The sequence below is a fragment of the Petaurus breviceps genome, unplaced genomic scaffold, assembly GCF_028583685.1.
Source record: "Petaurus breviceps papuanus isolate PSGF00001 unplaced genomic scaffold, PetGlider_PUasm1.0 90792, whole genome shotgun sequence".
Classification (NCBI taxonomy): Eukaryota; Metazoa; Chordata; class Mammalia; order Diprotodontia; family Petauridae; genus Petaurus; species Petaurus breviceps.
In genome coordinates this window covers 9064649-9136737 of record NW_027187347.1, presented here as the reverse complement: position 1 = coordinate 9136737, position 72089 = coordinate 9064649, and the positions used below count along the sequence as shown (strand labels likewise).

Sequence of the window (72089 nt, the reverse complement as noted above, 5' to 3'; positions counted from 1 at the left end):
CTTTGTTCTCAAAGACGATCATGACATCAGGGAGGGGATGCCTTGACTTGCAAGTCAATGGGATTTAAGTGAAGTAGGGCTGTGCAAAGTCACAAGTATCACTTTCTTCTCTGGAGCCATCTAGTGGCAAGATATAGATCAGGATGCCTGGAGATGCCCCCTGAATGAGACAGATCAATTAGAAGGCTATTGCAATAGTCCAGGTTGGAGGTGACGAGGGCCTAAATTAGGGTAGTGTATATGTGAGTGGAGAGGAGACACATACAAGGGATGTGAAGATAAAAAAAATGATGATTCTTAATGGATTGGATATGTGATGGGGTGTGTGGGAGTGGGAAAGTAAGAATGACAGTATATAGCCTTTGTGGCTGGGAGGTTGGTGGTACACTTGACAGTAAGAGGAAAGTTTGGAAGAAGAGAGGGTTTAGTTAGAGGAGATAACAAGTTCAACTTTGAATATGTTAAGTTTGAGATGCCTATGGGAAATGCAGTTGTCTGCAGTTGTCTGCAGTTGAGATGTCTGACTGTTATTGGTGATTTGGGACTATAACTCAGGAGACTCTAAGGACAAACATCTGCATTTAGATAATGTTGAACCCATGGGAACTGATGAGATCATCAAGCTAAGAAATACAGAGTGAAGAGAGAGGGGGGCAAAGGATATACCCACAATTAGTTGGTGTGACACGGATGGAGGAGGAGAGATCAAACAGATAGGAGAACCAGAAAAGAACCACAGACCTAGAAAAGAAAGAATATCCAGGAAAGAGAAGGTGATCTACAGGAAGGATGAGGATTGTGAATAAACTTTTAGATTTGTTAGTAAGAAATTATTGGTAGGATCAAGTGAGGGCTTTTTTTTTTTTTTTGTAAATAAACATATGCTAGTGTTTGTCGGCAGAATGGAGGAGAGCAGACAGCAAGAGATTAAAAATAAGATAGAGATTGGGGATGAGAACAGGGTCAATCTGCTGGAGAAGATTAGAGGGCATGGGAAAAAGGGTACAAGTCTAGAGGCTTGTTTTGGCAAGGATAAGGCTTACCTTTTCATCTGAGAGCAGAATGAAGGAAATGATAGTGAGAGAAAATATTCGAATGATTTGAAATGCAGAAGAGCGGAGAAGAGGGAGCTGTTGCTAACGGCCTCAGTTTTTGGGTGAAGTATGAAACAAGGTACTTAGCTAAGGGTACAGGGAAGAACTTTCTCATTCATTCATTCACTAAGTCAGATTGAGTATTCAGAGAGCATGGGTAGAAAGAATAGAAACAAAACTGTTGAGTCAGCATTTTTGTGGCAATCTATCCTTATCAGCCATTATAATGGAACCACCACATTTATAGTATTTTATATAAATAAAGAAACCCTTAAGAATATATTGAGAAAAGCAGTAGAACTTGACCAAATAACTGTGCTGAGGATAACACAATTTTAGAAGTATACAGGGATTGATTTTCAAGATTTCTTAAATTCCACAAGAATGAAAACTATAATATGTGATATTACAAAAAAATTACTGAGAAGAAATAACTAATTGTTGATTAATGCCTAGAATTTTGCTTCCTCACCTTCACTTATTGGGAACCTCAAGGTTTAACTCAAATGCAACTCTATTTTAAAGGGCTCTGATTATCAACAATCAATGTAATATTTGTGTGTATATCTTTTTATCTATCATTCATTTATATAGGGGCAGCTAGGTGGTGAAGTGGATAGAGCACTGGATAGAGCGATCTTCCTGAATTCACATCTGGCCTCAGATACTTGCTTGCTATATGACTGAGCAAGTCACTTTACCCTGCTTGCTTCTGTTCTTCATCTATAAAATGAGCTAGAGAAGGAAATGGCAAACCATTCCACTTCTTTGCCAAGAAAACCCCAAATAGAGTCAGGAAAAGTTGAACACAACTGAAAAATGACCAGACAAAAACAAACATAATCTATATTTATATCTTTCTTGTTTTCATCTGTGAACATGTTTTTATGTATATGGGTTTCCTGAGGGCAAGGACCGTCTCCTTTTTGTATCTATATCCCTAGCACCTAGCACAGGACTGGGTACATGCTTGATTGGTTGATCTATGTGCCTACTTGTTGTTTGCCTTTCATTCTCGAAGAGGATCATGACATCAGGGAGGTGATGCTATGACATTGCAAGTGAATTCGATTTAAATGAGGGAGGGCTATGCAAAGTCATCAGCCTCACTTTCTCCTCTGGAGCCATAAAGTCTTCAGGAAACTGTTCTATGTATAATTCAGGGTATCCTTGAAGAAAATATGAGAAAGGAGCAGAGAGACTTTTATGGAACATTTATAGAACAAGAACCTGAGAGGAAAAGGGAATGTAAGATCCGTCTGTATCTTTTGTTTGTTGATTATTTTTTTTTCATTTTTCAAATGCTTTATTAACTTCTGATTTACATCATTCATTTCCGCCAGATTTTGAGTTACAAATTTTCTCCCCTTTTTTCCCCTACCCACTGCTCTAAAATAGCAGTCCCACAGGATATCTCCTCCTCCAATCTGCTCTCTCCCATATTTTCTCCCATACCCCCTTCAACTTTTCCAGTAGGGCATGGTGGATCTCTATGCCCCAGTGCCTCTATATCTTATTTCCCAATTATATATAAAGTAGTATTAATAATAGTATATACATTTATATTGAAACATTTGATTTTAAAACTTTGAATTCCAGATTCATTCCCTTCCTCCCTTGTCACCTACCCTTGCTGGGAAGATAAGCAGTTCAGTATAGGTTGTACATGTGTAGCTAATGCAAAACATTAACATAGTAGATATATGGTAAAAGACTGACTATATTTCCCTCCCTCCTATCCCACCTCTCACTGCTTCTGTTCTCTACTTTGATCCCATCCCTTTTCAAAAGTGGGTGCTTCCAACTTCCCTACTCCCCAGCCTGCCCTCCCTTCCATCATCCCCCCTCTCATCCCCTTCCCTCCTACTCTCCTGTAGGGTGAGATACCCTATTTAGTGTGTATTTCATTCCCTCCCCAAGCCAAATTCAATGAGAATAAGGTTGACCTATTCCCTTTTGCCTTCCTATTCTTCCCCTCCATTGTAACCATTTTCCCTTACCTCTTTTATATGATATAGTTTACCCTATTCTGTCTCTCCCCATCTCCTCTCACTATATTCCTCTCACCATTTGATTTTCACCTTTTAAGTATCATCCCTTCCTGTTAAATTGGTCCTGTGCCCTTTATTTATGTATACCTGTATACATATATATACACACATTCACATATGTATACCCTCTGATATAGACATATATATATATATATATATATATATATATATATATATATTTCTATTCCCTTCAACTCTTTTCATACTGAGAAAAGTTTCATCAGTTACAATGATCGTTTTCCCATGTAGGAATGTTAATAGTTCAACTTTGATAAGTTCCTTATGATTTCTTTTCCTTGTTTACCTTCTCATGCTTCTCTTGCTTCTTGTATCTGAATGTCAAATTCTCTATTCAACTCTGGTTTTTTCATCAAGAATGCTTGAAAGTCCTCTATTTCACTGAATGACCATATTTTCCCCTGAAACATGATACTCAGTTTTGCTGGGTAGGTGGTTCTTAGTTTTGATCCCAGCTCCTTTGCCCTCCAGAATATCATATTCCAAGCCCTTCGATCCCTCAGTGTAGAAGCTGCCAGATCCTGAGTTATCCTGATTGTGTTTCCGCAATATTCAAATTGTTTCTTCCTGGCTGCTTGTAATATTCTCTCCTTGATCTGGGAATTTTGAAACATGGCTATAATATTGCTAGGAGTTTTCTTTTTGGGATTTTTTTCAGGAGGTGATTGGTGGATTCTTTCAACCTTTATTTTGCCCTCTGGTTCTAAAATATCAGGGCAATTTTCCTTGAGAATTTCTCGGAGGATGATTTCTAGGTTCTTTCCCTGATCGTGGCTTTCAGGTAGTCCAATAATTTTTAAATCATATCTCCTGGATCTATTTTCCAGGTCAGTGGTTTTTCCCATGAGATATTTCACATTGCCTTCTATTGTTTCATTTGTTTGGATCTGTTTAACAGCATCTTGATTTCTCATAAAGTCATTAGCTTCCATTTGCTCCAATCTAATTCTGAAGGAATGATTCTCCTCAGTGAGCTTTTGAGGTTCTTTTTCCATCTGGCAAATTTGGCTTTTCAAGGCATTCCTCTCCTCATTGCCTTTTTGAGCCTCTTTTGCCAACTGAGTCAGTTTGTTTTTTAAGGTGTGATTTTCCTCAGTCAGGCTGTTGACTCTCAGTTTGTAATTTTCTTGCATCATTCTCATTTCTCTTCCCAATTTTTCCTCCACTTCTCTTATTTGCTTCTTAAGGTCTTCTATTGCCTGTAACCAGCTCGTATTTTCCTTTGAAGCTTTTGGTGCAGGAGTTCTGACTTCACTGTCTTGCTTCACTGACTTCCTGTTCCATGCTTTGCTCCTTTTTGTCCCCAAAATAGGAGTCTAATGTTGGATTCTTCTGTTTGCTTTGCTTCCTTTGCCTGGTTATGTTGCCACTTAGTTACTTGACTTTTGGGCTTTTTGCCACAGTAGGACTCTGCTACCAGACAGGGGAGCTTTGTACAAAACACTGGGGTTTTCTCAGCTGCTGGAGGTATTAGATGGTTGCCCTCTCTGAAGCCTCCACACACTCTGGCAAGCTGGTCACACACCCCTGGACCTCCACCCTAGACTGCAATCCAGATCCAAGCAGGTTAAAACAAGAGCAATTACCCCTCAGACTGGTTGCTTCATCCCCCTACAATCTGCAGTCCAGGAGCTGAAGCTGCCATGTGGTGGGGGCTGTGTTGCAGCCCTCATTGGCTTCTTGCCCCAGGGGCAAAAGCCAGTGCACTCCCATCTACTGGATCCCAAAGTCCACACTGCACTGACCTCTCACTTTGTCCTTAGCATCTATCTGTTGATAATTCTGGATCACCACAGATGCTGGTTATCTGGAGTCCCTCCAGCTGGTGGCTGGTCAGGCCCACCCTGGGGCTAAAACCTTGGAGTGGAGTTGGGCTCTACTCCCAGAGGGCTGTGCTGGTCGATTCCTGACAGCCTGCCTGGCTGTCCTCAGTGGGAGGTTAGCTTCTCTGTGTCATTTTGTTGGTTCTGTAGCTCCAAAGTTTGTTCAGAGTCCCCTTTTAAATGGATTGGAGGTGGTGGGAGCCAGAGCTGAGCAGAGGTCCTGTTTCTACTCCGCCATCTTGACTCTGTCCTTTTTTTTTATTATTAAAAAACAAAAATAAAACAAAAAAACAAGCCAACATTTGATGTGGTGGAACAAAATGCAACCTTACCTATTTCAATTTAATTTCCATTTGAGTCAGTTAAATTTGTTTTGAATGTAGAATCATGTAAAAAATTATTTTCAGTTCCAAATTCTCTTCCCCTCTCCATCCCCTCTCCCACTCATTGAGAAAGCAACAATATGAGATTTATTAAATATATAATTAGCAGATTGAATAATAATAACTGGCATTTGTTATAAAGTTTCTTCACCTGCACAGTGGCCTATTGTGGTGGTCTATGATGTTCTTTCCATTTACATATAGAATTGTAGACCCTTCACAGTATTTTTTCCTTATATGTTACTGGCTGCTATATTTGTTCTTTATTTGCCAATAACATCTTGATAATTCCATATGCTTTAAATCTAAAGAATAGCTGTTGAATATATGGAAAATATTCATTGAAATTAAATTTTTCTTATATCAGGACCATAGGGCAGCTAGGTGATGCAGGCTCTGGAGTCTGGAAGACCTGAGTTCAAATCTGTCCTCAGACACTTTCTAGCTGTGTAACCCTGGGCAAGTCACTTAACCCTGTTGGTCTCAGTTTCCTCATATGTAAAATGAACCAGAGAAGGAAATGACAAACAAATCACTCCAGTATTTTTGCTAAGAGGATCCCAAATGGGGTCACTAAGAGTCAGACACAACTGAAATGGCTGAACAGCAAATATAAGAATCCTATACTGGGTCTCGTAGGAAAGAAGTATTATTTGGAAATAAAAATTTATTTTAAATCTGTAACAAAGCATTCACCAAGAATTTAATATTCACTTACTCTAGGAAATGCACTGTTCTAGACATCAGTGATAGAAAGATAAACTGAAAAGTTGTCCCTGTCCTCAAGGAGTTTAATTCTGCTAAAATAATAGAAAGGCTTATATCAGAGAAACCTAAATAAGTCAAAGAACAAAAAATGAAATAAAATGAATACTTTTAATTAGCTGATTGCTAAGGGTCCTTTCAGGTCTAACTTTATACTGTAGCAGTCTATGATTTGATGAAATTGATGTTCGCTGTGCTTTGGGAGAGGTCTTCTATACTCAGAGAAACTATTATGAGGCATTGATATTTGTCAGTCAGAGTCACCCGTCTCAGGTCTCCGAGATTTGTTTCAAGACTTTAGTAACTATTTGAAGGAAATGCTAGCTCATAATATCCTCAGATGGAGGTAGCTAGGTAGTGTAATGGATAGAGTACCAGGCCTGAAGTCAGGAAGACTCATCTTCCTGGATTAAAATCTGGTCTCACATTTACTAATTGTGTGGCCCTGAGCAACCCTCGCTTAACCCTGTTTGCCTCAGTTTCTTCATCTGTAAAGTGCGATGGAGAAGGAAATGGCAAAAAACTCCAGTATCTTTGCCAAGAAAACTCCAAATGGGTCCCCGAAGAGTCAGACACGATTGAACAACAGCAAGACCATCACCAGTGCACACACCCATTCACTAAGGATGGGGAGAAAGAAATATCCTAGAAATATTCATCAAAGGTAGATTAATGGCTAGCAAGATCATTGTCACAAAAGTGGTGAGGTGTCTCAGTAGAGATACAGTAGTGGAGTTGGAGCCCAGAAGACCTGAGTTCAAATTCCTCCTCAGACACTTAATGGTTGTATGGTGTGGGCCGAGTCTATCTTTTCTCAGTCTCAGTCTCCTGATAGGTAAAATGGGGATAATAATAGCATGTACCTCAGGAAAAGTGAGGTAACACAAGAAAAATGCTTTGGAAACCTTAATATGCTATATAAATATTAGGTATTATTATTATGAAGATTTTCAATGGGTATGGACAGTGATACCCAAATACCTTCCTTCTGTGGTATGGAAAAAAAGGTGGTTATCAATACAAAGGATTAGAAATATGAGTATCAGTGTTCTATTTGTTGTGATTTTGTAGATATCAAAAAAGACTTCTTGGCATGCCCAGTCTCAAATATTTCCCTTACCCGTGAAGTGATAACTAAAAATGCCTTCAACAGAGAAAAAAATTATTCTACAATTTGAAATAAGGCTTAAAATACTTTGGCTGCTAGGTCAAATAAGCACACTAACTTTAATTTACTTGGAGGCATATACAATTGAAAGCAGGCCATATCCTAATATCAGATGTATATTAGTAGAAGGGACAGGAGAAGCGCTGGGTAATTGAAAGGGAATTTATATTATATTATGTTTGGGAAAAAGATATTCCATAGTCTAGCTTCAGCCTACCTTTCCATTTTTATTTCATATTTTTCTTCCTTACACATTCTTCATTTTAGCTAAATTGAACTGTTAGCCGTTCTCTGAACTTTTCATTCCATCTACCTCTGTAATGCATTTGCCCAAGCCCAAAACAGAAAATGCATTTCTTCCTCATCTGTGTCTCTCAGAATTCTTGTCTTGATTCAAGACTCAATGAACCCTGAAAATTTTTTTTCTGGTATCTCCAGATGTGTGTGTTCTGTTTGCATTTACTTTTCTCTGTAAGCTTTATAGACTTTGTGGAATTTTTTTTTTAATACATTTGTTGAAATGAATTGAGTTTAAAAGCAAAAGGGGCAGTTGAGGGAACATTTTGTGAACTTTGAGATGTTTCTCAGGGCTGTACCTCTTGTTTTCATTACCTCATTGGCAGGTATATTCCAAAAATAGTCTGAAGATCATGAAAATAGAAGTGTTTTTTTTTTAAAAACTGAAGATGTATCAATGTGTATTTCCCCCTTTTCAGAATATAAAAGTACACGAGCAGCAACTCAAGTTCCACCAAGCAACATGTCAACTGGACAGGTGTTACACCAATTGCCCACCAATGGTAACGTTCTTTCCTCAGTAGTTATGATTGTGAGGTTCACACATAGGCAGTGCAGGCCTTCCACACTGCAGGGCCCTGTGTCCCTTCTCTTCCCCAGGAGACTGTCTTCTGCTGCTCTCCTGGGCCCAGTGTCTCTGCTGGAGGATGGGGCACTCACTGTCTTCCTGATTCTATTCCTCTTCATAGCTCAACTCTCAGCTACCTAGACTACTTTTCCTTGAAGGTGCTTCCTGACCCTCTCTTTTCCATGCCTGTGTCTGCTGGACATGGTGTCTCCTATTGGGCAATTAGCTGATACAAGACTGCATGCCTTGGGAGGTTGGGTTGGGAGGGGGAATTTCTCTCTTCTCCACTTCCTTCTTCCACCCCTTCCTCCTCTCTCTCCCCTGGCATGGTTAATTTTCATCTAGCTAATGACCAGCTGCCCTTCTCACTCTATCAGGGAGAACTCCTGGAGGAAGGTTAATAGTATCTGAATATGCTTTTGCACTTCCTTTAATGCCTTAGCACCTCATTACCTGATCTATGAACTATGCTGGGAAGAAAAACCATTTAGTAGGGTCCCAATTCCTCCCTCTCCCACAACTCACTTTGGGATTTTCTTATGTTCATTCCATGAATGTGGCAGAGCTGGGAGTCAGATCAGGATCAAGTATCACCTCAGATAGGCTGTGGTGGGAGTGGCTGCTCCAGGAAAGTCATTATGATTCTCTTGTTTTTATGTCCAGTTACCAGTTCAAAGTCTGTAGAGGTGAATACCACAACTATCCTCTCCTGCTTCACTCACCCAGTAAAGGATCTTGTAATGATAACATGGCAAATATTCCTCAGAGACAGAACTCCCTGTATCATAGCTTACAGAGAAGACAAGAAGGAAACCATGGAGACAAACTGCTCTGGTGAAGGAGTCACCTGGGAATCTAACTCTGAGTGGAACCACACACTTCATATACATCCAGTGACCACTGCTAATGATGGATATTATAAATGTGTTTTTGTGACACCTGCTGGGAATTTCCAAACTGCCTACCACCTCAGTGTGTTAGGTAAGGAACAGCTTCTGTCAGGCTATTGTGGGTAACCAGAGCCAGGACTGGATAACAGGTAGCTTGCTCAGAACCACCAACTCTCTCTAAATCTCTTCATCTTCTGTAGTGCCTCCTGTAGCAACCCTGTCTGAGGAAGGAAATGGCACCATTGCATGCAAGGCTGCTGCTGGGAAGCCGGCTGCCCAGATCTCCTGGGCCCCACAGGGAGACTGCTTCACTGTGAATGAAACTCATGATGACAGGACAGTGACTGTGAAAAGCACCTGTACCTGGGATGACTCCAGTGAGTCTACTGTCACCTGCTTCATTTCCCATTTGACTGGGAACAAGAGTCTGTCCATGGAACATCAATACCATCGTAAGTAGCATTTCTCTCTTATGCTGTGTTTGATTCACTATTCACTCTTCCAGAGAAGTAATATTATGAGAGAAAAGTGGTGTTCTAAGAGGCATAAGAATTTTACATTTAAAGCTGCCTCAAAATCAAACAACAGATGACTGGACACAGAACCAAGATATTCTTGTACATATTTTGGAAGGAATCTTTTCTTCTTTTTTGTTCCTTTGCCAATGATGGTAAGTTTTATTTCCTATTCATTCTCATTTGACAGGTAATTTGAAAGGAACTCATTTAACCAGGATGAGGGAAAAAACATATCTGCTTGATTTGACTAAGGGAGTATGGAGCTGAAAATTCAAGGAGACATGTAGAACTGCCCACTTAAAGCTACTAGGCCAGATAGAGCATAGCAGGTGTGACAAAAGGATGATAGCAGAGGGAGCGCTGAATAACTGACAATAACCAGGGAAATGGGCAAAAACCATATTCATGCCCCCATGCCAATGTCTTGAATAGTGTAATCAATAGAGACCTCAATTAAAGCAGGTAAGTATGAACTCATGGTGTTGCTAAGGTGTTATGGGTTATGACTCATGAATGAATTAGGTCAATGGAAGGATATATACATATATTTAAAAAGAAATAATCAAACAATAATGTATTAAATGTCTATTATATGTCAAACACTGTGCTAGAAACTTGAGATATAAAGACAAAAGTGAAACTCTTCTTGTTCTCAAGAGTTTACATTCTAATGGGAAAAACAATGTGTATGTATATCAGTATATAAAAAAATCTATGTAGAACACATGTCAGAGGAGGGGAAAATGTTAACAATTAAGGGGAGAAAAGGGGAATATTAGGAAAGGCCTCTTATGGAATGTAGAACTTCAGCAGAGTCTTGAATGAAGGTGTGGATTCCAAGAGGCAGAAGTGAAGAGGGTGAGCTTTCTAGCCATGGGTTATAGCTAGTACAAAGTCATGGAGAGGGGAGATGAACTATCATAGATAAGGAACAGCAACAAGTAGCTAAATATGGCTGAACTGTGAGAGTATGAAATGGAGTAATGTATAAGAAAGCTGGATGGATAGGATGGGACCAGGTTGTGAAAGCTTTTAAAGGGATTATATTTAACCCTAGAGGTAATAGGGATCACTAGATTTTATTAGAAAAGGTAACATGGTCAGATCTTTAGGAAAATAATTTTGGCGTTTATGTGGAGGCTCGATTGGAGTAGGAGAGACTTGAGTGAGCCACTCTGGAGGACTATTTCAATAGTTGAGGTGAGAGCTTATGATGGTCTGAATCAGGGTTGTAGCTCTGTGAGTGGAGAGAAGGACAAGAGATATTGTGCAGATAAAATCAAGATTTGGCAACAGATTGGCTATGTGGAGTGAATGAGAGTAAGGAGTAATAAATAGGTTAGATGAAATAAATTAGATGGAAGACACAGAAAAACTGTTCTCAAACTGAAGATGGGAATCTGCATGAAAATTTGCAGAAATAATTGGAAAAATCATGGTGAAAAATATTTGGTGAAGATCAACAAGGAATTATAAGCAAAATCAATACCATGGAAGGAATATACTACAGACCACCTAGCCAGACACAGGAAATGGATGATCAGTTCCTTTTATAGGTCACTGTCACAGAGACAATATAATGCTGGAATGGAAGTCTTCAATCTATGTTGGTTGATTGGTTGTTGTCCTTTGTTCTCAAAGAGGACCAAAATGACATCACTCTGTTAGAGTCAGGTCACAATGTGTCCAACTGTGACTGATCAGACCAATATGAGCTCAGAATGCTCTACCATAGCTCAGGCACAAATAGTCTGTGGGAACTATCTATCAGTCTATGTAGACCTCTTATGGCAGTCTTTTTCCTGCTAAAAGCAAATCAGCCAGTATATGCTTAAATTGTTCTGCTCACAATTTCATCTTTCAAAAGATAGAGAGAGCAAAAAAGGGAATAATTTATCTAGTTCAACCCAAGGTGAAAGCAGCATTTGATATAGTAAAAATGCCAGAAACCATGGGAAGAATTAACTAAGACACTTTATAATGTGTGATATATTTTATTAGAATTTGTAAGAGATAAGGAAATGCTTGGGATAATTTGAGACATAATATGGTATACTGGAAAGCAATCTGAACTAAATGTCTAGAGATCTAGGTTTGAATCTTATCTAAGACAGTCACTAGCTACAGGTCATTTAATCTTTTGAAACCCAAATTTCATCAGATTTGAATAATAATACTTCCTTGGCTTGTCTCATAGTATTGTTGTGAGGAGAGTATCTTGCAAATCTTAAAAGTGCTATATAAATGTGAGCTATCATTATTATTTGCACTTTCTGAGAAAAAAAAATTTATAGAAAAGATAGGTACAGTCTCATGACCTCAGTCCCAGAGAGGAAAGTTAGTTCAAGAAATAAGGAAGGCCTCAGGGAAAAAAATTGACAATGAAAATAAAAATTATTGTGATAAGGAAGAAAAGGTGCCCAAGGAAAATAATGTCTTTGTATGCCTTGCTTATTAATAAATTCAGCTAAAAAAAAGAACATTTGTACAAAAGATGGAAGCAAATGCATGTCAATGAAGATGGATTCAAGAATAGTGTCTTGAAAATAACATTATGAATGACTTGTGAAAAAATGACAACATGAATGACTTTTTTATAAGACCAAGGAAGAGGCATAAAGAACAGATAAGGGGAGTAGGATGTTAACTAATATTAACTCTTTTGTTTCTGTGTTTTTCTTTTTCTTTTGCCTTTTGGAGGGCAATTGGGGTTAAGTAACTTGCCCAAGGTTACATGGCTAGTTATTATTTATATGTGGGTGTTAAGTTTCTGAGGCTGGAACAGAACTTGGGTCCTCTTGACTCTGGGGCAGGTGCTTTTTTCATTTCTGTTTTATCTACCAAGGAAAATGACCTTCAGATTATTAAGGATAGATCAAAAACAGTTAAGAGGGCATTGAAACTCAAGATAATTCATGGGATCAGGAGAATCAGAGTACCTACCTAAACCTTATTGAGTTCCATTAACTGTTCCTGATGAATGATATGCTAGGATAGGGAAAGAACTCAGAGATCATAGTCAATAACTTTTTGGAGGAATACCGGAGAACTCAGTTGATGATAATGGGATTGGAAGTAGACCATGTTTGCATTGTTGTTCTGTTGGTGGCTTCTTCAAATTGTAGACTATTGAGTTCAGCTTTGATTCTTGGGAAAAGTCTATAATGAATCATTAAGGGATGGTTTATGAGGAATTAGAAAGGGAAGTAGGTGTTACTACAACCCAGCATGGACCCATTAAGTTCTATCAGACAAACCTAATTTCCTTTGTTAAATCTTTTTTTTTTTTTGCAAGCCCCCATAGACTTTTATTGAGTGACTTCCATGAGGAAGAATAATGAGAAATAATCCTCAGTCATACTTAAAGTGTGGAGGAAGCCTTACTCACTGGGAGGCACTGACAAAGAACTAGACTCCAGAACTAGTTATGTAAAAAAAAAATACTGCTAGATAATGTTTGTTGTTGCTGTTCAGTTGTTCAGTCTTATCAGACTCTCTGTGACCCCATGGACCATATCATGCCATACTGCTTGTGGAGTTTTCTTGGAAAAAATACTGGAGTGGTTTGCCATTTCATTCTCCAGTGGATCACTTTTATCAGAACTCTCCACTGTGACCTATCCATCTTGGGTTTCATTACATAAGCCCTTCCACCATTACAAGGCAGTGATTCAGGACCAGAGTCCAGGGTGTCCCTGAGGATAAAATAAACAGTAAAGACCACTTCCTCTCGCCCTTTACCCCATAGGAAAGCACGGTCCTGTTTCAGATGAGAGCAAGGGCTAAACTAACACTCATGAGGATAAGGAAATGATCTCTTTCTTCCTAAAGGGTCTTCCCTACTCTTAAGAGAAGGAGGGCATGAATAAAAGATATGTAACCTTGGGCAAGAAGGGACCAAGAGGGACAGCTACATGGCACAGTGAATACAACACAGGCCCTGGAGTCAGGAGGACCTGAGTTCAAATCCAGCCTCAGACACTTGACACTTACTAATTGTATGACCTTGGACAAGTCACTTAACCTCAATTGCCTGGCCTTCCCCCCTCCAAAAAAAACCCACTAAACAAACAAAAGAAGGGACCAAGAACTAGCAACATGGAGCCCTGTATTGTAGAGGCATTGGATGGGGGAGAGCTCAGAGGAGAGGGCAACTCTGTTGCCATTTGTCTTTCAGATGTGCAGGCCAGCCTGTGTGGCCATCTCAAACATTTCTTGGACTCCCTTATTTGTCTTGGCAGAACACTCAAGGTAGCCAAAGGCAGTGTTCCTATTGGCCATGTCTGGTCCTCCTGTAACCCCACAGGTTCCAATTTCATCTTAGCCAATTCTCTGGATATACTCATTCTACCTCAAGTCTTTTCTGTTCTCCTGGAGGATGATGGGCACATTGGGAAAGAAGGGCTTTACTCCTAGTTTAGGGGGTTATCTTAGGGAGGTTATCAAGGCTGTTTGGGCCATCAGTGGGAGAGCACATGAAGGTGACAAAAGAGAGTGTCTTATAATAGTCTTATAATAATCTTCCAGCCCAGCTGTGTCCCATAGTGCCAGCTCCACCTGCTTGTTTTCCACTTCAGTGTCAGCAATATAGTTTTCAAAAATAGGAGGGACATAGGCCTCAGAGAACTGGGTCCTTGCTGAAAACAATGAGGAGGTAAATTTTCCTACAGGCATTATTACCCCTCATTGCCAACTTCTTCCAAATTGCAGCCATGGCTGGAACTCAGACTCTACTCTGTGCTGCATAGTCACTGTACTAGGCAAAGAGTCTGATCCCTCTTTTTCTTTTTTGGGGGGGAATTGATCTAGATGGCTCAGTGGATATAAGGCTGGGCCTGGAGTCAGGAAGACCCTGGGCAAGTCACTTAATCTTATTGGACTCAGTTTCCTCACCTATAAAATGATCTGGAGAAGGAAATAGTGAACTACTCCAGTCTCTTTGCAAAGAAAACCCCAAATGGAGTCACAAAGAGTCAAACACAACTGAACAACAACAATGAGATTATTAAATCGATAGATCAGAGGACTACTGCAGATATAAGTAGATTTCAGAAAAGCATTTGAATATCTCTTGACATAATTTTTTGTACAAAATGAAGAGGCATGGTCTGGATAACAGAACAGTTAGAAACCAGTGAATTCGTTCAAATTATGGTAATTAATAGAATGAGGACAAGGTGGGAGGTCTGCAGTGGGGTTCTGACCTGGTTCTTCTTCCATTCAATTTTAATGACTTGGATGGAAGCATATTTATCAACTGTGCAAATATCACAAAATTGGTGGGAATGATGAATACATTGGATGTTTGAACTGGGATCCAAAGAGGTTGGAACAATGGACCATATTTAATAAGATGTAATTTAATAGGAATACATATCAATTGCAATCTATGGGCTAAACATACATACCCACACACAGAGAAACAAAACCAAATTATATAAATGCAGGGGCAATGTGTATAGACAGCAGTTCTTATGAAAACATCTATAGGATTTTTTTAGATTGGAAATTCATTATTAGTCAACATAATGACAGAGCTTCAAAGTTTCTCATCCTCCTTCCTAACTGAGCTCCTTCTCCCATGCGCTGCTAAATACATTAGCCAGATGATGACCAAGGTCACAACTCTGAAGCAAGCCACCAGATGGCCTCCTTGGGGCTGATCTGGGCAATCTCTCTTCTACATCTAGACCCTCCAGGATGACAATAGTACATTTATCAATAGAATCAGAGAATTTCAGAGAAAAAAAGAACTTAAGCCATCTAACAGAGCCTGAACCCAAACAAGAATCTCTCTTTAACATATCTGACAAGTGGTCATCCAGCCTTTGCTCGAAGACCAGGTAGGGGTATTAGGGGTGGGCCTAACAACAAGACTCTATTAGTTTAGGTTGGATTTGGTGATGAAAAGACACAATCATAAATCATCAAACAGTTAACCAAAGGTGATTTACTTTGCCCTAATATGGAAAGAATATGCCCCAAGGATATAGAGATGTGCAGCTTCTATTGATATGTCCCCCATATGGAAACACATCCACTCAGCAAACTTCTTATATTGTTAGAACAAGAGGACTATAGTAAATATAGCATACCTGAGTTTCAGAAAGGCATTTGAATATGGGCAGGGCAGGTTATGGTGATTTTCATGGTATTTATACATCAATAGGATGGACCAGTTCTATATAAATGGCACTTTTTTTGCCCTTAGGTGACCAGGAAGTTGTGAAGGAAGCTGTGGGAGTCAGAAGGCTTTGAATACTTTGAAACTTGCTTCAAAATTCTAAGATACATGTTTGGTTATTACCAGCATGTCCTTCCTTGGGACACAGACTTACGGGACACTCAGCTTATGAGCTGCAACCTGCTTTAGGCGTTCTATTTTCCCATGGACAGATAACCAGGGGAGAGAGCTGTGCTGTTAGTGTCTGCCAGGCCTTTTCTTGTCACAGTGCTCAAACACCAGAATTGCTCTATATAAATGAGTACAGGAATACACAAGCCTCGATTTTGCCAGCTAGATACAAGCTAGGATCACTTCTTCCTTACATTGCCTTAATTCCAATAATCTCATGTTCCCTAATGGAAATCGACTCAAGGTGGCTTCCCAAGACCTCTGGAGATCTGGACCTGAAGCAGCCCCAATGCTCCCACAAATTTTCAAGGATACACACCTAAAAGCACATCATGAATTTCACACACTGATTTACATTTCTTCAGCTTTTGTATCAAATACTTATTCTCTCTCCTTACATACAGTTACTCAGACCAGATATTAACTTTTTACCCCCCACATATTCAAACTGCATCAGAAATACCCAGGGAGAAAAGTTTTTGCTACACCAACTACTAGCACCAGGAAAGTATCCTGACAGTTTCTTATTATTCACAATTATAGGCTACTTCTTCACAGTCTGTCCCTTAGATCTTTTTCCTGTCATGGACACATTTGAATATTATTTTGATATAGTTATCAAAATATTATTTAAAAAAAGTTGATGAACCTCAAGCTAAGAACCCCTAACTTGGGCTATTATGAACTCTTAAAATCATATGATCATTTTCTCCTATGGTTCGTATTGTTTCCATCATCTATAAAATGGGTATGATATTGGTATTTATACCATTACTTTATAGGGTTGCTGGAGGAAGGCACTTTGTAAACAATAAGGTATTATAACTGTGAGATGATGGTACTGAAATGCATTCGTACAGTGTTTTATGGTCTTTCCAACTGTGATGAAATCCAGCCTCCTGTGCAATGAATGCTCCCTTCTGCAGTATCCCTGAGAGAAGGTCGCCCAGAGTCTCCATTCAGGGATACAGAATTATACACAGAATTAAAGCAGTTCATTTTATGTTGTTTGGCTCTAATTATTAGATAGGTTCCCCCCTCCCCTTTTTTTGAGTCTTATATTGTTTCAAATATGAGGCAGCATGGCATCACTGGACTTAGAGTCAGAAAGTCCTGGGTTCCAGTCCTGCCTTTGTGTAATGGTAATGGGAATTTGAAGATCTTCCCTGCCTCTTACTAGATCTAAGGGAATTTGAAGATCTTCCCCTGCTCCTTAATAAGATTAAGGGAATTTGAAGACCTTCCCTTCTTTGAAGATATACCCTGCCCCCAACAGACTGAATGTAATCACATGGAACCTGTGGTGGGAAGAGTTTGTTGAAGTTTAGAGCAGAGCCCACAGGAAGCTGGGAGTCAGAGCAGTTAGAGATGGAGGGAGGAGAGGATGCACCTGAGGGAGACAGTTAGGCTCATGAGTAAATGTTGGCTTGTGGGAAGGCTAAAGGGTGGTGTGGCTCTCTGTACTGTTATGGTTTATTTACTTTTATGTTGCTATAATGGATTCAGTTTCCTGGTCTTGGGATTTAGTTTTCTGGTGTCCGAATAAATGTTTTGCTTCTGTCTTTTATACAAAGAATCTGTTATATTTTGCAATTTATCACTATGCCGGCATATTTACAGTGGCTGTTGGTGCTGTGAATATTGCATTGGTGCTATGCTTTGACACTAACTTTGTTACCCTAGGCAAGTTATTTACTTTCTTTGTGCTTCAGGGAACTCTGTGGTCTCATGCACTAAGTTATGGAGGGAAGTTCCACACTGAGAGTTCCCATGCTGGATGATGATTATAATTCTTAGGATTTAAAAAAAAATTACATATCCCTTTTATTTCTGAATCTTAGTAAATGGTACCTGGTTAATTTTGGGTAAGTTATTAGTTAACTAATAATTAATTATTAGTTAACATAGTTATTAGTGTTCCTGGAAGCTCTCTAGTTGTTTCATTTTCAGCATCAGTAATTCTCTATTCATTCAATCCATCTAGAAAGTGCTGAGGGGCTCTATATCAGTAAAAGTTCTAAATGCCTTCATAAGAAAATAGCAAACCTAGAATCGATCAATCAATCATCATACATATATTAAACACCTATTCTGTTCCAGGTACTGTCCTAGGTTCTGGAGATACAAATACAAAGAATGAGGCAATCTTTACTCATTGGGAACTTACATTCTAATGGGCAAGACAAGAGTTCTAAAATAAAGAGAATAAATTTAAATAAGCATGAAATAGGTGGAGAACCACTTAGCACAATGCCTGGCATACAGCAGGTGCTTATTAAATGTTTATTGATTGATTGATTGAAGAAGTGTGTTAGCAACTGAGGGGATAAGGAAAGGCTTCATGTAGAAGATAGGGCTTAAGCTACATCCTGAAGGAAGAAGGGGATTTTTTGATGTAGAGGTGAGGAGAGATGTATTTCAGGCACAGGAAATGGCCAGTGCAAATGCATGGAAATGGGAGATGAAGTATCGTGAATAAGGAACAGAGCTGTAAGGCTAGTCGGAATTGAAGAATCCAACGAGACTAGAAACACCAGGACCATTATTCGTAAGTCATTTTCATAATGAGATTCCCTAGAGCTTTTAGGTTGGAAAGATGAAACAAAAAAACTCCTGACATTGTTAAAATATTATCTTTTTTTTAAATTTTAAAATTAAAAAAATTTTTTTAAATTTTTTTTTTTAAAGGTTCCTGGACTGCTTTAACATACCTATATGTGATTGTTTCTGTTGTTTCCTTGGTCATTCTGGTCATCGTGGGATTGTTTATTTATAAGAAATCCAGTGGCTGCAGGTATTGATTAATATTTTTAAATGTATCTTTTAAATTGCACTAGAGAAAGATAGGAAGATAAGATTTGGGTAGTGTGAATTACTTTAGGGAGGGCAACCTACCTTGTTTCTTTTAGTTAAGAAAGTTTTCACAGAAAAGGTAGATTTGAGGAGTGAATGTTAAATGACGGAAGTAATTTCATTAGCTGATGGAGAAATCAGAGGATCTTCTAGGAATAAAGAATGTTATGGGAAATTGGGTAAAAGCATGATGAATTCAGCCATGTAGGTCTTTGGGGTATAGAAGAAAGGGTGATTGCCAATGAGCTGTGCTGGGAAATTAATTACAGTACTGCTCACATGTACCAAGAAGAGATGCCTTCATGTATAATCTCCATCTAGTTCACATATCTGTTTGCCTTCCCTTCCTATTTTGAAATAAAGGCAATGAAATAAGTCCCATCTCCCACCTTCCTGCTCACCCCCGCCCACATCCTTACTATGAGTGTTTTGACTTTCCTGTATGTACTGAGCTCTCTCTAAGCTGAGATCAATGTATGTTCCTAGGAGTAGCATTCAGGGAGTGCTGGTAGCTAAGGAGTAGGTATTAATTTCTTATTCATTATGGTTTTTTTTTTGGTCTTAAATAACCTCTAAACTGCTCATGCCCATCAGGGCAAACAAAGGACAATAGAACAATATGGCCAGGAATTTAGTGCTTCTTTTCATCCTGAAACCTAAGTAGAGATTTGCTGTAATCATTCCTGCTTACTTTTGTTTTTATTTATTTGTTTATTTTTACAGGACTTTTAAATCCTCAAAGCCAGAAGCTACTCCAGGGGTTAGAGAGGTGAGATAAAGAAGGAAATTTCAGTGAATCTTTTTTTTTTTCTAAATCATTCAGTCTGATATATTGAAGTTGGTGTTTTGTACAAAAACAACACATTTTGTTTTTTGTCACTTTGGGCTGGTCCAATTTGTTTGAAGTCTGCCTTTAGGAAGATCTTCCCAGTTCAAACTGAACTGAAATCCACCTTGTTCCATACTCAACCATGTAAGACATGATATTTTTCCAAATTCTCAAAACCATTGGGGAAAGTGAACTCATTCTCTCTTTTCTAATCTTCCTTAAACCCACCATTTATTAAGGTCCAGCTTCCATTTCAGTTAATTGTACCACCTTTCTCATATTCACCAAGACCTAAAACTTCACACTTATTTGTTGGTCATAGTCACCAAATTTCTATTATAATTTTTCTTTTAAAATGTCTCTTATCCACCGCTTCCTCTTCATTCACACTTTATCCATTCAAATACAAGTCGTCATTGCCTCAGCTTGTAATATTATAACGACCTTCTTTAAACAGTGTCAAGTGACCATAATTCTCTGTCCATGATAGATAAACGTTCAGTAATTTCATACTGATTTATTGGTTAATTTATCTTTTTATCTTTAATCTCTTCTTGTTCTGATCTGTTCTATACTTTTTCCCAATTTAATCTGTCTGATCACTCATTTCATCATGTCACTACATATCATTAATTTTAATTAATCTCCTTGTTGCCTACAGAATAAAATCAAAACTCCTCACCTGGCTTTCAAGGCTCCCTACAATTGGGCTCATCTATATTTATCCAGTTTTATCTGCCACTAACTCCAAATACATCTTTATGATAGCCAGGCTGTTTTCGTTAGAACATGTTTCTCATAAGCCAAATACTTACGAAGCACTATGTATGTCTTTCTCCTTCTTCCCTAATTATTGAGATCTTACCCATCATTCAAGATCAAATTCTAGTATGAGGCCTTCTCTAGTCATGCTAACCTATACAAATAGTATCCTTCTTTAGAGTTCTGTAGCACTCATGGGCCATGCCCATTGTAGACACTCAAGATATGTTTGTCCAATGTATGAAAGTCTCTGATTTACACCTATTATTTACTTACCCATGAGACTGGTGACTTGCTCTGTGTATGACCTTGAGGGTAGTGAGTATCTGCAAGAAGTCTGGTCATAATAGAATGACAGAGCAAGTTTCTGCAATGATTTTTTTGGTCTCTGTATTTGGGATTTTAACTTTGGTTTCTATATGAAATTAGGATGAAGTGGAGCCGTATGCCAGCTACACAGAGAAAAGCAATCCACTCTATGATACTATGACTGAGGTGAAGATTTCTACAGCTTCATAAAGTGGAGACTTTAGGTTGGAGTTCCAGGAAGGACCCACCAGTTAGGACAGGTTAATCCAGGTGCAATAGAAATCCACTGCTGCTTGTCATATCCTGGGATTTCTGGAGAATAGAAGACCCTCTTCTGAAACCTTGCAACGTCAGAGACTCTGAAAATGAGAGGCACATTTCCTAATAGTCATTGGAAGTGAGATTTTGGGAAATTTAGCAGCTACCATCTGCTGCTCTTATGAGCTGATGAATTACAGAGACATTCTAGCATTTGTCATTTCCTAAGGCTCCTTCACTTGACTAATGAAACTCATATTCTTAGCTAATATAATAAAATATTTAACCATTTATTTAATCATTATTTATTTAGTCATTATTGGATTTTTGTCTTTTTAAGTAGGTATGAGGTATATGTGTACACACATCAATAAATATATATGTGTATGTATACATATATGTGAGTATGTGTATATATGTGTGTATATACACACATATTGGGATGATGAGACCACCATGATCTTCACAACTGTAAGGAATTTAATTTGATTTAAAGACTTGGTAATTTGGAAAAAGACCATTTTGCCACCTTGAATTATGTGGTACAAATGTCCTATGCTAATTAATATAAAAGTCAATCAATAAACATTTCTCAAATACCTCCAATATTTTCAGCAGTAATCTAGGTGCTGTGAGAGATAAAAAACAAGAATGTAATTCTTGCTTTTAAGGAATTTATCCTTTAACTGAGGAGAGATGCTAATATCCATGAAACAATAATAAATAATGCAGGATAATTTATAATTAAGTGCCAAATTATATGATACAGGCTATGGATACTCTAGAGACCTAGAATTTTGAGCTGTAGAGAAAACTGAGTACAATCCCTTCATTTTACAAATGAGTCTCATGAAGAAGTGACTTTCCCGAGGTCACAAGTAGTTGGAAATTGTTGTTGTTTAGGCATGTCTGACTATGACCTTAATCGAGGTTTTCTCGGGAAAGATAGTGGAACGCTTTGCTCTTTTTACAGATGAGGAACTGAGGCAAACAGGGCTAAGTGACTTACCCAAGATTTGAACTCAGGAATATGAGTCTACCTGATTCCAGGCCCACTGCTTTATCCCCTGTGCCACTTATCTGCCTAGTAATTGGAAACATTAGGATTCAAACTCAGGTTTTCTGACTCCAACTTCAGGACTCTTGCTAGTTCATCATGAAGATTGAAGAAGGCTAGAATAGTCAGGGAAAGCTTTATAGAGGAGTTGACATGTGAGTCTCCATTGAAAGATGAGCAGAATTTAGATCAGTGAAGGGGAGAAAGGGAAACTCTTCCAAGCAAGGAGAACACTCTTCCAAGCAAGGAGAACAGCATAAAGGAATGAACATGGGCAAGAGGGAGCATGACATATTCTTGAGGTGCTGAGAAACTGACTCTTGAAGTAGAAATTATCTTTAGAGGAGTAGTGAAGAATTAATTTAAACAGGATCATGTAGAGCCTTTTATATTTCTCCCTACTCTCACTAGCAGGATACCCCAGAAGCAGGCTGTTTCTGGAGTTCTCAGTCCACAGATGGTAAAGGAATTGAACAAGTGATCAGAAGGAGATCACAGGAGTCTCTTTATTGGCCTTGGGACAGGACTCTTGCTTTGCGCATACTCAGATCCAGGTTGGAGGTTTGGATGGCAGTCCTAGGGTGAGAAGGAGCACTAACTCACCCAAACTTATAGCTGCAGTGGATCAGGGTCCTCTGTCACAGTTCCAGGGCAGAAAAGAATGCTTGTGGTAACCCATAGACCAGAGGACATGTCAGAAGAGTAGCAAATGCAACTCATCTTCGATCATACTACCTTAGAAGAAATGAAAACCTACAGGTCCCTAAAAGTATCTTGAAAACAGCTGCACAAAACACCTGAAGATTGGGACAGTGTGCCCTCCATCATGGAAGGAGAGCTCCACTGTAACAAACAGTTAAAAGTCAAGAAATAGATTTGAAAAATGAGCAAACAACAGAAAAAAATTCTGACCACAGAAAGTTGCTGTGGTGACAAGGAAGATGAAACCATACACCCAGAAGAAGATAACAAAGTCAAAGCTCCAATATCCAAAGCCTCCAAGAAAAATATGAATTGTTCTTAGACCATGAAAGAGCTCAAAAAGGATTTTGAAAATCAAGTAAGAGAGGTAGAAGAAAAATTGGGAAGAGAAATGAAAGTGATGCAGGAAAATAATAAAAAACAAGTCAACTGCTTGGTAAAGTAGACACAAAAAAATACTGAAGAAAATAACACCTTAAAAAACAGACTAGGCCAAATCATAAAAGAAGTGCAAAAAGCTAATGAGAATACCTTAAAAAGTAGAATTGGCCAAATTGAAAAAGAGGTCCAAAAGTTCATTGAAGAAAATAATTCCTTGAAAATTAGAATGGAGCAAATGGAAGCTAATGACTTTATGAGAAATCAAGAAACAATAAAACAAAACCAAAAGAGTGAAAAAAAAATTGAAGACAATATGAAACATCTCATTGAAAAAACAACTGGAAAATATATCTAGGAAAACTAATTTAAAAGTTATTGGATTACCTGAAAGCCATGATCAAAAAAAGAACATAAACATAATTTTTCAAGAAATTTTCAAGGAAAACTTCCCTCTACCCAGAAAGTAAAGTAGAAATTGAAAGAATCCACTGATCACCTCCTGAAAAAGATCCCAAAATGAAAACTCCCAGGAATATTATAGTCAAATTCTAGAGCTTACAGGTTGAGAGAATATTGCAAGCAGCCAGATAAAACACTTTAAGTATTATAGAGTCACAGTCAGGAAAACACAAGATTTAGCAATTTCTGCATTAAAGAATCAGAGGGATTGAAATATGATATGTCAGAGGACAAAGGAATTAGGATTATAACTAAGAATCTTCTACCAGTAAAACTGAGTATAATTCTTCAGGTAAAAAAATGGATATTCAATGAAATAGAGGCCTTTCAAGCACTCTTGATGAAAAGACCAGAGCTGAATGAAAATTTGATTTTCGAATACAAGACTCAATAGAAGCATAAAAAGTTAAACAGGGAAGGGAAATCACAAAGGATTTAATAAGGTTAAACTTATATTCCTACATGGGAAGATATTACTTGTAACTCATAAAAACTTTATCATTATTAGGGCAGTTAGGAATATTTATAGACAGAAGGCACAGGTGTGAGTTGAATATGAAGGGTGATATCTAAAAAAATAAAATTAAGGGATGAAAAAGAGGAATGCACTCAGAGAAAGGGAAAGGGAGGGGTATAATGGAGATAAATTGTCTCAAATAAAAGAAGTAAGAAAAAGATTTTATAGTGGAGAGGAAGATGGGGGAGGTGAAGGAGAGTGAGTGAACCTTACTGTCATCAGAACTGACCTAGAGAGGGAATAACATAGTACTCAATTGGGTATAGAAATCTATCCTACCCTGAAGGAAAGTAGGGGGGAAGGAGGTAAGAAAAGGTGGGGAAAAGGTTGACAGAAGAGAGGGCAGATTGGGGGAGAAGGTAGTCAGAAGCAAAACACTTTCGAGGAGGGACAGGGTGAAAGGACAGAAAGTGTGGGGAATAGAATGGAAGGAAATACACTTAGCAATCTTAATTGTGAAAAAAATTTGGAGCAAGTTTCTCTGATAAAAGTTTCATTTCTTAAGTATATAGAAAACTGAGTCAAATTCATTAAAGAAATTATAAATGATCTGAACAGTTTTCAGATGGAGTAATCAAATCTATCTATAGTCATATGAGAAGGTGCTCTAAATTGGTATTGATTGGAGGAATGCAAATTGAAACAATTCTGAGGTAATACCTCATACCTATTAGACTGGCTAATATGACAGAAAAGGAGAATGACAAATATTGGAGGAGTTGTGGAAAAATTAGACATTAATGTGCTGTTAGTGGAGTTGTGAACTGATTCAGCCATTCTCTTTTTTAATAAATAAATTTATTTATTTTTAATTACAACGTTCAGTTCCATAAACTTTTGAGTTCTAAATTTTCTCCTCTCTCTCTCCTTCCCCCTTTTCCCCAAGACAGCATGCAATGCAATATAGGTTCTACATATACCTTCACATTAAACATATTTTCACTTTAGTCATGTTGTAAAGAAGAATTATAACCAATGGAATGAGCCATAAGAAAGAAGAAACAAAACAAAAAAGAAAAGATAGAGTAAATAGTTTGTTTCAATTTGCATTCAGGCTCTGTAATTCTTTCTCTGGATACGGATAGCTTTTTCCACATGAGTCTTCTGGAGTTGTCTTGGAACCTTGTCTTGCTGAGAGCTATCAAGTCTATCAAAATCAGTCATCACAAAAACAATGTGTCTGTAATTATGTACAATGATCTCCTGGTTCTTCTCCCCTCACTCAGCATCAGTTCATATATGTCTTTCCTGGTTATTTTGAAATCCATCTGCTCATTTTTTCTTATGGCACAATAGTATTCCATTACATTAATACAATGCAACTTGTTCAGTCATTCCCCAATTGATGGACTTGATTTCCAATTCTTTGTCACCACAAAAAGAGCTGCTATGAATATTTTTGTGCCTATGGGTCCTTTTCCTATTTGTATGATCTCTTTGAGATAAAGCCCTAGAAGAGGTGTTGCTGGGTCAAAGGCTATGTACATTTATATTATCCTTTGGGCATAATTCCAAATTACTCTTCAAAATAATTATCTCAGTTCATAAGTCCACCAACAATGTATTAGTGTACCAATTTTCCCACATCTTCTGTAGCATTTTTTTTTAAAGATACCCCTTTTTTTTGGGAGGGGGGTAGGTAAGGCAATTGGGGTTAAGTAACTCGCCCAAGGTCACACGGCTAGTTTTTGTTTGTTTGTTTGTGTGTTAAGTGTCTGAGGCTGGATCCAAACTCAGATCCTGCTGACTCCAGGACTGGTGCACTACTCACTGCTAGTCGCCCCTTCTCTAGCATTTATAATTTTCCTGTTTTGTCATATTAGCCAGTGTGGGACCTAAGAGTTGTTTTGATTTGCATTTCTCTAATCAATAGTGATTTAGAGGAGCAGCCAGGTGGCTCAGTGAGTAAGAGCACCGGCTCCAGTGTCGGGATGACCTGGATCAAATCCAGGCTCAGATACTCAGCACCACACCCAGAAATAACTGGCTGTGTAACCTTGAGCAAGTTACTTAACCCTGATTGCTTTTAAAAAAAGTGATTTAGAGCACTTTTTCATATGAATTTAAATATCTTTAATTTCTTCCTCTGAAAACTGCCTGTTCATATCCTTTGACCATTTATCAACTGGGGAATGACTTGTATTCTTATAAATTTGACTCAGTTCTCTGTATATTTTAGAAATAGACACACTGGTTGCAAATCAATCATTCTTTAGAACAATTTGGAACTATGCCCAAAGGTCTATAGAACCATGCACACCCATAACCCCACCACTTCTAGGTCTGTATCCAAAAAGAAATAAAAAACAAAAGGGAAAATGACCTATATGTACAGAATTATTTTTAGCAGCTCTTTTCTGGTGGCAGAGTTGGAAATTAGGAGGATGGCCATCAATTGGGGAATGACTGAACAAATTGTGATTGTGATGGAATACTATTGTGCTATAAGAAATGATGAACAAGATACACTCAGAAAAATCTGGAAAGACTTACATGAGCTGATGCAAAATGAAATGTACTGTGTACAAAGTAGCAGCAATATTGTAAGATGATCAGCCGTGAATGAATTCACTATTTTCAGCAATACAATGATCCAAGACAACTCTGAAGGACTTATGATCAAAAATACTATCTATCCCTAGAGAAAGAACAATCTGAATACAGACTGAAGAATACTATTTTTACTTTATTTAAAAAAATTTTTTTTTGCTCTAATGTTTTCTTCCACATTATTAATATGAAATTCAACATGGTTAATATGGCAATGTGTTTTGCATGACTACATATGTATAACCTATATAGAATAACTTGCCTTCTCAATAAGGGAGGGAGGGAGGAAAGGGGAGAATTTGGAACTCAAAGTTTTAAAAATGAATGTTAAAAATTACTTTTTACATGTAATTGGGGAAAAATAAAATACTAAGATTTTTAAAAAGAAAAAAAGGATAAAAAGTGTGTCCAGATAATGTTTTTTTTTTCTCCTCCCTCCCCTTTTGAGTTGGTTGTTAAGTATTTACCAGCATACTCTTGCTTGTAGTTACTCCATTAGGATGTGCCTCTGGGCCTTTCCATTCACTCTTTAGCTGAATAGCTCTACTGTAAGTGCTGTTTTCCCCAATTAGAGGAGAGGTCCTTGAGAGTAGAAGTTTTCTTCTATTTCTATTTGCATTACAGCACCTGGCATATAGTAATTGCTCAGCATTTCCCCCCCAAACCTTAAAGTGCTACAGAAATGCTAGCTATAACAACAATAGCAATTAATACAGTAACTTGCTATTTCTTAACAAATCCTTTTTATTCATTCCTTCAAAGTTGATATCAGAGGAAATAGGTACATTTTGAGTAGGAGAGTGATGTGGTAAAAATGGTATTTCAGAAAAATTAATTTTTAGAATTATAGATTCAGCTTAAAATCTTCTATATGTCTATTCCTTTTGAGGATCAAAGAAGATAGCAATTATAAGGTGCTTAGCAAATTTTAGTTACAAATTCTCTCCTTTCTTCCCTTCTTATCCCTCCTTATTGAGAAGGCAAGCAATTCTGTATGGGTTATACATGTGTAGTCATGCAAAACATATTTCCATATTAATCATGTTGTGAAAGAAAACATAGAACAAGGCTTTCGAACCTCACTCTTTAGTTCTCCCAGTTGGTTCACTACAGAGTATTTCCTTAATAAGTATATATTTGTCACAGGGTCAAAGGAAAGTATTTTATCTGAAGTTGTTCATTAGATAGAAAAAGAATTAAGAGAGTGAAGCAGAATAAAGTTGGGCCTGTGAACAAGAAGCATCTGACATAAATTAAATTGGAGAATTGCATAGATCATTATGCAATTAAATGTACCTTTTCTTTTTCCACATCAATACTGTCTGAGCAAGTTTGTGGTAGGAAAGGACCATGTTTGTTTTATTTTCTTAATAAACTTCTGAAAGAACCAAACCAATTCCATGCTGTGAACAACATCCATTTTGTGACTCAAAGTTTTATATTCCTATAAAAGCTTTGTTCATATGATGTCAAGAAATCAGATAGCACTAACTGCAAAATGTTATGGGAAATAATGGTAAAATTTGTGATTAATACCCTTTGATTTTGTCATACTTTGGTCAATCAGAAAGAATTAATGCCCTTCTTGTTCAAGATTATGTAACCTAATTTATTCCTCATTATTAACTATAAAAAAGTTTGTTACCTATCATTTAGTGTCCTTGTGCCAAATGAGGGGCCTTGGATTCGATTTATCGTGCAACTGCTAGCCTTGTTATAAATTGATTTACACTCATTTTACTTTCTCAGTCTTAATCACACTACCCAGGGTAGTAGCATCAAAAGTATAATGCCTTTCTCTTGAGCTATTGTTCTATACTGTTTCCCTCCTAGAAGAAGCCATCTCTACTCATTGGCTCCACTTCCTCAATCCCTATTTACTTTTTAACCCCTTGAAATCTGTCTTGCAACCCTAAGTCTTGGCTGAAACTGTTGTAATGTTTTAATTTCTAAATATGATGACCTTTTCTTAGTCCTTGTTATTCCTGACCTATATGCAGTTTCAATACTGTTGATGAACATATTTTTTCTATATATTTTCTCCTTCTATGGCTTTTGTGACACTGCTCTTATCTGATTTCTTTCTTCAGTTTCCATTACTGGAATTTTATCCAAGTCCTGCCCCCAGTCATGCTCCCAACTTTTTGAGTTCTCTATTCTCTCTCTTTCTCTCCTCTCTCTCTCTGTCTCTCCCTTTCTTTATCTCTCTCCTAATTAGTTTTTATGGGTTAAATTATCATCTCTACTCAAATGACTTCCAAATCTATAAATCTAGACTTAATCTTTTTCTTGAGCTTCAGTCTTATTTTAACAAATGCCTTCTGGATAGTTGCAATTAGAAGTTTTCCAAACTTCCCTCTTTCTGTTGAAGGCACCATGTCTTTCCAATTACCTCAGTTTACAGAGTTGGAGCCATCCTTGACTCTTTCCTCTTCCTCACTTTCCATATCTAATTTATTTCCAAGTTTTATTGACTTAACTCATTATTTTTCAAGGTAGCTCATTCTACTTTCGGACCACTCTAATTGTTAGAAAATTCTTCCTGATGTTGAGTCTAAATGTACCTCTTTACAACTTCTATCTATTGATCTCTGAAAGCAAACAGAACAAATCTAATCTTTTCTCCCTGTAACAACCATTCAAATATTATAACTTATCTATTATGTCCCTTTATAAATCTTTTCCAGGCTAAACATGCCTGGATCCTTCAGCCAATCTTCATATGACATGGACTCAAGGCTTTTTACTATCTGATTTGCTTTCTTTTGAATACTCCACACCTCAGCCACGGCCCTCCTAAATTGTGACACTTACAATTGAGCACAATATTCCAGATGAGATCTGAACCAGGGCAGGGCATAGTAGGACAGACACCTTCCTATTCCAGGCAGCTATATCTCTCATTGAAGATCTAGGCTGTGTTAGTTTTGTTTGTTTTTTAGCTTTCACACTATTGACTCAAATGGAGCTTGCAATCCGCTAAAAGTTCCAGATCTTTTCACAACAACAATAATCATGTAACAGTTGCAAAGTTGACTTTTGGTAAAATAGCCAAGATTTTATTTCCATCTTAATAGATTCATCCTAGTCCTCTAGCCTGTCACAACCTCATCTGTATTCTGACTCTGTCTCTAGTGTGTTAGCTCTCCCTTTTTTGTCAACTGTAAATTTGATGAGCATGACAACTGTGCTTTTATCAAAATCATTGATAAAAAGGTTAAACAGCACAGGGTCAGTCACATATCCCTGGGATATTCCACTGGAAATCTGCCTTTTGACATTGAACCATTTACAACTAGTCTTTGAGTTCAGCCATCTAACCATTTCTGGATTCATCCAAACATATCACTGTCTAGTCCAACCTCTTTGGTTAGCCTGGAATGACTTGTTCTCAATGAAGCTGGGCTGACTCTTTGAAATCATCGCTTCCTTTCCTAGATGTTTGCCAGTTATCTCTTTGAAAGTCCATTCTATAATTTTCTCAGGAATTGAAGTCAAGTTCATTGACCTCTAGTTCCACTTTCTAGTGAACACTCCTTTCCACTAATGCCAGGTGCCCCAGTCAATTTGTTATGTCAAGACCTCTTGTGTAAATTGAAAGACACTATTCTATGCCCTGCAGATGGTTCTCTATCTCTCCATCTTCCTGAGGATGCTCTCTCTCTATTTCCCATATTAATAGATTTTCAAGATTATCTTGCTGATGATTTTTCTACCATTCCAGATAATTTTGAGTTCTTTACTATTAACAAACAGAATTTCCTCTCTGCCTCCAACCCAGTTCCAATTCTAATTGCCCAATAGATCTCAAAGACCAAGACAGTTCTTCAATACGATGTCCTTGAGTGTCTGTGGGTTTCCTTGACCTCAGAGGGAGGGCTACTAAAACCAGCTGTCCCTGTCACCATTAAAACTAAAGGAGGATTCCCCCTCTCTGTTCCTCAATACCCTCTGTCTAGAGAGGCTACTGAAGGTATCTCACCCATCATTGACTCTTTCAGAGATCGAAGTATTATCATACCATGCAAGTCTCCTTGTATTCTCTTTTTCTTGTTAAAGAAACCTAAAATAAGTCCTTGTGGGTAACCTGTTTATTATTTTGTGCAAGATTTACAAGCTGCCAGTGGTGCCCAACTCAAATGCCTTTTCCATTTCTTGTGAGGCTACTTGTTTTACTGTTATAGAGCTTTGCTCAGCTTAGCATTCCAAATCACTGAGATACACAGTCCCTGTTTGCTTTTACCTGGAACAACACTCAATGGACTCATATGCTTCAGGTGTATGTAGAGAGCCCCACCTTGTTCTCTCAAATCTAACAGCAGGACTTAGCTTCTAATAACTTTCAAGGACTTTACTCTTAATATCAGCACCTCCTGTCAATCCCTATTAAGAAAATAATTGTTATCTTCTCCAGCTTTGTGGGAGACTACAAGGTCTCCAAATCGAAGGTCCAATGGTGCCTCCCTCAGGTGGAGTATCTTGGCTTTGTTTTGTCCCCTGACAGTCATTCTGTTTCCCCGAAGTGCATGTGGGTTTTTCAACAATTCTCAGTTCTGAAGAACAAGAAATAGCTGCATGCTGTTCTGGGAACAGCTGGATACTGCCCACACTATCTTTGGGGGGCATCACTTTTGGTGCTGATCTTTTGGTGAGATCACTAAAACCCTAGTTTCTTTAACAAAAGACTTCTTTACAGCTTAAGTCTCAACATCTCACTGCCCTTGTGGACCCCAAGACCTTGTTATCAACCTCTACATTGGAATTCCCAAATTACATTAAGCCAATGTATCAGCAATGCCATATTCACAATGCCTATAGAGATTACAAATATGCTGATATAATTATCCATTACAAAATACGTCATGTTTGCCATATGAGGAAATAAACTAGAAAATTTATTAAGATACCAAAAGACTGAGTCCCAAAACCAGAAAGTGAAAGCCATCAGAGTAGGTATGACATTGGCACAGGTAGATAAAGTAGAAAGCACCCACATTTTCAAGCCTTTAAAACAGAACAGGCTACCTCAGGCAAAGGTCCTCCTCTCCCCACACACAGCAACCACCCAGCGTCCTGGAAGCGCGCTCCCAGCAGCTCCGGCCCCTGGCAGTGCTCAGCAGGAGTCCTTAGCAGAAAGTCCTTAGCAGTCCTAACTCAAAAAGGGCTTCGCGCTGCCACTGCCTCTGCTGCTGCCGCCGCTGTTGCCACCAACGCCAGCCACCGCAGGACACTAGCTTGCTTGGCTTCCGCTTCCTCTTGCTCTGCCCCTTCCTGCTACGTCAGCAAGTCCAACGGGGCATGGAAGATCTTTAAATCCCATAACCCTTACAGCCCTTCACTCTTTTTCTATGTTAATGAAGGGAAGTGATCTCTGGGGTCCTGACCTAGACCCCCTTTGCATTGGGTCATCTATTATTCAGTTCAATTGTATCCTGTGGTTGTCAGTTTTATGCTCTGCTTACTGGCTGTAGCTGCCACCACCCTTTTGGTAGAGAAACCTTGTGATTTAGTTTTGGGAACCCCCTTAACAGTGCAATGTCTCCATGAGGTTGAGTCCCTCATACTCTGCCATCAAACAGGATTTTTCTAATCAATGACTGACAAGGTATGAATCGACTTTACTGGGTAGAGATAATATTACTCTTAAGTGTGCCATCCTCAACTCTGCTACACTGCTTCCCGATTTACTGATCTCTGAGAGTCACAACACATGACTGTGCCTCTGTAGTAGACATTACTAAGAAACCCCATGATGACCTCTCAGATACCCCCTTGCCAAATCCCTATTATGTTTTATATACTTAGGAGTCCTTTTTATGAGAGATGGAGTTCATCACACTGGTGCTGCAATAATCTCTGAACATGATAGTGTTTGGGTGGCATCTCTGTCCCCTAACCTGAGTGTCCAAGCCACTGAGCTAGTGACCCTTACACAGGCATGTTACTTCACTGACAGTAAAAGTGTCACTATCTATTCTGACTATGCATTTAGCAACTGTCATGTGGTTGGGAAGCCATAGCTACAAAGTGGCTTCCTGATCTCTGCTGGCAGTCATCACGAATGCAGACTTGATTAAGGAAATTTTGTCACTTTCAAACTCCCTGTTGCCCTAGCCATTGTTCCCTGTCCTCCTGCATTAATGGAACCGATCCTGTCTCAGGATGGAATGGGCACTCTAATGATGCTGTGAAGAATACCACCCTAAAGGGCTGGGCACACGTTTTTCATCTTTCCGTTTCTGGTGAAGACAATTTGAATATTGTCTACAACAACTCTGAAGTTGAGAAATGGAAACAGTGGTTTAGGAATAGATGGTAGATGGGGTCTAGGGGACTGCAAAAGGCAAGCTACTCCTTCCCCCAGAGCTTCCATCAACAGGCCACTTTGACATTCAAGGAATAACAGTTGATACAGTATAGCAGATGGGGGTGACCCCAAGTATTAATGTATTTGTAGCTCATATTACTGCTTAAATTCCCATTCCCATAACAAATGCTTCTTAAAGAAATTGTTCCTTGTTTTGGTCCTCCCTTTTATACAGACCCTGAGACTATCTCAAATGTCTTCCTATATAGGAGTCACCTCTCATTTTCATTCTCTCTACCACCCTCAGAGTTCAGGTCAGGTTGAACACATGAACAAAGATTTTAAAACTCTCATTGACAAATTTTATTCCGAAACCCAGTTGAAATGGCCAGATGTGCTTTCTCTTGCTTTACTCCATTTGTGAAGCAGACCAAGGGGAAAATTATGCATATCTCCTTTTGAAATGCTGTTTGGTCACCCTCCCATTAAAACACAAACTTTTGCCCCAGTGTATACACTACATTGTGGGAAGAGATGCATGTCTTGCTTCCTATACATAAGAACTCTAACACAGAAAAAACTTCATGAAGTGTGAGCCACAGTACCCACGAGGCATTTGGACTTTTCACTATACAACTTCTATCCGGGTGACAGTCTATATGAAGAATTTCCAGCAAACTGGTGGAACTCAACTTCACTGGGAAGGTTTATTCTAAGTCCTGCTGACCACTCTGACTAAAATTAAGGTCAGACAAAAGGACTCCTGGATTCACTGCTTCCATGTAAAACCAGTACAATGTATTGTTGCATAACGCGACTTTTACTTTGTTTAATTCTTCAAATGTCATCTATGGCTTTCTATAACCATACTAAGTTAGTTAACTCCTCAGAAAGTGAAAGACCAAGAACACCTTATGGGACATGGAGAAGGAACAATGAACTATGCATTGTTTTTATCTTGTTTTGTTATTGTTCAGTTGTTTTCACTTGTGTCTGATTCTTCATGACCCCATTTGGGGTTTTATTGGCAAAGATATTGGAATAGTTTGCCATTTCCTTCTCCAGTTCATTCCATAGATGAGGAGACTGAGGCAAACAGGGTTAAGTGACTTGCCAAGGGTCATCTAGCTAGTAAGTGTCTCAGGCTGAATTTGAACTTAGGTCTTTTGTTGAGGGCCAACTCTACATTAGGCAGGTAGAAGCGGCCAGTTTCTTGCAGCTGCTCCCAGGCCATTGGGGATGCTGGCTCATTGCTCTCCATGACATGCAAAGAACAGAGCACCCTGAATTCTTGTTCACCCTGAAAGTAGTGACACAAGGGAACTAAGTACAAGGGAGTATACAGCCCATCCTGTATGATACAGGAACTAGCTTACTCTGTAAAAGGTATATAAATCCTGATCCTTAGATGAATAAACAGACTTCACTGCTGTGAGGCTCCCTCCTGGCCTGTTTCTTCATTCCATGCTCTCCACTTCGTCGTGGCCACTCCTGAGCTGGCCTCAAGTGGCGCCCGAAACAGGGACCTGAAAGGAAGGTCCTGAGAGCAGCTTGGCAAAGAAAGAAGGTAAGAGCAAAAGCAAAAAAGGTTGAGCACCGCTTGTTGACAGCAGCTCTCAGTAGTCACTTTCAGTTTAGGTTTGCTGCACCAGGCACACACAGGAATTAAGAACTAGGTGTAAATCATGGGACAGGTTCACTTTGAACATTGTGACCCAAAGGGATACTTGAAGCTGCTAAAGAAGATAGTAAGAGAAAGGGGATTACTCATTACAAGCAAGCAGTTGTCAGAGATTTTGGACTGCGTTGATAAATGTTGCCCGTGGTTCCCGGAAGAAGGAACAATAGACCTAAAAAGATGGGATATTGTTGGTAAGCAGATGAGTGAATACTTTTGGGTGGAGCTGAACACATTCCCTGTCATACCTTTTTCTATATGGAATGTGTTAAAGATTTGTATGTCCTCCCCTACGGAGGTCCCACTGACTACAAAAATACTACATGTGGATGCTGTGACAGGCACATATGAGGAAGAGGAAGTAGCAGAGATGTTGAAAAAATTGAAAACATCAGACAAAGAGACTAGGCGCCCCTCAATGCTACCCATACCCATAGCACCAGGGTGGGAGCCTCATGAACCATCCCGATATCAGTCTCAGGCTGATATGGTCACGGGACCATAGAGACTTGAGGAAGATTTAGTGCAGGCAGCAATCAGAAGAGCAAAACAAAAGGGGGAGGAAGTTCCCCATGAGATACTCATGATGCTGCCAGTAATAGTAGCTCCTGACCCACACAATCCAGGGCAAATGAGGAGGGAGCATGCATCCCTAGATCTTAAACTTTTAAAGGAGTTGAAAACAGGAGCATTTTAATATGGAGCTAGTAGCCCTTACATACAATCTCTCCTAGATAAAATATCCCAGACAGCTAGGGCCCCATCCAATCGGTACAGTTTGGCAAAAACAGTACTGGAAGGGGGAGAATATTTGGTTTGGGAGTCTGAGTTTTTTGAACAATGTAATACGATAGCTAGAAGGAACACCCCAAACAATATCCATATCACCTTTGAAATACTTACGGTTACAGGACCCTATTCCCAGCTCAGAGATCAGCTCAGGTATGAGTTACATGCATATGAACAAATCATGCAGGGGACAATTGCAACATGGCTAAGAATTTCCAGAAAGACAGATAAAAATACTCCCTTTGTAAGGATTATGCAGGGACCCTAGCATTTCCCCATTTCTGTCTTTTTTTTCTATGGAATATATTAAAAGATATGTTTAACATTAGAAATGAAAGTGCCAAGAGTGACTCAAACAATTAAATGTGATGCAGTGGTCTCTATAGTCTGAAACTATAGAAAGAGATAAAAAGAAAATTTCAAAGTAAGTCTTATCTGGCCTCCATTACCATCTGGAGGGCCAAGCAAATGTCTGATTTCTGCAGGATATCTCTAACAATTTTCTGTGAGTGCACACTTCCTGTCATTTTCTGTATCCATTTGCTTTGGGTATGTGTCTTTGTGTGAATGAGTGTGATTGTGAGTAATTTGTCATTCTATAAGATTTATAAGGCACCTGGATTTTCCTTGGAATGTTATCTCTTTTTCTCCCTCTCTCCCTTCTTGCTTGCCAGAACACAAGCAGCTGGCTGGAGAGGAGAGAGAAAAAGAGAGGAAAAAGTATTTTATTATATAGGTTATATGATGGTAATAGCAAGTCAAAGAGTATACAAGAAGTATCAGGACAGAATTAGAAAGTATGCGCAGCCATGTAAGTAGATAGAAAGAAAGTTAAGGAAGTTTAAGGAAGGTATAAACTATTTGCACAAACAGTGTGAACAAAGGCTTTGAGAGTAAAAAGTTTGAAAATCTCTTTCTTTCCATTCCAACTCTGGCCAAGTTTGAGTGCGGAAAAAGTGATAAAAAATAAAAAGGGAATTTTTTCCCCTCAGATCAAAGAGGCAGACTAATGAGCATTTGACCATTTCTTGCCTCACCTAAAAGAGAAAAGTTTTGTGTATCAGGATGCAACTGAAAGTTAATTGAATTCATTCTGGTTATTTTTGAAATTGTGAAAAGTGAAAAGTGTACTCCTAACCTGATGCTGAAGATAAGTTTTTAATAATAATAAATAAAATTTATTATACTGTTTGGCACTAAAGCAAATTGGGAAAATACAAAAATCTGAAAAAGAAACACCTCAGAGGTGAAGCTTTAAGCTGTCCAGTATGGGGGAAAGGGGATACGGCACCACTGGATCTTTTACAGAGTCCCCATGCACTATGACTGGCAAGTTAAAAGCTCCCACTTTCAAAGAAATTTTTAAGAAATTAACATAGAAATGAAGCTTACTGAAGTAAAAGTTAAAACAGCTGAAAACATTTTACAAAAATTTATTAAAGCCTCTCATCCCAGATCAGATTTAAAAAGAGAGTGCTGAAGAATAATACGGGATTTGAGTTACCCTTTTCAATCTGGCAAAAGGGAGGAAGCATACTAATTATATCAAGGACCCCACTGGCAACAGCCTTGGGCACCCTGAAGCCCACACCTTTAGGCAAGCAGATGAACCTGTCCTTTCAAATTTCAAAATCCACAATCAAGCTCTGCAGATGTGAGGAAGGGAGAAAAGCCTCTGCACTTGATAAGCCCAATTTTTTATCAATAATTTTTGTATGTGATGATTTGGAAATACAATTAATGTCATAATGTCATTGTGTTATTATGGTCTTCCTAAACTATAGTAAAATTCTATTATGTAGTAAAAATGTAGTGATCATTGTTAGCCAGAAATAGTGTTAGATAAAGCAAAATTTTAATCTGAATTTTGTTGAAGCTAAAAGATAAACAAAAAAATTGTGTAAAAACAATTATGTCACTTTATCAGTTCTGCTAAACCCTGTTTTATAATGTTTATATATACCTTATAGAAAACCAGGTATTTACATCTTTATCTGTAGTTAAAAAGGAGGTTACAGCTAAAACAATTTGGCTCTCATTTATGAAACTTGTAAAATTGTTAATTAAGTTACTATTTTAGTGCTAAAACCTAAAATTGTTAAATTATTACTGTATGTGGAAAGGAGACTGTATGAAAACTTCATTTGGATTAATTCTGCCCATTCAGAACATTCCTCCTGTGTGTATGAGTTGGCAAAGCAGGGGCATCACCATGCCCCTCCCTAGGGTCCATGCCCATTCTCCTTATTTTGTAAAACTGCTGAAGCCCCTGGAAACTATCTCTATAGGCAAGGTCATCAGTCTGGGAAAGGAACTTGTTTTAGTTATGTAGTTCCTAAACAATGAATTTAGCTTGCTGAGAAGTTACAAGTCTATGTACAATAAGTAGAAAGATTTCTAACAATTGGCTTTTACACCAGACAAATTTGAATTTGAGAAAGAAAAAATATTATATGAAATCCTTTATGCATGAGAAACTTAGTAAATATTTATTGTTTATTATAGCTCCATGAGAATAGAATTAACTGTAACTGCCTATAAGCTGTGATTGGTGAAAATTGCTGTTTAAGATTAAAAAGCACTTAAGACTATATTTAATTTATATAGTCCTACTTTTTTCCTCCCTATAGCAAATTTCTATGATCAGAGCAAATAATCAATAAAAGGCCTCAGTCCTGACTCCTGGCCTGGACCTTTATCCACTGTGCCACCTTGCTATTTTGGTTTTATGATGTGTAGAATAAGCATAGTTGTGCCAAGTTCCAGAGCAGCCTTTGCTCTATCCCTTTTCTTATCCTGGTGCTATTGCCCATTGTCTGCTCTGTTACTAATGTTCCTTTCTTTCAGTATAGATATACAGCAAAATCTGGGGGAGGCCTTATTTGCAGAGGATATGGTGTTGGTGAACAATTTCCTCCTGAATCTTACTTCCTGTCCTGTTTCTCCTTTTGTCATTACTCCCATAAAGACTAGCCTAAATCCTCACACCACACCTCAGTCTTACTGTACTAAGAGATTTGTCTGGTATCAGACTCCTCTGATTTTTTGTGGAAAAATTATATTACCCAATATTCCCCAAAGAACATGACAACTCTAGCTCCTGTAACCCAACTCCTGTCACATTTGGGGGTGGGGAAGGAGATGTTCTTCATCCTCTTTTAAGGTTAGACAGAATATGAACAAGCATTTCTGGTTTTCTTTCTTTGTACCATTTGTGACATTACTGCTGGTTTGTCCTTCCTGTAGCCATGTAGACCATATTTCCTCTCTATGGATTCCTACAGTTTTTTTCACCATTATCACATTTCTGATATTTTTTGGGTTCTATTGCTGTGGTAAATTTGGAATTAGACAGCTGATAAATTAGAACAATGACATTCCCAACCTTAGTAAGAGCTGCCTGTTCCAAAATTGGCTTCTGCTGATCTCCAGGCTTATCATCAGAGGAATTCCCTTGAAAAGAGGATAGAAGAATGTCTCTCTAAAATTGATGAGTTAAACTTTGAGAGTCCCAGACTATCTTTTGGCTCTAATTTCCCAAAATGTGTTGTTAGATGAAGACTCAAAAGAATTTGAATCCTGCTTTTTTAAAGACAAACTTTCCTCCTCATCTGATGAACCGATGCAAACTCAACAGCTTACTAATGAAAGATGGCTGTGGCTGTGGCTTTACTACATTCACTGTGTTGCTTCTAGTATTATTACCCATAACCCACTCCTCTCCAGCCCACTATTCCAATGAACAATGCTGTCATTAAACTTCATACATAGTTAAGTAGGGTTGAGCCTCATGGGTGCTGGATCTGCCATCACCTCCATCAGAACACTCCTGACTTATGGCTACTTATTCCTGTTTTCACAAATAAATGCATGCCACAATTTGCAGGTAAAGGAGTCATAGCACCTTTCTGTAATGCCCTTTGCACTCTTTTTGTTTGTGACGTGTAGGATTAACAATAACACCTGGAATCCAGCTAATTGGTCACAGCTAGTGAATGTAGTGTTCAAATTTCTCAAGAATCCTCATATTCAAATAACATTTAATACTTCATCGGAAGTGATTTTAAAAGAAAAACTTCCTTTTCATCAACTCCCACATCCTCTGCCAACCTTTGACCTCTGTGTAAAATGAAATAAAAGCTCAAAAACTAACTATATATAATATACATTTGTATATATATGCACAAAGCACATATATACATATAAAATATATCTTTGTATATATGCACATACACATATATAGTGATGTAAATGCAACCTCCATTTAAAAAACCCTGATATCAACAAAGGACACTCATTTATCTGTGCTGTTGTTGTTCAGTCATTTTTTTTAGTCATGTCCAACTCTTCATGACCCCATTTCTTTGCAAAAATACTGGAACAGTTTGCCATTTCCTTCTCTAGTTCATTTTATAGATGGGAAAATTGAGGCAAACAGTTATGTGGCTTGCCCAGGGTCACACAGCTAGTAAGTTTCTGAGGCCAGATTTGAACTTAGGAAGATGAGTCTTCCTGACTCAAGGCCTAGTGATATGAACCACTTAGTGATAGTGTCCTTCTAGTGATATGAACCACTGAACCACTTAGCTGCCTACCTTATATGTTCTAGAACCTGCCTTTATAATACTACTAGCTCTACTAGTATTACAAACAGCATCTTTCTTTTTTAACTCTTACTATGGTTCCTAAAGACATCAGAGAGTTACCCTGGGTACTAGTGACCACAGATCAATTTTATATTTGAACTGAATCAGCTTCCTCCTCTCTTCCCCCAGGATGCTGTGGGACATGTAGAATTGCTTATGTAGCCCACCAGTCCCAGCCCAAATCAGAAACCACTCAGTAGGTCTAATAGGAAAAGTAACTATTAAAAATTTGGGAGCTTGGTGGCACCATCACAAGAGAAGGTCTGTAGCTCCAAATCCTATAAAGGATTCTACTCCAAGTGAAGGAGTTCTTTTCACTTTATTCCCAAACACTGGGGTGTCCAAAGTAATTATATCAATCAGAAATATTTTTGCAGAAATTGAGAAGCTGGCTCAAGAAACAACTCTCTGACACCTCTGAGGCTTTCTCCTCCCTCCAACCAGAAGTAAATGCTTTAGCAGAAGCAATTATGCAAAATTGTTTGGTGTTAGATATTCTCATTGCTGCTCATGGAGAAGTCTGTCCTCTTATTAATGTTCTATTATTTTTATATTAGTAGATCAGGTGAAATTGTTACAAATATTCTTGAGCTCCAATGAACCATGAATGAAACCCAACAAATTGTAATTGAAACTCATAGTTCAATCAACTGACAGTAGGTTCTCTCTTCCTGATTCTCTTCCATGTTTTGCTGGTTAGGAGAAGACATTCTAGATACTCTGGTTACATAGCTGCTCTCTATGCTTTAGGCTTCATAATTTTTTCTGACTAGGTATTCACTGCTATATTAATTGTTGTACCATTTCTAGTACCAAGATTGTCTCAATTGTTGATCATGAATATTACTAAGTAACTTTGAGACTGTTAATCCCTTCTTTTATGGAAGGGATTAACCAGTGCTGAACATGGTACTTCACATAGAGTAGGCCCTTAATATTATGTTTATTGAATCAAACAGTTAAATGTTATTTTTTGATGATCATAAAAATAAAGGAAAGAAAACTTCACAGAAAAAAAACCAATCACATGAACAAATCAACCTACCTACTTAGAATATTAAAAAAGTTTTGAAAATTCTGAAATTTTTTTTTGTGCCTAAAATAACTCAAAAGCCTGTGCTGGAAGTAGGTAGATAATCTTGTTTTAATGTTATTCTGGGTTAAAAATTTTGTATTTTTCATGTCTGAAATGGACAGTGAGTGAATGAATAGAAAGTACTACCCAGGAAATCCACTCTGTCAACCATCACCCCCGACAAATTACACACAGGATATGTTTCATTTGAAGCTGCCTATAAGCAACAAACACAAGAAAGGAGAAGAGGAACAAAGAATGCATCAGTGATGATTGCCTGGTATAATCCAAGCTAGAGAAGATGGAGTGGAACAGGAAAGATGCTGTCTATAATTAGGTACAGCTTGGTCTCTAGTGGCTGAGAAAGACAATAAGGGGAAGAAGGGAGAGAAAAAAAATATGGAAATGAGACCTCTTGGGAAGATGACTTCTGCTTTAGGGTTGTGGATCATTATTGTTCTTCTGCTATTTGGTAAGTCTGACTTAAAAAAAGGCAGTTATCATTGGGTGATAAGAAAAGAGTGAGTAGGAATGCTCTCCTGTGGGTTTTTTGGTTTGCATTGCTCAGTGTGATCTTATCCTTTTTCTGGCCCCTAAATCTGCTTTACTTTTCCTACTTGTTCTGTTCTTATTATCTCATAGTTTAGTATCAGAGGAAGATGTCAATAATGTGATTTCTTTCTTTCTTTATGCCATAAAGATGAATAAAGTCAATGTTAATCCTCCCCTCATTAAGATTTTTAAACCAGTATTTAAATCACCTTTGTTATTTTCTGTTCTCATCAATTTCAAACAATGTTAGAAATCAGGAGGTATTTTACTATTTGAAATGACCTGTCTGAGTCTTAGAAGATAACTATATACATTCAAAGGGCAGTGAAGAATTTGGCTAATTATACAAATAACAATCTAGAAAGATCACTTTAACTTCCATTATTAATATGCTTCTGGAGAAAGCACTTTTTGGGGCTCATATTATCTACATGTTTCAATTACCCACTTCTTCTTACTCATGTAATCAAATCCTAAATAAAATTAAAGGAACAGAAAAATCTCATGCATTAGTGAAGAGTTTTTGACAATTCAGGGAGGAAATACCTTTGTATTATTGTAGGGAAAAATATAAAGGTCAATTACCAGAGTAAAGTGTGCAATGTCTTTACAAGTGAACTTGTTGTCTATTTATCTGGCCTAAGACTATTGATGAAGTTAAATTCCAGCCATATTAACCCAATATTATTGATGAAATGGATTAATATTTTTAAAGTGCTTTATAAGTGCCAGTTAGGGGCAGCTAGGTGGTACAGAGTGAACAGAGCACCAGTCCTAGAGTCAGGAGGACCTGAGTTCAAATTTGGCCTCAGACAGTTAACACTTATTAACTATGTAACCTTGGGCAAATCACTTATCCCCAATTGCCCTTCCTTCCTCCTCCAAAAAGACAAACAAATAAACAAAGTGCCAATTAACACAAAAAAAAGCTATCTAGGAACATTGCATACAAATTAGTTTTATATAATTTCTATCTTACTACTTAAATAGGCATATATATGTACATATATTTGGTAGCAATACTCTGGTTGTGCTTTGTTGTTATTTGTGCTATGTTTGTGCTATGAACAATTGAAATTTCTAAAATGTAATTAGGTTAAGTAAAATTTAATTATTTTAAAAAGTATTCAATAATTCAAATTTCTTACTATCAAAATGGCCTTCTAATTATTTTGAATTATCAAGACCATATTCCATTGTAAAAATGCATTAGAATCATTTTTGCCAGACTTTGCACCCGATCTTTTACTCATGTAGAGTTGTTTGAGATGTGTGTGTGTGTGTGTGTGTGTGTGTGTGTGTGTGTGTGTGTGCGTGATGTCTTTGTTTTTAAAACATAAGAAGTAGGGTTGCTCTGGAAGGATTGAGGAAGTTGGGAGTATGAATTTTAACTGTGCCCTATGGACAGGTTGGGTGATTCATTTTTATTTCTCAGTTTCCTCTCCCATAAAATGGGTCTGTGACTTATTGATCTTTTGGGCATATTCTTCATCTTTGTCTATCCTAAATGATGTCTAACTGACTGTAGGTGGTCTTAGGGAAAAGAATGAACAGCCAGGGTGCATTTATATCACAGCTACCTCATCATTTTACCTTTAATTATTCTTTCACTTGGGCACTGGATCCTGACAAAGCAGTCCTGGATGTTCTAAAGAGCCTCTTGTGAACTCTGGCTCGTGTTACCAATGAGGAAAATCCTGTATTCTTCAATATCTGGTTTTGAGCCCCCATCCCCAGGTGACGTTTGTAATGATCAGTAAATAACACCCCTCAAAAAATGTGCCAAAGTTCTCCAGAAAACCTTTAGGCTAATATGTCATGGGGCAGGGTATGCTGTGACCTGAGCTTTATCCTATTCAGTAGTTGGAACCTTCAGTATTTGGCTGTGAACTTACTCTGTCCCTCTTGTCATGTGCATGAGTCCAGGATCAGAGGACTCTGGTGGAGGAAGAGGGAGGACTTCTCAAGATTCTGGTGCCTTTCTGAGGTTCCCATCCCTACCTTGGCTACACCCCTTTATCTGTGGTCTCTGTTTTCTCACCTGTCTCAGAGAATGGGTTGGTGCTTCCATCTATGAGATCAATGACTTGACCCCCATAGGAAAACTCTCCTTTTTTTTCTATAGCTCCTTTTTCATTAAAACTCATTTACAAGAGGCTGAGGATCAAAGTACAAAGAATGAAACAATCCTTTCTTTCAAGGAGCTTACATTATATGAACTTCTTGATCCATCTTTCTTTCTTTGTCTCTAGGTTGGTGTTTCATGACATAGTAAATCACAAATGTCTTTCTGGAGTGTGTGTCACAGCATAGCTGTGCCTTGCCTTAGAGCAAGGGGTTCTTAACCTGGGATCCATAAACCTAAAAAATTTTTATAACTATATTTAAATATGTAAGATGTGTGTATGCTGTGTTACTCAAATAGATTCCATGTGACCATGTGGGTCTTCCTAGCAGCAGCTCACAGGGAAACATGAATAGGTATCTGTAGAATTTCCTCTGTACATCCTTCTTTAAGGGAGACTTTGATTCCTGCTATGAGAGGAAACAAGAGACTGGTGCTGGAGGCTGACACTCTGCTTTCCTCAGAGAAAGGGGGTATTGGGCTAGAATTACATCTCTCTGCCCCATGTTGTTTTATTCTAAGGGAAATAATTTCAAGATTTAGGCTATGCTCCTGATCACTACTTTTTAGTGGGGAAGAAGTGCCCCAAGACTTGACTTCTTTCCTACCAAATGCCAGTTACATAAACACCTCAGATGGTGAATGGGGAATAACTACATTTATCCAAGTAAACAGAAATCAGAAAGGGTATACAGATGAGAATACACCAGACAATACACAGAATGAATGAACGTTCTGGGAGTGAGGTATTTTAGCTCAAGCGAGAGACTCCCAGATCTCACCTGAGGGGAAATTCCCCAGAGTGTCTGATGTAGAAAGCTCAGGATAGGCAGACTTCTCTACATGTTAACTTCTTCCCAGAGTCTTTCTCTTCCTTTAGGGTCCTTTCCCTAAAGAGAATCTTTTCTCTTAAATCAAGAAGACAGAAGAATAAGATCTCTCCTCTCTCAAGCTCTGGTCAATTTTTCCTCTCACATAGCCTCAGAACATTGAAGAATCAGTCTCTACTAATAAGGACAATCTTATGCAAATAGTCTCTGAGCCCCTGGTTACAAATAGAATTGTTTTCCTTTGCGATCCTATCTACTTTGTGCACTTATAATAAGTATTCTGAGGAGTCCATAGGCTTCAGTAGACTGTCAAAAGGGTCATTGGTTGAAAAAAGAACTTCTGTTTTGAAGCTAGTAGTCATAGAATTACAGTTGGTAGGGTCCTCAAATGGCATCTATTACAACCCATACTTTGAACAAGATTACTCTCTAGAACAGTGGTATCAAATTCAAATAGAAAGGGGGATGCTAAAAACTACATAAAAATCCCTGCTGGTCTATGTTGACTTAGAAAATCTCAATTAACATTATCTATTTTCTATTGTATTTTCATTTATTTCTTTTAATTGTTGTTAAATATTTCTCAATTACATTTTAATGTGGTTGATACCTTGCTGCAGCAATGGGTAAATAGGACCCCTTTGCTCTAAATAAAACATACTAAATAAGTCATCATACAGCCTTTGTATTTTTTTTGTTCTTTTTTTTTCTTTTTTTGCTTTTTGGAGGGCAATAGGGGTTAAGTGACTTTCCTGAAGTCACAGGGCTAGTAAGTATGTCAAGTGACTGAGGCCAAATTTGAACCCAGGTTCTCCAGACTCCGGAGAGAGTGCTCTATTCACTGTGCCACCTAGCCACCCCTATACAGCCTTTGTTTAAAACTTTGGTGAGAGAACCTACCATCTCTAATTGGTGTCTATTTTTGTGTTTTATTTTAATGGCTACTGTAAGTCGTTTGGAGAAAAAACTTTATCAGACTGTGTGGTTTGCCGAACGACTTCCCATTGTGCTATAGATTGAATAACAAAACATGACTTAACCATCTCCATCCTGCTGATGTTAAATATATAATGACTCTACCTCCCCACCTCCCTCCCAGCACTCTTGAACTATCTTGAACACCCAATATTCAACATGAAACATTCCAGACCAACTTTTCTATACGGACAGACTATATGCCATTGGTCTATTCAAGTGGTACAGAATGCTGCTGACTGACAGGTCTGGAAAAGCTGTCTTAAGTTGTACCCTAGGAAGCCCAGGCTTCTCCCAGCCAGAACAATCTTCCTTAGCATTCCAATAAAGATTTCTCTTTTCAATTTGCCCCTCAAGTTGTTGATTACTAGTCAGGGGATCCAGATGGTAGGTGAAATTTTCTCCAGGCTCTCCAAGAACCCAGGCAGAAAAAAGTTCTACAAAAGTAGTTTTTCCTTTTGGCCTGCATTAATTCAGTTTGCAACCTCAAGGAACATCTGTACTTTTTCTTAGTGCCCTCCCTCTGAGATTATCCCCGATTTATCCAGTACAAATATATATATATATATATATATGTATACACATATATACACACATGTATATATGTATGTGTGTATATATGTGTGTGCATGCATGTGTGTATATATGTATGCTGTTTGTACTCTGCTATGATTTGCACGTTTTCTCCCTCAATATACTGTGAGCTCCTTGAGATGAAGGACGGTTTTTATTTTTTGGGGAGTGGATTTTCTTTGTATCCTCTGTGCTTAGAACAATGCCTGATACCTAGTAGACCCATAATATATGCCAGTTAACTGGCCAGACTCTAAACTAACAGCAAGGCTTATTAATAGCATATAAGCCACCAGTGGATACTTACTTGTACAAAAAAAAAATACAAGGGACCTTCTCATCTACCTGTGGGTCTCAATGTTGGTCTGATTTCAGGAAATGAGGCCTCACACACAAGTATGACACAGGAAATTGTCAATCCATACTATAAACCATACAGCCTGGCCCTAAGCTGTTAAAGTGTTGTGTAGTTTTATGCTGAGGTTGATAATAGTTTTTTTAAAATACTGTTTTATTTCTCCCCCTAATTATATGTGAAAACAGCTTTTAATATTTATTTCTTTAAATTTTGAGTTCCAAATTCTCTTCCTCCTCCTTCCTTCCCTCCCCTTAACCCTCCCTGAGATGGTAAGCAATCTGATTTAGGTTATACATGTGCAATCATGTAAAACATTTCCATAGTAGACAAGGACTACTCAAGCTCCTGGTGCCTTTCTGAGGTTCCCATCCCTGCCTTGGCTACACCCCTTTATCTGTGGTCTCTGTTTTCTCACCTGTTTCAGAGAATGGGTTGGTGCTTCCATCTATGAGATCAACAATGAAACAAACAAAAAACCAAAAAAGATGAAAGTTAAAAATAGCATAATTTGGTCTGCATTCAGAGTCCATTAGTTCTTTTTCTGGAAGTGGATAACATTTTTCATCATTAGTCTTTTGGGAGTGTCTTAGATCATCATATTGCTGAAAAGAGTTGTCATTCACAGTTATTCATTATCCAATATTACTGTTACTGTGTACCTGGTTCTGTTTACTTAATTTAAATCTTCCCAGGCTTTTCTGAAATCATCCTGCTCATAATTTCTTATAGCATAATAGTATTCCATCACAATTATATACCAGAACTTGTTCAGTCATTTCCCAAATGATGAACATACCTTTAATTTCTTCTCCTCTTAAAAATATAGATAGATAGAATATGTATATTGTATATATATGTATACACATACATATATACATATATTTATATTTTTTGTTTTGTTTTGTTTTGGAGGGGGAAAGGCAGGACAATCGGGGTTAAGTGACTTGCCTAAAGGTCACACGGCTAGTAAATGTTAAATGTCTGAGGCTAGATTTGAACTCAGGTCCCCCGGACTCCAGGGCTGGTGCTCTATTCACTGCACCACCTATCCACCCTTTTAAAAACATTTTAAATTTTTATTAGTTCATTTATTTATTTTTAGTTTTTAACATTCACTTTCATGAGCTTTAAATTTTTTCTTCCTTCTTCTCCCCTCCCTTCCCAAAACAGCATGTGAACTGATATAGACTGTATACCTACATTCCTATTAAACACACTAGTCATGTTGCATAGAAGAATTATAACGAATGGGAGAAACCATGAGAAAGAAAAACAAAACAAAAAGGAAAATTGTCTGCTTTACGTTGCATTCAGACTCCATAGTTCTTTCCCTGGGTGTGGATGGCATTTTCCATCATGTGTCCTTTGGAATTGTTTTAGGTCCTTGCTTTGCTGAAAAGGACTAAGTCTATCAAAATCAGTCTTCCCACACTGTGGCTGTTACTGTGTACAATGTTCTTCTGGTTCTCCTCACTTTACTCAGTATCAGTTCATATAAGTCTTTTCAGGTTTTTCTGAGGTTCATCATATCTTATAGCATGATACTATGTCATTATCTTTATATACCATAACTTGTTCAGTCATTCCTCAATTGATGGACATCCCCTCAATATCCAGCTCTTGGTCACCACAAAAGGAGCTGCTATATAATATATAATATAAATATTTTTGTCCATGTGGGTCCTTTTCCCATTTTTATGATCTCTTTGGGATACAGCCCCAGAAGTGGTATTGCTGGGTCAAAGGGTATTGTTATAGGGATGTAAATTTTTAAGATCTTCACTGCCCCTAGGTTAAGTGCACTTGGAGCTTGTGGTGGGAGGCTTGTTTTTCAGGAGATACTTTGTGATTGGGCATTGGGTCAAGAAGGTTGTTAAATTCTCTGAGTCAGGAGAAGGCTATATAAGCCCTGATGGGAGGCTTTGCTTTGGGGCTCACTTTGAGAAGTGTGTGATTTGACCAGATGAGACTCTGGGCAGCCATTGAGAGCCCCCTGGCTTTGAAAACCCAGATGTTGATGCTTCCCTCTCTGGTAACTGTGATTTGGTATGGATGTAATGGTTGGACAGTTTGGAAGCCTGTCTGCTTGATCTGTTTCTCTGTCTTGATAATTCTGTCTGTATACTCTGAAGTTCAGGGTGCTTACCTTTTTCTCCCTGAACTAGGTAAATGATATATGTTTGATTGATTAAAGTAAACTTGTTAATCCATTTTGAGTTGCTTTCCTTTAGCAAAGCAGATCTAAGAACCTGTGTTGGCAGCCACCCTGGGGGACGCTGGGGTGCTTGCTGCTACAGGTATGCACATTTTTATAGCCCTTTGGTCATAGTTCCAAATTGCTCTCCAGAATGATTGGATTAGCTTATAGCTCCACCAACAATGAATTAGTGTTCCAACTTTCCCACATCTTTTCCAACATTTATCATTTTCCTCTTTTGTCATGTTAGCCAATCTGGTAGGTGTGATGTGGTACCTCAGAATTGTTTTGATTTGCATCTCTCTAATCAATAGTGATTTAGAGCATTTTTTTCATATGACTATAGATAGCTTAAATTTCTTCCTCTGAAAACTGTCTGTTCATATCCTTTCACCATTTATCAATTGTGGAGTGACTTGTATTCTTGTAAATTTGACTCAGTTCTCTATATGTTTTAGAAATGAGACATTTATCAGAGACACTGGTTGTAAAAATTCTTTTCCAGTTTTCTACTTCCCTCCTAATCTTGGTTGCATTGGCTTTATTTGTGCAAAAACTTTTCAATTTAAGGTAATCAAAATCAGAATGGTCTGCATTTCATAATGTTCTCTATCTGTCATTTGGTCATAAATTCCTCCATTCTCTGTAAATCTGACAGATAAGCTATTCCTTGCTCCCCTAATTTGTTTATAGTATCAGCATTTATATCTAAATCATGTAGACATTTACACTTTATTTTGGTATATGATGTCAGATGTTGTTCTATGCCCAATTTCTGCCATACCATTTTTCTTCAAACTTAGGGTTAAATAACTTGCCTGGGGTCACACAGCAAGTGTCTGAGGCTGAATTTGAACTCAGGTCATCCTGACTTCAGGGCTGGTACTCTATCCCCTGCACCACCTAACGGTCCCTTGTGTCTCCTCAATTTCCAAACTCTTTTCCACCCCAAAAAGAGTTAATAAAAATATTTTCTACAAATAGGTCCTTTTGATAAAAGTTTTTAGAGCCTTTTAGTACAATGCCTGGCACACAGAAGATGCTTAATAAATGTTAATTGAATTGAATCAGATAAGAAGACCACAGGTATTTCTGAACACACTACCCATGGATGGGATAAGCAAGAATAAACATCAGGATGGTAGAGTTCCTTTTTGTCAGGGCTTTCACTCAAATATTCATTGATCATTCCAGCTAATTCTTTCATGTCCTTCCTCTTTTTCTACCTAGAGCAGGAATTCTTTAAAAAAAATTTTTTAATTAAATTTTTCATTAAAAAAACTTTTTTAACATTTGTTTTTAAAACTTTGACTTCCAGATTCTTAACCTTCTTCCCTCCTCAGGCACCCCCACTGGGAATATAAGCAATTCAATATAGGTTGTACATGTGTAGTTATGCAAATAATTTCCATAGTAGTTATATTGTGAAAGACTAACTATATTTCCCTCCATCCTATCCTGCCCCCCACTTATTCTGTTTTCCCTTTTGACTCAGTTCTCTATATATTTTAGAAATGAGACATTTATCAGAGACACTGGTTGTAAATTTTTTTTCCATTTTTCTACTTTTCAAAAGTGTTTGCTTCTAACTACCCTCTCCCCCAGTCTGCCCTCCCATCTATCATCTCCCCTTTTATCCTCTTCCCCCCTATTTTCCTGCAGGGCAAGATACCCAATTGACTGTATATATTATTCCCTCCTTAATCCAAATTCAATGAGAGTAAGGTTGACCCATTCCCTTTCACCTTCCTGCTCTCCCCCTCCATTGTAACAGTTTTCCCTTGCCTCTTCTATATGAGATAATTTTCCCCATCTCCTCTCATTGTATTCCTCTCTCACCTCTCAATTTCACCTTTTAAATATCAACCCTTCCTATTCAATTGATCCTGTGTCCTCTGTCTCTGTATACCTGTATACATATATACACACACTCACATATGTATTCATATGCACATATACCCTCCTATATAGACATATATGTATGTATACATATATACATATATATACATACATTTATGTTCTATTCAACTATCCTCATACTGAGAAAAGTTTCATAAGTTACAATGATCATTTTTCCATGTAGGCATATAAATAGTTCAACTTTAATAAGTTCCTTATGATTTCTTTTCCCTGTTTACCTTCTCATGCTTCTCTTGCTTCTTGTATTTGAAAGTCAAATTTTCTGTTCAGCTCTGGTTTTTTCATCAAGAATGTTTGAATATCCTCTATTTCATTGAATGCCCATATTTCCCCCTGAAGCATTATATTCAGATTCTTGGTTTTAATCCTAGCTCCTTTGACCTCCAGAATATCATATTCCAAGTCCTTTGATCCCTTAATGTAGAAGCTGCTAGGTCTTGTGTTATCCTTATTGTATTTCCACAATACTCAAATTGTTTCTTCCTGACAGCTTGCAGTATTTTCTCCTTGACCTGGGAACTCTGGAAGTTGGCTATAATATTTGTAGAAGTTTTCTTTTTGGGATTTTTTTCAAGATCTATTTTGCCCTCTGGTTCTAGAATATCAGGGAAATTTTGATTAATAATTTCTTGAAAGATGGTGTCTAGGGTCTTTTTTTTTGATCATGGCTTTCAGGTAGTCCAATAATTTCTAAATTATCTCTCCTGGATCTATTTTCCAGTTCAGTGGTCTTTACAATGAGAGATTTCACATTGCTTTCTACTTTTTCATTTGTTTGAATCTGTTTTATAGTGTGTTAATTTCTCATAAAGTCATTAGCTGCCATTTGCTCCAATCTAATTTTGAAGGAATTATTCTCTTCAGTGAGTTTTTGAAATTCCTTTTCCATCTGGCTTTTTAAGGCATTCTTCTACTCACTGGCTTTTTGGGTTTCTTTTGCCATTTGAGTTAGTCTGTTTTTTAAGGTGTTATTTTCTTCAGTATTTTTTGGGGTGTCCTTTATCAGGCTGCTGACTCACTTTTCATGATTTTCTTGCATCATTCTCATTTCACTTCCCAATTTTTCCTCCACTTCTTTCACTTGATTTTCAAAATCCTTCTTGAACTCTTCCCATGGCCTGTAACCAATTCATGTTTTTCTTGGAGGCTTTTGATGCAGGAGTTCTGACTTTGCTGTCTTCCTCCTACTCCATGCCTTGATCCTTTTTGTCCCCAAGAAAGGATTCTATGGTTTGACAGTGCTTCTTCTGCTTGCTCATCATGCCAGTCAATTACTTGACCTTTGAACTCTTTGCCATGGTAGAACTCTGCTTCCAGAATGGAGAGAGCTTTGTCCCAAATTGCTGGGGTTTTTGTAGCTGCTGGAGCTATTAGGAAGATGCCTCTCTACAGATCCCATAGACTCTGGAATAATGGCCACACACCCCAGGACCACCACCCAAGACCACAATCCAGATCCAAGCAGTTTAAAGCAAGAATGATTCTCGTTAATTGCTGAGTACTGAAAGTTTTGGGTTGTAACTCTGAAAGATACTTCTTTGGAGGCCCCCCTCCCATTTTTTCCCCTCGCCTCACACCCTGTAATGGCCAAGGAGGAGAAGTCGGGACTGGATGACTCTTCCAGCCCTGAGAGTCTCCTGGATACATTGCTGTACAACCTTTACGACTTCGGAGAGATACTACCGTGTTTCCCCGATAATAAGACCTATCCCGAAAATAAGCCCTCCCCTTACTGTGTAAGATTCCTCTAAAATAAGCCCTCCTCCGAAAATAAGCCCTATTGAGATTGCCACTGTAGTGAAGGTGATCCCCTGCGCTACACGCTACATTACGGTACCCTCTGTATGCACCGTTGTCCCCCCCCTCCCTGAAATGCATGCCGCGCTCCGAGCTGCATCCAATCAGAGCTGCAGCAGTGAGTGCGTCATCCTGTTCTTCCCCAGTGATTTGCTTATTGAATAAAGGTACATTTTTTTGTTCACATTTACCTGTTTATTAAAATTGCTGTCAATGTTCATTAAAATAAGCCCTCCTCTGAAAATAAGCCCTCTGGTGTTTTTCTGTCCAAAAAAATAATAAGACAGTGTTTATCAGGGAAACACGGTAGACATTGAAAAGAAGAAAAAATAAAAAGGAAAACAAGAGAGATTCATTAACTGCAGAAGCCACGACAGTGGACACAGCCTTGCAACCAGAGTCTCTTTCCAGATGTCAAGAGAAAAGTGCTTCTAGCTTCTTCAAACAACTTAAGGAAGAGCTGCTTTGTGACTCTTCTGAGGGTTCCACTGGTCCTGCTCTTACAGACGTCTCTGCAACAGTTTCCCCTGCACCATAGCTAACCAAGGGAAAAGGAGAACCAGTGGAAGTAGTTGAGTTTCACAGCTGGAATAAAAAGAAGAAAACTGAGCTAGCACTACCCCAGGATGAGGACACAAAGAAAAAAATCAATGCCCTTGAGAAGGATGTGGGTATGTAAGAGTTTAATTTGGAAAAGGCCCATTGAAAGTGCATAGATTTGGGATCACAGGTTATGGGAAGGGGAAAGAATGGATTCTGGAACAGGAGAGAGCCATCATGCTGGTGCTAAGCCTCCAAAAAATAATGATGTGAATTACAAGGTTTTGCAGGAGCAGATGAAAGAAAAAAGGCAGCAAAGGAAGAAGAGAAAAGAATGGTCCAAGTCACAGACACTTTCAGAAAAAGAAGAAGAAAGGTTCAGAGGATAACCAGAAATCCCCCAAAAAAGAAATCAGCCCCCAGTATTTTGTCAATCGGATCAGCTGGACAAATTGAAAAATTCAGAAATGGTACCTTCATTCTGCGTAGTGTGGACATCAAGAAAATAATCAGGTAAAGAGAAAAGAGAAGCTGAGATAAGCCCCATTATCCTAAAAGAGGACATAAATTTATTCAGAAATTTTCTTCTTTTCACATTTTCGCTTGGTCTTTTCTTTTCAACATGGTTTATTTAAAAAAAAATATTTTTCTTGGTATCTTTTCTTTTTACATCATCTCCATTATATCCTTCCTTCCTCCCAAAGAGTCATGCCTTCTGACAAAAGGAAACAAAAAAGGGAAAAAGAAAAAAAAATTCATTTAAACTAAGGAACAAAGCACAAGTCCAGTGTTGAGTTCTGCACTCCACAGCCAACATCTTCCAGCTCTGCCTTCGAAGAAAGAAGGGAAGTGTCTCCTTCCACCTCTTCTCTGAGGCCAAACTCAGTCATCATCATTTCCTAGGATTCCATTTCTAGTGTTTTAGTGTTGTTCTTTCCATTTCTAATGAGCATGTTATCTTCCTGGTTCTGTTTCATCAGTTCATATAAATCTTACCATGCATCTCTGCCTTCATCAGGAGATGTGTTTCTCTCTGTCACTTTGTGGGTTCTGTAGCTCTAAAATTTGTTTAGAATCATCTTTTTTTGCAAGTATTAGAAGTGGTTGGAGCCAGAGCCCATGTTCTGCCATCTTGGCTCTGCCCCTAGGGCAGAAATTCTTAAGGAGTGTGTATACGTGTGTGTGTGTGTGTGTGTGTGTGTGTGTAAAACACCCCTTTGGCAGTCTGGGAGAGACCCTGGCCCCTTCTCAGAAGAATATTTATGAACAATTGAAGGAAATGTTAAATTTCAGTTAGAGATTAGTGAAAATAAATTAAATTAGTGAAAATAAATAATACTTGCTTTAGGGGAAGAGTTCTAGTTTCACCAACTTATATTTATATTTTTGTAACTTTCACCCATTTTTCCTTGTTCTTCCCTCTGAGGCCTGCCAGAAATATAAATCTTCTTTCACATGAAAGCCTTTCAAATACTTGAAGACAGCTATCACACCTCCTTTAAAGTTTTCTTTTCTCTAAACTAAACATCTTTAGCTCTTTCAAGAAACAGAGGTCATAGGAAGTCTAGGATTTGGATCTGGAAGGGATCTGAAAGAATAGCCCACCTGCCTCCAAGTTTTATAGCTAAGGAATCTCAGGTAGAGTCGGTCACATAGCTAAACTAGGTCTCATCCATCCCATCATACTATGAGTTTAATGAAGCAAATCCAATTATTGAAAATCATATTGTTTTCACGAGACTAGGTGAGAATCTTTAGTTTCCAAACTGTCGTGTGATGAAAGGTAATTTTTGTTTAAAGCCAAGGGCAGAAACTGGAAACTGTGATTACCAAGTCTGATCCCTATTTCCCTTGTCTACTTCTCTCCTTTCAGCAAAATTTTCCTTTCTGGGTTTTAATGCTTTTAGCTTGTATTTGTATTTCCTGCAGGTGGAAGTGATATTCAAGGTTAGTGACTTTCTTAAGAGAAGCACATTTTTTATGTCTTCTGGTGGAAGCAGTTGTCTCCACGTGCAATGGTACATCAATTTTTCCCTTTATGCCCCCTTTATCTCTAGGACATGCTACTGAATCTTCAGCCCATGAACCTAGCAGTTCAGCCCTGGCCCAGGAGCAGATGCATCTGCACTCCGTTAACTTTAATATTGCCACAACTGGTAATGTATTTCCTTATGCTTGGAAGCATAAGGTCATTGGAACAAAAAAATTGGCTGAACTCAATAAGTGAACTCAATAAGGTTGTCTAAGGACCTACAGTATTGAGTGTTCTGTGTGTAACAGACACAAACATTAAAACATCTCTTTGTGTGATGTTTTGTCTTAGATTGGATCCATTCCAGCAGCACACATGTTCATGAGAAAGGGTTCAGGACATCAGTGGTTATGAGTCAGATGCATTTAAATGTTGAGAGGAGGACAAGAATTATTAGCCCATTAAGATGATTAGATCATGCAAGGTCAGCCTCTGCTCACAGTCTTCTTACTCTAAAGCAGGGGTTTTTAACCTTTTTGGGGGGAGGTCATTAACCTTTTTGGCAGTTCAGGGGGACTTATGGATCCCTTCAAAAATATTTTTAAATGTATTAAATAAAACACATAGAATTACAAAGGGAACTATTTATTCTGATTAGTCATCAAAATGAAAAAAAAAATTCACAGACCTCCCAGATTAAACACCCCATGAGTATTTACAAAGAAGGATGCTATGAGTGAGACACACTTTTCAGTGTGTCTGAAGTTCTCTTCTAGAAATTAAAGATACTTCACTTTCTTTTTAACTAGGAGATAGGGAAGGCTAACACCCTCCAATCTCTGCTAACAAGAGCCCTGGTTTTGATAATGCATTCCCTACTTCTTGGAGAGAACCAATGTTACTTCCTCACACTAGAGGTACTAGACTAGATAATTAAGTTGATTTCTCTTTTTTTTTTAAAGCAATCGGGGTTAAGTAACTTGCTCAAGGTTACACAGCCAGTTATTTCTGGGTGTGGTGCTGAGTATCTGAGCCCAGATTTGATCCCCAGGTCATCCTGGCACTGGAGCTGGTGCTCTTACTTGCTGAGCCACCTGGCCGCCCCTAAGCAATTGGGGTTAAGTAACTTGCTCAAGATTACACAGCCAGGTGTTTCTGGGTGGGTGCTAAGTGTCTGAGGCTGGGATTCGATCTCCAGGTCATCTTGACACTGGAGGCAGTGCTCTTACTCGCTGTGCTACCTGGCCGCCCCTTCAGGTTGATTCCTGAAACTGGATCTAATGGTTTTAGTATGCTATATACTTAAAACATGATTTTCTTTTATCACTTAGGGATAGGGAACAGACTAGATCTATAATTTTATCAGTACATTCCAAGTGAGGGACCTCCCTTTACTAAAGCAGGATGCCATCTTCTTTGCAATTTATAATCTAAGAGTTACCTAGAGCATTGAGAGATGAAGGGTCCAGGATTACACAGACAGACAGTATGTGCTCTGGGAAGAAAATGAACTCAGCCTTCCTGGCTTTGAGGCTGGTTCTTCCTATGCCAAAGTATACTGAGGTGAAATATCTAATTCTGGGATTTAGTCTCATATTTCTCTACCTCAGAATGTTAATTTTCTTGTTGCAAATGGGAAACACTGGAAATTATGTGTTAATTATCAGAAATCACCTTAAAATAAGGGAACTGTGAATAAAATTGACATGTGAATATTTAAAAATGATTTTATTATTTTTATGTCTACTTGACTCTTCAGTGTCTGCACAGGTAGATACCAAGACCATTTTCTCCTGCTATACTTACTCAGTGAAGAATCTTATAATGGCAGCATGGGAAATATTACCCAGAGACAAAATTCCCTGTATCATGGCCTACAGATCAGATAAGAATGAAACCAAGGAAATAAACTGCACTAATGAGAGGATAACCTGGGAATCTAGACCTGATTGGAATTTTACCCTTCAGATAGACCCAGTGACCATTGATGATGATGGGTTTTACACATGTGTTCTTTCAGCACCCGATGGGAATTTCCAATATGTCTATCAACTTAGTGTATTAGGTAAGGAATAGTTCTTTTAGTCTGTTTTTGATAAACAGATCAAGTACAAAAAGACAAGTAGCCATTTCAACTCTACAACCTCTCATGCTAAGAAAAAAAGAAATATATTCCATCTCATCTTCCGCAGTGCCTCCTGAAATAACCTTGTCTATGGATGGGAATGGGACCACCATTTGTGAAGCATCTGCGGGGAAGCCAGCTGCCCAGATCTCCTGGGTCTCAGAGGGATATTGCTTCAGTGTGAATGAAACTCATGGTAATAGGACAGTGACTGTGAAAAGTATATGTCACTGGAATGGACTCAATGAAACTAAGGTGACCTGCTTCATTTCCCATTTGACTGGGAACAAGACTCTGTCCATAGAACTTCTGCCCAGTTGTAAGTAGTTCTTCTCTCTTATAGTTATTATTTTGATCCTCAATGTTTTATCCCCGAGGGAAGATAATAAGGAAAAGCCGCAGGCACGTCAGAGAATTCACTAACTTGTCATTCCACGATTATCCTAAAACATATATAGGAAACTCTAAGACATTTTGGTTATTTCTGAAATGACTTTCCCTCCTGCCTCCACCCCAGTCTGTTTTAAGAGAATGTATTGATTCTTCCACCCCACCACCAACCCTAGGGGGGCACTGGTTAAATGTTATACATTTTCTGTCTTATTTTCACATTCTTTTCTTCATGGAAATATTTGTAATTGTGCTTGAGGAAAAATTTTACCATTAGAGTCTAAAAATTAATGTCTAAAAATGAATAATAATATAGGTCAGGTAGGTGCTGTGATTATCACTATTATTATTCCTTTCCTCCTCTGATCTCCTCATACGCTTCTTAGAGTTCTTAGATGAATGATATTATCTAAAAAAAGTAATATTCCTTATACTAGAAATATAAGTGTATCAGGAGACATCTTTAAAAACATTCTTGTGTTCATGTTTCAAGGTCTCAACCATTCCACACTGTCGTCTTTCTACACCAGCCTTTGTGTTCCCTTGAGCTTAATAACCATCGTGGGAGTCATCCTCATTTGGAAGGCCATTTGCCACAGGTTGGTTGTTTAATATGGATTGTGGGCCCCCAAATGATCTATTACTCTGAAAAATTAATAGTTGTCAAGTCCGTCGTCTAGAGGAGCTTAGGGTTTCCCAAGGCCTGGTGATATAGACCTACTGATAGAAACCCACCTGTCTGCTTTTCCAGATTGACCATACTGTCCTTGTTCGTAGTGAACCATGAATCGACTGGAATACCAACAATTGAGTTTCTCAATTATCTCCTCATTTTGAGATTCCATTAACTTTCATTTCCTTTAGTTAGGAAAAGGAGCCTTGTTGCTTTACAATACTTGTTCAGTTTTGTCTGACTATGTCACCCCACGGCCTTGGGTTTTCTCAGAAAAAGTTACTGGACTGGTTTGCCCTTTTGTTCTCCAGTGTGTCCCCATTTTAGAGATGAGGAACTGAAGCAAATAGAGGTTAAATGACTCACTCAGGGTCACACATATAGTAAATGTCTGAGGCCAGATTTGAACTTAGATCTTCCTGACTCCAAGACTGGTATGTTACCCACTATACCACGTAGCTGCCCTTTATAATAATAGGTCCTAACAAACAGTAGAATTTAATGTCATGTGAATCAGTCCTGGACCTTACCAAAAAGAATTTCAGGGCAATAGTGATCAGAAGGACCTTCTCTTAACACGATCTCATTAACAACATAGTTTCATACCATTGGACCATGACCCAAAGATTTTTTTCTAGCTTGGCACTAGTGTATTTATGGGATATATTACAAAAAGATAATAGATACTAGAGCAAATAGAATAAATGTTTTCAAAGAAGTCATCAAATATCATTTTCATCAAGCAGAACATACCTTCAAGGATGGAAACAAGAAATAAAATCGTACTCTAAAAAAAAGCTGGATTCCTGAATGCTAATTTTTTCTTTTCAGGGTGTATGCTCTACTTTCTCTGAATGTCTCAAATTCTTGTTATTTATAGTAAAAGATGGTTCAGTGGATAGTGTTCAATTTGGAGTCAAAAAGATATGAATTCAAATCCTGATTCAGGTACTTACTAGCTTTGGGACTCTGGTCAAGTCATTTAACCACTGTCTGCCTCAGTTTCCCCATCTATAAAAATAACATCCACCTCCCAAGCATTTTGTGAAGATCAAATGAGGTAACATGTGTAAAGTGTTTTACAAATCTTAAAGGACCATATAAATATAATTATCATTATTATTTAGTACCTTAAAGTGCTACCTAATATGTACTACTGATGTAAAGTACTGCATAATAATGATAATGGTGTTTATGTGGTCCTTTAAGGTTTGTAAAACACTTTACATGTGTTATTTCATTTGCTCCTTATAGCATCCCTGGGAAATAGGTGCTATTATTATACCCACTTTGTGGATGAGAAAGCTGAGGCAGATGGAAGTTAAGGGGCTTGCCTAGAGTCCCACAGCTAGAAAGTGTCTGAACAGACATTTGAATTCATCTTCCTGACTCCAGGTCCAGTACTCTATCTACTGGAATACCTAGCTGCTTACATACATGCTAGCTGTCATTATTTATAGAAAAGCAATTTGGCTATATGTATACCATCATTATTCACGGATGCTGAAAATTTGGAGAGAAATGAGTGCCTTGTTTCAGTGGAGTGATTGTTTTTACTTTCTGCATAGGGAACATTTTAAAAAGTTTTCTTCTGCAAAGACAATGTCCAAAGACAATGAAAGGAATGAGCAATCATAAAATCTTGGGAGGTACATTTTTTAGAGGTCACCTAGATCAGCTTCCCACCCAAAGCTACAATCTTCCCTATATTCATCCCCAGCAGATAGCCATCTAGACTTTTCTTGAACTCTTCGAGTGACACAAAGCTCATTATTTTTGAAGTTCAGCATGTCGAGCACTTCCATCAGAACAGCCAGTTCAATGTACTCTGTGCATCTGCATTTACTCAAAATGACAGCTTGTGAGCTTCTACTGATTTGTTTCCTTTTCCTCTCTAATCAGTCACAGGACAGAATACTTCAAATCAAAAGCATTTAATAAAAGAGCATAGTAAGAAGACTTACAATGGAACCTTTTCCCCATAGGTCTAGAGTGCACTCTCCCCAAAATATATGCACCATCAGTGGGTATAATAAGCATGCACAAGGCTCATGTGTGAGAAATGAATATTTCTATCTTATATTTAATAGCTAATTATTGTATTAGGACCAAGGTTTTTCCTCTTTTCTACTTCCTTATCCAGAAACCAACCAGTGTGGAAAATCTCTCTTAGAAATTTACCCAGGGGGCGGCTAGGTTGCACAGTGAACAGAGCACCGGTCGGGGAGTCAGGAGGACCTGAGTTCAAATCCGGCCTCAGACACTTAACACACACACACACACACACACACACACACACACACACACACACAAAACTAGCCATGTGACCTTGGGCAAGTCACTTAACCCCAATTGCCCTCCAAAAGGAAAAAAAAATGAAATTTACCCAGGACAAGATCTAATCAGACAGCAAAAAACTTCTAATTTTAGACCAAGGGGTACATTACTGCTCATTGTGTTTACTTAGACAGGTCTAGGAAATGCTGAGTCTTTCTATTATTGAGAGAGGTGATATGGCAACTAATGGCTCTTTGACAAAGATTTGAGTGACTTAAGTTACAGACTCCAAGATAGCCCAGCTTCCATTGTGTTAATCAGAGTTGAGTAGGCACCCCTTGGGAACACCTCTTCTTCAAAGGGTCTTTGGTCTGAGAGCCAGCCAAATGGCCATCCTTTTATTAATAACCTGCTGGCCTTATTAACAAAATGACTAAATTACCCAGAAATTATGCCTCTCAAACCTTTTTAAACTTCACACATGTATGAAGGGTTCACACATGAGGAATAAGTATGGAGGAACAACTCATACTCCCAATGCTATAGGACTCCTAATGTCTTTGAGTGATATCACTATTGTACTTTTACTGTTCCTGCTCCTGGATGGGTGTGTTATCTACATTGAGTGTGTTGCTTTAGCCTTAATGGCTTGGTCTTTACTGGGCATGGCATTTCTGCTCAGCTGACTGGACTTTGCTGGACTTACCAGTGTAATGTAATGCCAAGGAAAGGCAACTTCCCAAGGTTCAAAATACCAGCATAGGTGCTCTCCATTTTACTCAGTGACAAACCAAGAACAGAGATCAAAACATGACATCATTCAAAATACAGCATTTACTAAGTGTGATTAAATAATCTCCAAGTACTACCCCACCCCAGGACCATCCATTCATTCAATCAATTACAAAGTCCCTGTTCTAAATACTACTCCACCCCTAGGCTGTACCTTCATTCAGTCCACCACAAAGCCCCTCTTCTCAAATGGAGATTAGTTTCCAATCTAAGTAAAGTACATTCATTTGTTCAACCATAGAACACAAAAAGGTCAAAAGTTCCCCACCCCTGGATCACAATTGAATCTACCCCAGAGTTACAACAAGTTTAGGCACAGCACTTAATACCCAAATGGAGGTCTTTTCTTCATCTTGACAGGAGGCAAGTTCTCAGCAATCTTAGTTCCTGGGGAGACAAGGCTTAGCAAGGCCACAAGATACATTGCCAGTCCCTTCATTAATTCATCCTCTGTCTGTAGAACAGTCCTAGAACCCCTGAAAACATTAGCAAAACCCCCTCCCAGGATTTCTGTAAACATACAACAAGAAAATCCTTCTTCAGGGCTTCTGAAAGGTCTCAAAAGTCCAGGGCAATTCAAAGTGGCCCTCAGCAATCCTCTCAGTCTCTCTCTGCCTCCATGAGGGTGCTGCTTCCAAAAAGTTCTTCTGCCTCTCTTGTCTCTCCAAAATCTACGTCACCAGCTCCTCCCAGTTCAGGACTCTCTTTTCACATCAACAAGTCCATCCCACAGGTGGGATTAACAAGCTCTGGGTTTTAACACAATCAATTTGAAAACCAAGCCAATACAGGGGGATCTTTATATTCCATTACTATCACAACCAGGTAGTCCTTTCTGGTCTTCTGGCAATATTGTGTATGTAATCTTTACTGGCTGGCATGTTCTTCTGAAAGTCTTGATGGTTTCATCTCTCTCTTGGTTCTTGCCACTATCTTCTGGGCTCATTTTTTTTCAGGGCTAGCCAAACCATCTTAGTTTCAGTCTTCTAGGTCATAGTGTCTAGAACCCTGAAATAAAGGGTTCCTATCCTGTGCAAGATAGGTTAGTTTTTCTTTAAAAGATATTTAAACATGGGGCAGCTAGGTGGCACTGTGAATAGAGCACCGGCCCTAGAGTCAGGAGGACATGAGTTCAAATTTGGCCTCAGACACTTAACACAAAACCTAGCCGTGTGACCTTGGACAAGTCACAACCCCAACTGCCTGCCAAAAAGCAAAAAAAAAAAAAAAGATATTGAAACCATCCTTGTACCAGGAGATTAACATTCCAACCATGCATATAGCTCCCTGGTGGCTTAAGGACAAAAGTCAATACACAAGGAGTCAGGAGCTTCTCACCCAGGCTTCTGCTCAGTAGAGTAGAATAGCAGAGTGAGGGAAGTTGTGCTCTGCTGAATCAATGCTGCATCCATGCTTAATATCCTTTTCCTTCTTTAGCTAAGGAAATCTCCTTTTGCTAGCTCTTAGATGTTCTCTAAGTGTGTCATTTTGCTCCAATTTGCACCTAACAGTACCAGATTGAGCAGATTCAGACCTCACCTTCAATAGGTGGACTGATAGTTCTTCAGTGATGACTACCATGCCCAACTAACAAAAATCAGGCAGCATGTTGCCAGGCTAAAATTACATCTTTCCTTTTCCTCTCTTAATCTCTGGGATCTCCAAGCCATCTGTAACAAATAACTATCTAGTTTAGACTAAGATGCTCAGATGCTCCCAAGGTCCTCTCTGATTTAGCCTCCAAAGGAATTTCATTTTGTCAAAAACATTTTCTGCATTTATTGAGATAATCATAAGGTTTCTATTAGTTCTATTGTTGATATGATCAATTATGATGATAGTTTTCCTAATGAACCAGCCTGCATTCTTGGAATAAATCCTACCTGGTCATAGAGTATTATTCTCATGATAAGTTGCTGTAATCTTTTTGATAATATTTTATTTAAAATTTTTGCATCTATATTCATTAGGGAAATCAGTCTATAATTTTCTTTCTCTGTTTTGACTCTTCCTGGTTTAGGTATAAGTACTATATTTATATCATAAAAAGAATTTGGTAGGACTCTTTCTTTGCCTATTTTCCCAAGTAGTCTACATAGAATTGTTATTAATTTTTCTTTAAATGTTTGATAGAATTCACTTGTAAATCCATTTGTCCCTGGAGATTTTTTCCTAGGGAGTTCATTGGTGGCTTGTTCAATTTTTTTTTTCTGAGATGGGGTTATTTAAATATTTTACTTCCTCTTCTGTTAATCTAGGCAATGTGTATTTTTGTAAATATTCATCTATTTTACTAAGACTGTCAAATTTATGGGCATATAATTGGGCAAAATAGATCTTTACTATTGTTTTAATTTCCTCTTCATTGGTAGTGAATATACCCTTTTAATTTTTGATACTGGTAACTTGTTTTTCTACTTCCTTTTTTTTTTTACTCAAACTAACTAAAAGGTTACCTATTTTATTCCCCATAAAAGCAGTTCTTAGTTTTATTTATTAGTTCAATAGTTTTCTTAATTTCAATGTTATTAATCTCTCCATTGGATTTCAATGTTTCCAATTTGATATTTAAATAAGGATTTTTAATTCGTTCTTTTTCTAGCTTTTTAGTTGCATGCCCAATTGTTTTTATCTCTTCTTTCTCTATTTTAGTCATGTAAGTACTTAGAGATATAAAACTTCCCCTAAGAACTGTTTTTGTTGTATCCCATAAGTTTTGGTGTGTTGTCTCATTTTCATTCTCTTGCATGAGGTTATTGATTGTTTTTATGATTTGTTGTTTGACCCACTTATTTTTTAGGATTAGATTATTTAGTTTCCAATTGATTTTTAGCCTGTCTTTCCATGGCCCTTTATTACATATAATTTTTATTGCATCATGATTTGAAAAGGAAGCACTTGATATTTCTGCCTTTCTGCATTGGATTGTGAGGTTTTTATGCCCTAGTACATGGTTGATTTTTGTGTAGGTGCCATGTACCACCGAGAAAAAGGTATATTCAGGGGCAGCTAGGTGGTACAGTGAATACAGTCAGGAAAACCTGAGGTCAAATCTAGTCTCAGACACTTGACACGCTTACTAGCAATGTGACCTTTGGCAAGTCACTTAACCTCAATTACCTTGCTTTCCCCCTTCCAAAAAAAAAAAAAAGAAAAAGGTATATTCCTTTCTATCCCCATTTAATTTTCTCCAGAGGTCTACTGTGTCTAACTTTTCTAAAATTCTATTCACCTCCTTAACTTCTTCCTTGTTTATTTTGTGTTTAGATTTATCTAGTTCAGAGAAGGAGAGGTTGAGGTCCCCCTCTAGTATAGTTTTGCTGTTGATTTCTTCCTGTAATTACCTTAACTTTTCCTCTAAGAATTTGGATGCTATATTTTTGGTGCATATACATTTAGTAATGCTATTGCTTCATTGTCTATAGTGCCTTTTAGCAGGATGTAGTTTCCTTCCTTATCTCTTTTAATTGTATCTATTTTTGCTTTTGCTTTGTCTGAGATCAGGATTGCTACCACTGCTTTTTAAAAAAAATTTCAGCTGAAGAGTAATATATTCTACTGCAGCCTTTTACCTTTACTTTGTGTGTATCCCTCTGTTTCAGATGTGTTTTTTGTAAACAACATATTGTAGGATTATGATTTTTAATCCATTCTGCTATCCACTTCCATTTTGTGGGAGAGTCCATTCCATTCACATTCACAGTTATAATTACTATGTGTGTCTTTCTTTCCATCCTATTCCCCTGCTTGTTTATGCTTTCCTTTCTCCTTTCTCCCCTTCTCTCCTCACTAGAGTTTTGCTTTTGACTTCTGCCTCCCTCAATCTGCCCTCTCTTCTATCAGCCCCCCTCTCTTTTCTTTCCCTTTTTCCTTGCTACTTCTTCCCTCCCTGCTATTCCTCCTTCCTTTTTCTTTCCCCTTTCCCCTCCAACTGCCTATAGGGCAAGTTAGATTTCTATAGCTAACCAAGCATGTTATTCTGTCCTTGAGACAAATTCAATGAGAGCAAAGTTCCAACAATATTTATCACCCTCCCCTCTCTCCCTCTACTGTAATATGTTTTTGTGCCTCCTCATGTGATGCTATTTACCCTTTTCAGACTCCTCCTTTTCTCTTCTCCCATTACATTATTTTTTTCAGCACTTAATCAGGTTTTTTATCATCACATCAAAATCAACTTAAACCTACCCCCTCTGTCTATCTTTTTCCCTTTTATATGATGTAATAAAGATACAATTCTCAAGACTTGTATCATCTTCCCATGTGGGGATGCAAACAGTTTGTCCTTATTGAATATCATGGTTTTTTTTTCCCCTTCCTGTTTATCTTTTCATGTCTCTCTTGAGTCTGGTATTTGAAGATCAAATTTTCCATTGAGCTCTGGTCTTTTCATCAGTTATGTCTGGAAGTCCCCTATTTCATTAAATGTCCATCTCCTTCCCTGAAATATTATGTTCAGTTTTTCTGGGTAGTTGATCCTTGGTTGTAATACAAACTCCTTTGCCTTATGGAATATCATATTCCAAGCCCTCTGATCTTTTAATGTAGAAGCTGCAAGGTACTGAGTAATCCTGTCTGTGGTTTCACAATATTTGAACTGTTTCTTTCTGGCTGCTTGCTGTATTTCTCCTTGATCTGATAATGCTGGAATTTGGCTACAATATTCCTTGGTGTTTTCAATTTGGGATCTCTTTCAGGAGGTGATTGGTGGATTTTTTGTTTTGTTTTGTTTTTTAGAGGGGAAGGTAGGGCAATTGGGGTTAAGTGACTTGACCAAGGTCACATGACTAGTTTTTTGTGTTAAGTTTCTGAGGCCAGATTTGAACTTAGGTCCTCCTGACTCCAGGCCTGGTGCTGTGCCACCTAGCCCCACCAGTTGGTGGATTCTTTCAATGACTATTTTCCCTTTGGTTCTAGGACCTCAGGGCAGTTTTCCTTGATGAATTTCTTGAAAGATGCTGTTCAAGCTCTTTTTTTCATCATGGTTCTAAGGCAGACCAATAATTCTTAAATTTCTCTCCTGGATCTATTTTCCATGTCTTGTTTTTCTAATGAAGTATTTTGTGTTTTCTTCTATTTTTGCATTCTTTCAATTTTGTTTGACTGATTCTTGATGTCTCACAGAGTAATTAGTTTCTGTGGGGGGCTATTGATATCCCGTCCTCTCATTTACCCATAGTAAGTCTTCGGTCGTCACCAGCCTCCTAGGAGGAATTACCAGACAGAGCACCCGAGGTTTGCAGGAGTTGTTTATTCAGGCTCAGCTACATCGCGACTGCCCTGAACTTCCACATCAGGGCAACTTATAGGTACATATAGCCAATCATCTTCCACAGCTCTATTCATTACCTTTTAAGGTCATACATCAAGCAAGCAGGCACTAGCCCATATACCATTACTTCCTGGCCCCCAACAAGTTTCCACTTGCCCAATTCTAATTTTTAATGAATTGTTTTCTTCAATTAACTTCTGTACCTCCTTTCCCACTTGGCCAATTCTACTTTTTAAGGAGTTGTTTTCTTCAGTTTTCTTCCCCCCTCCATTTTGTCAATTGTATTTTAAAAATTTTCTTCTACCTCTCTTATTTGACTTTTAAAATCCTTCTTGAGCTCTTCCAAGAAGACTTTTTGGGCTTGAGACTGTGAGGGATAACTTGCAGTGAAGTTTCCCCATTCTGAAAATCCTGTACACATTCTTATTACTTCCTTATATTTTGTAATTAAGTTCAGGATCATTTCCCCATATATATGTGTAGGTCATTGTGTATTTCAAGGTAATGTAAGAGCTATTGAGAATTGATACAATTGATTGGATTAACTATTGAGACCAAATTAGAGGTGTTTTTAGTTTGGGGAAAGGAATGGTAGTGTGAGAGTTAGCAAAGGGTTAAGTTTCTATAGAACTGCAAGAATTGCTGAAACAAGATAAAAAGTACCAGGCAGTAGCCTTGGGAAGAAGTTGGGTTCCCAGTTCCCAGAGAACTCCTGGATAATACTAAAAATGAAATAATGTAGAGTAAAAGGATTTGGCAGCAGGAAGCAGACAGTGGCCTTGGGACACTCAGGCCCAGATAAGGACATATCTAGGTTGGACTGAGGGGGTTTCAGTATTCTGAGGTTGTTACTGTGCTTTCATAGTGGACCTCATGTATTATGTATGTTATTTAGCAAAATGAGAGCCTCAATAGTAATAATTAGGTTAACGAATGGAGAGGGCTTTGCGTTGATTGGTTGGTATTAATAAGAAGACTGTGAGCTTGCCTTACCAACCGATGGTAAGGTGGGACAGTGGAGAAGGTGTGGAATTCCCATGTTAGAGCTTTATAATCTTGCTTTTGCCTTCTGTAGTGCTCTCCTCCCTTCTGACCTTCATGTTGGATTTGGGGACGCCTTTTCTCAAGAAAGATAGTAATTAAGTTTTTGCTTCTTCTTTGAGAAGTCTCTGAGTCGTATTGGGTGAGTGGTCTTCTGACCCATACAAGACCATTTCATATATTGACCATGGTGTCCTCTCCCGAGGACTTGTGTTTTGATCTTCCTTATCACCAAGATATTTCTCTATGGTCATTTAAAAAATTCTTCTTGTTCATGTTGTTTGCCCTATTTTCTGACTTTTAAATTTGATCTCTGCTTCTTGGAACTATCCCAGACTTCTTGTGCTGGGGACTAGGTGACTGGTTACTGGTTTTCTGTTCTGGGGCCTCAGGTGCTGGCAGTTGGATGTTTTAGTGGTTTGGTAGTTTATCTGGTGCTGAGCTGGGGGCCATGTGTGCCTGGTGTTGGTACTTGCCTGTTTCTCCATCCTGGGGCTCAGGATCTCCCTCTGGTCTTCTGAGGTGGGGTTTGCTGCTGGCTTGCTGTGATGCCTACCATCCTGTACTGGTCCCCTTCAGTTACAGTAAGATGGATCTTTCCTGTTAATCCCCCTAGCCTCCCAAGCTAAAAGACTGCTGTACTATGTCTTTCTGCTGGCTCCACTATTCCAAGATTTTTCCTGGGGGCAATATTCTTTGGGTTTTTCCGAGATCAACAAGGGAGGGTGAGAGCAACTTACTGCTTACACCACCATGTTGGCTCCTGGGAGTTTAAATAGGTGACTTTCAAACATTCAGTCTGTGGGTTGACAGCCCCAGGAGTAGCTGTTGCTCCTGCTGCAGGCCCTGTGCAGGACCGTGCTTCTCTCTCACCCAGCTCTGCTAGGTCCCCCCCTCCTGCACTGAAAGGTCTGAGAATCACCACTGCTGCCAGTGATTCAGTTTGCTGAGTTTTGCTCTGGCTTTGCTTTTGTTGAGTCTGCACTGGTGCAGCCTTTGCTTTAGGCTGCACTGCTCTCCCAGGCCGGTACAACAGATCCTTCCTGCAGCCTTCCCAGTTGTCTTGGGTTGGAAATCAACCACACTCTATCCCTTCATGGATTCTGTGGCTATAGAATTTGTTCAGATTCACTTTTTAGAGTTATTTGAATGAATTTTTGGGAGAGCTTAGGTGAGTACCTGCTTTCACTCCACCATATTGGCTCTTCTCCCACCTTAAAATTCCAGAACAAAAGGTAAGTTAAGGAATCCAGTCTCTACCTGTATAGTCTACATTCTTGTATTTATCAGACGTGTGTACCACCGACAAAGCCCTATTGCTTAAATGTTATTATTTTTGGTCAAAACAATAAAACCTCAGGCTGTTCATTCCATTTTTGATTCACTGCTTTCCTGAATGTAGAGTGTTGCTCTCTATCATTATCATCATTATCATCTGCAACACTAATGGAGAAAAGGGTTTTGTACTCTCCCCTCTTTAATTCACTTTTTGTTGTCTTTTTTTTTTGTGGCAGAATCTATAAATTCCAAAGGACAAGGTCTATCCCAAATATTAATACGGTAAGATATAAAGAGGGATGATTGTACTCAAAATCAGAGAGTGTGCCTGCTAGGTTTTGTCAATTTGGGCTGTGATTTAGTGTTTGTGTAACATTATTGCCCTAGCCAGTCTTGCTTGAAAGCCAGTCCTTCCTGCAGGGTTCTCCAATACCCCCTTAAGGGGATTCAGGGGCACCCCATCTCTGTTATTGGTTCTAGCAGATTGTATTCCCTCAATTTTAGGGGTTCCCTGCTTCCCAGTTCCATTTATCAGGTAGCTAGGTGGAACAATGAATAGCGCACTGGGCCTGGAGTCAGAAAGATCAGAGTTTAAATCCAGACTTAACTACTTAATAGTTACATGACAATGGGCAAGCCATTAAAACTATTTGCCTCAATTTCTTTAACTGTTAAATGAAGGTAATACATAGGTATTATATAAAAGTAAGATATTATTTAACTACTTAATCTAAGATTAGTTTTTATAATGAAATATTTAATGGTATAATAAGAACAAATATACAACCTTGCCTCCAACACATGGTTGCTATAATTCCCTCCCTACACTACTTCAGTTTCTGGGGAGGGCAGGGGGTTAGGTTCATGGTATAACACAGTTCCTATGCAGGACTGCTTCACCAAATTCAAACCCTCCTTAGGTTCAAGTACTAGAATCTCTGGTTTCTCAGGGCTTTCTGGTGGGGTTGATTGCATCATCTACCTTGAAATCATGTTATCAAAGCTGTCATTATTTGGATTTGGGATCTCCATGTCCCAGAACTGAAAAGAACAAATAAAAAAAGACCATACCAAGCCCCCCAGCCCATTTCTCAAGGCCACAGGGCTTTAAAGGGTGAAGGAAAGGTAGGGGAAGGTAGTTCTTACCCTGACTCAGCTCAATTCACAGCACCTGTTCCCGGGGTGAACAGGACTTTCACCTCACCTTACACACTGCCAGGGAGAGGGAGAGGGAGAGGGAGAGGGAGAGGGAGAGGGAGAGGGAGAGGGAGAGGGAGAAGGAGAGATTATTATTTGTTGTCCTACCACATGGTAGGACAACAAATAATGTCACCTTCTAGAAGCATATCCATGGTATGTTCCAAGTGGGTAACTTCATGTTAGGCAGAGGGCTATGCAATCTGGTCATTAGCAAAGCAATGTCCTGATATACTATTTCTTTTTTAAAGCAATTGGGGTTAAGTAACTTGCTCAAGGTTACACAGCCAGTTTTTTTGTGTGTGGATCTTAAGTATCTGAGGCCAGAACTGATCCTGGGTCCTCCTGACTCTGGGGCCAGTGCTCTTACTCACTGCACCACCTAGCCTCCCCTAATATACTATTTCTTATGGGATTCAGTTGCATGAGGTCTATATTTTGCCAGATGATAATGAACCCAAGTTCCCCATTCAAGACTGAAGCTTTGAATCCACAGGGGGCAACAACATTGGCAGAATGTTCTCCTCTCAGATAGAACTACATTTGCCTAAAATGCAAGTTTCTCTTTGTACAAAATCATACCTATGTAACTTTTTGTTGACCAGACTTACATTTCTTGATCAAAGTGTATTATTCTTGTGATAAGATGCTGTAGTCTTTTAGCTAACATTTAATTTAAAATTTTTGCATCTATATTCATGAGGGAAATTGGTCTGTAATTTTCTTTCTTTGTTTTATCTCTCCATGATTTAGGTATCAGTACCATATTTGTGTCATAAAAAGAACTTGGTAGGACTCCTTCACTAATTTTCCTAAATAGTTTGTAGAGTATTGGAATCAATTGTTCTTTAAATGTTTGATAGAATTCACTAGTAAATCCATCTGGCCCTGGCGATTTTTTCCTAGGGAGTTCACTGATGGCTTGTTTGAAGACTTACATTTCTTTATGTAGCACCTATTTGAAGAATGGGAAACTTGAGACAGAGAGGTCACTGATCACTCATTGGAAAGGGGAGCTTTCACTATTGGATATTGTTTCTTGTTCCTTATGATTATGGTTTTTTTTTCTTTATCTGGATAGAAGGAAGAGGAATTTTATGTAAATTACATGAAGAGCATATACTATGGAAATGAAAGTATGAATTAACTTTGAAGATACCACATGAAGACCTGCATCCTGATCACTCTTTAGTCCTGTCAGCTAACTGAACAAGAATTTGAGGGAAAGAGTGGAATCAACAGCAATATTTTTAACGTATCTAGAATTCTTCTCCTTCCCTCCTTTGCACTTCCTTAAGAAGAGAAGGAAGAGTGATGTGATTTTGGATTCATTGTGCTGTGCATTATTTCCTTCCTGGACTCTGAGTGGTAGAGAATTTTGATAATTAGCTGGCATCTTCCTTGATTATCTAAAGTGCAACCCTAAAACTCGTAGTATTAATCAGTGTTTGTTGTGCATTTATGCATTTAACATTCTGCTTGTGCTCTGGCTAACCAATTTTTGCAATAAAATTTTGATAGCTCATATCTTGGGCTTTGGGGGCTAGATTCCCCCCCCCTTCCCTACTTATTTATTCTTTTTTTTTTTAAGCTGGGACAATTAACTTTTTTTGTCCCATATAGTTTCATTTATGATTTCTTGAAATAGAGCTCTAGAAAACCAGGCTTTGATAAAATACACATTTGGATTCAAATGAAACTACTTAAACCCAGATCACTGTCTGATTGACCAATAATGGGTCCCAGCTCAAGTTTCACTTGGTCACTGGGTTCTGATGGCTCAGTGAATATAAATAGCAATTATTTCTACTATGACCAGAAACCCCAAGGATCTTCCCCTCACAGTTTGATATATATATCAATATATATATATATTAAAACTGATATTAAAATATTAAATATATTAAAATTAAAAATATATATAAAATATATATATTTTGATATATATATATATATATATTTTTTTTTGAGTAGGCAAACTAGGTCATTTTTTGTTTCATTTTTTTTTTTTACCTAGCCTTAAGTCACCAAATGAATGTTACCTCAGATAAACTGAGACCTGGAAAAGATTTTAGCTGAAAAATGTTACCCCTGTTGAGATTT

The 72089-nt window shown here is 38.3% G+C and overlaps 2 protein-coding genes and 1 pseudogene across 2 annotated transcripts in view; all 3 read left to right on the top strand.

The window, feature by feature from the left end:
• Positions 1-21245, top strand: part of CD200R1 (CD200 receptor 1) — a 44746-nt gene extending 23501 nt beyond the window's left edge. The window contains 6 exon segments of the mRNA XM_069069867.1: positions 8019-8102; positions 8831-9148; positions 9258-9509; positions 18619-18724; positions 19507-19552; positions 20804-21245. Of these exon segments, the coding sequence (XP_068925968.1) occupies positions 8019-8102; positions 8831-9148; positions 9258-9509; positions 18619-18724; positions 19507-19552; positions 20804-20893 (896 nt within the window). The 3' untranslated portion in view covers positions 20894-21245.
• Positions 21246-41333: 20088 nt separating this feature from the next.
• LOC138147511 (cell surface glycoprotein CD200 receptor 2-like) lies at positions 41334-71552 on the top strand. Its single transcript, XM_069070026.1, has 7 exons — positions 41334-41574; positions 55027-55125; positions 56701-57006; positions 57134-57385; positions 57950-58055; positions 69026-69071; positions 71068-71552. Exons 1-7 carry the CDS (start codon positions 41502-41504, stop codon positions 71131-71133), a joined length of 948 nt encoding a protein of 315 aa, XP_068926127.1. The 5' UTR covers positions 41334-41501; the 3' UTR covers positions 71134-71552.
• LOC138147412 (uncharacterized protein C1orf131-like) lies at positions 52172-54908 on the top strand (annotated as a pseudogene).
• Positions 71553-72089: the final 537 nt, after the last annotated feature.

Excerpts from the sequence above, each read along its gene's own strand:
- LOC138147511 (XM_069070026.1), top strand. The coding sequence starts at position 41,502 with ATGGAAATGAGACCTCTTGGGAAGATGACTTCTGCTTTAGGGTTGTGG. Across the intron at positions 41,575-55,026 it reads TATTGTTCTTCTGCTATTTG|GACATGCTACTGAATCTTCA; the intron begins GTAAGTCTGACT and ends CTTTATCTCTAG. Across the intron at positions 55,126-56,700 it reads CTTTAATATTGCCACAACTG|TGTCTGCACAGGTAGATACC; the intron begins GTAATGTATTTC and ends TTGACTCTTCAG.